The sequence below is a fragment of the Anopheles maculipalpis genome, chromosome X (assembly GCF_943734695.1).
Source record: "Anopheles maculipalpis chromosome X, idAnoMacuDA_375_x, whole genome shotgun sequence".
Classification (NCBI taxonomy): Eukaryota; Metazoa; Arthropoda; class Insecta; order Diptera; family Culicidae; genus Anopheles; species Anopheles maculipalpis.
In genome coordinates this window covers 16,755,923-16,828,011 of record NC_064870.1, presented here as the reverse complement: position 1 = coordinate 16,828,011, position 72,089 = coordinate 16,755,923, and the positions used below count along the sequence as shown (strand labels likewise).

Sequence of the window (72,089 nt, the reverse complement as noted above, 5' to 3'; positions counted from 1 at the left end):
GCGTGGAAGTTGTGTTCGTGGAAATATCGGAAATAGTACGAGCAAAAGGGTGAGATTTAGGCACTAGGATCGGCAATCTTGCGCTGTCAGCCATTTCTGCATTCCCCAATCGTCCCTGCACGTGTATGAGATTATCTCTGACGATCGGGTTAAGGTGTTAAAGAGGCCCCTTAGGGGTAACGTGTCCGGATTCGTGCATTTCTCGTACCTCGTTGGGGAAGGCCGTAGCTAGCATCACACCTAGTAATAACTGGAGTCCGACTTCCAGTTCGTCCAACAGTAGAGGCCCAGTATTTTTTTCCTCGGCGGAGGAAGTTGCACGAAGCTTCGCAGAATTGGCTCTAAAGTTGTGGACAGCTCTACCCAGCCATGCAAAGTGCCGTCTCGTCTTGGTGAAGGAATTGTGGTACTTATACTGCGCCACCAAGTCGTCACATTCGGGTCCCACAACGGCCGTCATCACTTGAGGTGGGGCGATTTCCTCTAGCGTAGCAACGTCACCATCGTTGGGCAGCGGGAATGCATCTGTAATAATAAAATCCGGACCGTTCAACCAGAATTTCATATTTTCACTTCTCACCAATTTGCTAGCAGGAAGTCCTCTAGAAACGATGTCTGCTGGGTTGAGTTTTGTTGGCACATAATGCCAATCACACAAATTGGTCGAAGCTTGTATCTTAGCCACGCGGTTTCTCACGAAGACGTCCCATTTCGCGTTATCGGAACGTATCCAAGTTAATGCGACCTGCGAGTCAGTCCACCATTTAGTGTGCTGGATACGGGGGCCAAACACATCCTTTATTCTCACGTAGAGTTCTGCTAACAACAGGGCTGCTTGGAGTTCCAGTCGAGGCAAAGTCAGCTCCTTTAACGGTGCCACTCTTGATTTTGAACAGACAAGTCGTGATTGCTTGTCGCCATTGCCATCCAGATATCGCACGTATATTGCGCACCCATACGCTTTTATTGAGGCATCGGAGAATCCATAGATGGTACAATTTTCAGCTTTACTTGGCAGCGCCATTCTTGGGATGTGAAGCTGACGTAGGACTGGCAACTGTGCAGTAAACTCGTTCCATTTGTTAACCACACGATGCGGTACAGTTTCGTCCCATGCAAGATTATTGCGCCACAAGTCTTGCATGAGGATCTTTGCAGAGACGATCACGGGCTGAAGGATACCAACTGGATCGTAGAGCTTGGCAATTTTTGCCACCAAGCATCGTTTGGTCAAGGAACTCACAGGCAAGTGAAAATCATTGTCGATGATCAACTGGAACGTATCCTCCGTAGGGTTCCAGGCTAGACCAAGCATCTTGATGGCCTGCATATCCCCGATTTGCACAGTAGTGTCAAGGTGTTCCTCTGGTACATCGTGTATCACAGCAGGAACGTTGGAAGCCCATTTCCGCAGGGGCATTCCCCTATGCATGAGCGCTCGTTCAACACCAGTTCTAAGCACACGTAGTTCATCCGATGTCGCAGCACCCAAGGAAAGGTTATCCACGTAGAACGATCGCAGAATGGCGTCAGCGAATTCCGGGTTAGAAAACCGTATTTCTTCGCCGACCTCGAACACATCCCTGCAGGCAAGATATGATGAGGAGGCCTCTCCGTACGTAACGGTACGCAGCCGATACATTTTAGCGGAATGGCTCGCATCCTCGCGCCACAATATGCACTGCATCCAGGTGTCCGACTCAGCCACCCAGACTTGGCGGTACATTTTTGCAATGTCTGCGGTTACCACCACTGTTTCCGTTCTAAAGTACAGCCATATATGAAGGAGATCCGGTTGGATCACTGGTCCAATAGCTTGGATATCGTTAAGCGAAATCCCGCTGGTAGACTCCGCGCTCGCGTCAAACACAACACGTAGCTTTGTGGTGGTTGAATCCGGTTTAATCACGCAGGAATGTGGTATCACGTAGCGAACCATGTGTAATTTTTCGGCCGGTACTGGAGCCATGTGTCCTAGATCAAGATACTCGCGCATGAACTTGCGGTATTCCACGTAGGTGTCTTCATGCCGGGACAATTTCCGCTCAAGAGATAATAAACGTCGCTGCGCTTGCTCGATGGAGTCTCCGAGCTGGTTAAGCTCCCCCCGTAGCGGAATCCGGACGATGTATCGACCATCATCGGCGATCCGCGTGTGCGTCTTAAAGTGCTCCTCGAGCTCACGGTCTAAAAGGCCCTTTTGGTTCGTAACATCAGGTGGTAGTTCCTCCACCTTCCAAAAGCGTTCTAGGCTTGACTTCAGGTCATCGATGAACGTAGCATTATGGCAACTCTGCTTATGGAAGCTAGCCGAAGCAGCATCACGTAGAAGTCCGCCAACAGTCCATCCGAATTTGGAGTCTTGTAGTGTGAGCCCATTGGGTAAGCGGTGAAGCCCTACACCAACCGAGTCAAAGCAGATCCCAGCGCCTAATATTGCATCAATTGGCCCTGGATGGTTGAAGTTTTCGTCAGCTAGTACCATTCCAACGGGAAGGTTTAAGTCATCCTTCTTGATTGCGCGAGTGGGTTGCGCACTCAGTTCGGGTATCACGTAGAAATTGGTGCTAAAACGGTAGGATCCATTAATTGACATGACCTTAGCTCGTATTTGGTTCGATACAGGGAGGTTACCACTTATCCCAATTAACGTCAATCGCCCAGGTAGCAAAGGCAATTTTAAACGCTTTGCTGCAACTGTAGTAATGGCTTGGATTTGGCAACCAGAGTCGAGTAGGCACCTCATCCGTTGCCATTTCCCCGTGTTATCTTCTATGAACACTACGACGGTTGCTAACAGTACATAGTTTCCAAACCCTGGAACGTCTCGGGGTGTTGCACTGTTAGCAGGAGGATAAACGGACCCGCACGGAGAGGGTACAGGTATGGAACGCCGAGCAGCGCGTGGCGGCGATACGGGCCGGACACGTGGATCGATCATTACTGGAAGCACTACACGAGCACTAAGCGATGGCGGCACGGAGCAGGAACGACGCACGGAGCGGGAACGCAGGACACCACGCGGCGGCGATACGGGCCGAACACGTGGATCGGCCATTGCTGGAAGCACTACGCGAGCACTAAGCGATGGCGACACGGAGCAGGAACGAAGCACGGAGCAGGAACGAAGCACGGAACGGTGTTTGATGGCACGGTGGTGAGGCAGTCACTTAATGTAAACGTCGTCCGCAGCGTGCAACAACGTATGATGCTTTTTGCTACACACTTGACACCGTTTTTCGCTTGGGCACTTTGACGCTGGATGCTGACTCGATAGGCAATTCACACACTTGCGTTGATCCATCACGAAGTTGACCCTTTGACATGCCGATCGCACCCGTAGCTCCGGACAGAGTGTACCTACATGACCCGTCTTGTCGCAAGCGTAACACCGACGCGTGCCTGTGCCTGTCGTTTGCTGTTGCCGGTTGGGTGGCGTTAATCGGCCGAGATGAAGCGATTGCGTCCTGCTTGGCGAGAACGGGTTGAACCGTGGCGGATAGCGCCGTCCGCGCTGGTCTTGCAGGTGCGCTGTTAGTGTGGGCACGCACCACTTCCTTCTTTTTCGGCTCGTAGTAGAGTTGGTTGGAAAGCCTATCCAACTCCCCCCGTAGCTCCTTCCACGTGGGGATGCTCTGAGCGTCCAGTCGCCGAGTGATGCGTTCGGTAGTTCCCTCATCCAGCTTGCCCAGCACGATCGACACAAGGAGCCAAACCTCGACTGCCGTGGCTCTCTGGTCCGTCGTGCCCGCAATTTGTTTTGCCGATGCGATCGACGTCTCGACCACGTCGATGATGCGCATCAGGCCGTTCGCTGATGCCGTGGCCATCTTTGGAATGTCGAGCAGTTGTCGAAAGTGCCCGAGGAACGTTCCTCGAGCTTCCGCCAAGCCTGCGGAAACGGCATTCCTGCGTTCTCAAACGCCTCGCAACTGTTTCTTGCAATATCGCACCGCTCGAAACACTTTAGAAGGAAGGCGTATTTATCGGCATCCTCGGTTAGACCAGCGATACATTTTTCGAAGCGCCCCGCGAACGCCGGCCACTCCGATGGCGAGCCGTTAAACCTCGACAGCTCGATCCGAGGAAGATGGTCGGGTCTCGTTGCCGCTGTTGCGAGCATCACGTCGAGGGGAGGGACTGTCGAACCCTCGCTTGGTCGCAGCTTCACCAACGCACCTTCGCCTTCGCAGTCATTAGTAGTTCAGTAATGAGTGGCTGCAAAATGACGGACTTCATAGTGTCAACAGCTGTGGTAAGGGCGGCTTGGAAGCCTACTTTCAATCCCGTTTCCTTGATTGTTTTACTTCGCGGGTTCACAACTACGTCAGTGCAGGCAGGGCAACTCCAGTGTAGATCAGGTCGCTGATTAACGCCGAGCAGAAATACTTCAGGAACATTTGTGCAACCAAAGTGAAAAATGTCCTCACAGTAATTGCAACTGATACACAAAGCGTCAACGTTGATGAGTGTGTTGCAGGACGAGCAGTTGGTTGCCATTGCAAAGAAGTAGATGAAAACACCCGAGGCGTGCAACGATTAAAACGTAGTTTTCACAGGAATTCCGATCTATGAGCACAACACTCAGCTGTTCAGTGAAATAACGATAGATACAGACTTTGAAGCTCAAAAATTGATAGGATAATTGATGATTTCGTAACACAATAGACCGATTTAATAGGAGCGAGTAAGACTAACATGTTTGTGCATCCTCTTTTGACAGATTATTGCAGCCAGCGTGTCGATGTGTACGTGAGAGCGGTTCGGTAGGATCAGGCAACGTGCAATCGCCAGGGGCAATGAACGGTAGCTCCTGGCAGCAAACGGGACGATTGGTCACACGGTCCTCGAGGCAAGCGATCGCATTAGTTCACGCAATATAAGTTTTAGTATCTGTTACACCATAAATTTTAGCGTGTGTTTTATTTATACGTGTTGTGAACGTCCTATCATATCACAAAACTAAGCTTACACAGATACACTAAATATGATATCCTAATGTTACGTGTAAAGTAGTATAATTACTTCTAACACTAATACTAGCATACGTATTATAACGTTACACTAGTCCTACCGGTACGTACATATATTCTAGCATGTTAGAAAAAAGTAACAATATAAAATTGCCATATATTTAATAAAATATGTTTTTTGAAACGCGTGCGGTTCTCGCTTAACGCAGCCGTAATGGTACAGTGTTTGTTTATATGCGCTAAGTTAGGATCAATATGTTACAGGTGCTTTATATAAAAACTTTTACAGGAAAATAAAGATAAAGCGATGTATTTATCCATACATTTGTACTTAGAGACTAGACCTCTGAGGTCATGCCGGCCATCGAAATGGCTTACTTGACTGCCGACACCTCGTATAGTTGGTTAGTCAGACCTCACTACAGGGGGACGGTCCGGATGGGATTTGAACCCCGATCCTGCCGTTTGGAGACTGGCGCCGCTGTCGCCTATACCACCGGGCCGCACGCACACGCAAACACAACCCAAATCTAACGAGCTAAAAATAGCATTACCTAATGTCGCCGTTCTCTCTAGCTGTCTCGCTCTAAAGGGCTGGAGTCCTTCATACTTCTCTTTCGGTTTCACAAAACCACAAATAACATTCGCACTAGTATAGCCTTGGGTTACAGACTAGGGTACTCATTGATAGCCTCTCGTCCTCCTCTGTATCACAGGGAGATGCTGTGCTGGTTCGAATCCAGATTCGTCCTCCTCCTTGTTATCGGTCCTGCGCTGCTGCGCCTTAGGCGCGCGCGCGTTCCGATGTTATATCAACTGCCGCCAACCCATTAATAATGTATCAGGTCCACCGTAGGATTTCAAGTTCCTTAATAATCAATTCCTATTGTCCTCCTTCCCTCTTACCTTCAACATACAATATACATTTGCTTTTCATTTTTGGTATCTCTAACCCCAGGGGTGTCATCCAGTACATTCTCTACAACGGAAAAGACAGACGGCGATCCATAATACTTACGCGTGCTAGGTTGGCCGTTCCCCCTTAGTGAGGACTGACTATTCAATTACGTGGGATCAGTAAATTTTAGTAAGCCACATAAGATGGCCGACGTAAACTTAGAGGTCGTTCAGCCAAGAAGCACAAGATACCAAGTTTGAACGGTATTGAAAGATCGAAATGTTTTTTTCCTGTGCATTTGGTAATTCGCCAACCGAACATATAGTGAAATTGTGTTTGAGCATACAATCGCATTTGGATCCAAAGGGGTCTCACAGTGATTTAGATTATTATAGCAAGATGGAAACATAAAAAAAAAGTTCATGCTAGTTACATTAGCTACTTCTGCATAGTCAACATGATGTTGTATTTTTCGAAAGAAACAATAATAATTGCTTATTGTCCGTAATCCATAGAAAAATCTAAGTACGTGACGTAAGTGGCAAAATTACATAAACTCGGGTTCGTTAATCCTCTTCTGTCCTGGTTCAGATCCTACCTAAGTGATCGTTCCTGTTCTGTCGAGCTTAGAGCTACGACTTCAACGTCTTTCCCTTCTCTTTCCGGTGTGCCCCAAAGTAGTGTCTTAAGTTCTTTACTATTTATCCTTTTTGTCAACGATATTTCTGTTCCACGCTACCGGGGGATTGTTTTCTCATGTACGCGGACGATATTAAGCTGTTCCTTCCCATTTCTTCCTCCTCTGTTTTTTTGCTCCTCCAACATCATCTTGACAACCTATTTAATTGGTGTTCAGTCAATCGTATTTCGTTATCCCTACCGAAATGTAATGCTATTTCTTTCTCCCGGTTTAATCGTCCTATTTGTTTCACTTATACATTTAATCATGTCCCTCTCACGAAGGTATCATCTATCAAAGACTTAGGAGTGTGGCTCGACGAAAGGCTTTGCTTTGCTTTGCATCATGACAAAGTAATAAGCTAGGCCTATGGTTTTCTATGTTTCCTCCGCCGCATTGGCTCCTAGTGTTTCTTCTATTTTGTCCATATTAAGTTTAACGCCTTTATTTGTGACCGTGTTGCTCAAACATTGTACTCCTTTTCTGAAAAAGTGGCATTTATCGATTTGTATTTTTAATCTTGCGTCTTTTAATTTCTGTAAGATGGTTCGAATATATTTTACGTGTTCTTGAAAAGAGCTCGAAAATATGATGATATCATCCATATAGACGAGACAACACGACCCTATGTGATAAAGTGACATATGTATTCATACATTTGTACTTAGAGACCTCACAAAGCAGCGGATGAATTCTGTTCATTTCGTTGTACAGACATTAATTATACTTTTTATCTGATCCAAAAAATGTGGTTGCTATAAAATAAAACCTTGAATATAAATGTCAAATTTTACTTTCCTAATAATGTCTTCATAAAAAGTTTTTAAAAAAAGCACCTATGAAATTTGAACACTATCTTGATGCATTAAACAAACACTGTACCACTACGGCTATCGTAGCGAGAAACGCACGTGATCCAAGAATCCTATTTTATAAAATTTATGGCAATTTTATATTGTTATTTCTTTCTAGTATACTTCACTTGCACTATTTGGCTCTTTCTAACATGCTAGAATGTATGTATAACAGGTTGGCTGATAAGTCCCCGGTCTAACAAAGAAAAACACATTTTTTTGTCAAAAGTCGTTTTTATTATTCAACATATTTCCCTTCAAGAGCGATACAACGATTATAACGACCTTCCAATTTTTTGATACCATTTTGGTAGTACTCCTTCGGTTTTGCCTCAAAATAAGCCTCAGTTTCGGCGACCACCTTTTCATTGCAGCCAATTTTTTTCCTTGCGAGCATCCTTTTGAGGTCTGAGAACAAGAAAAAGTCGCTGGGAGCCAGATCTGGAGAATACGGTGGGAGGGGAAGCAATTCGAAGCCCAATTCATGAATTTTTGCTATCGTTCTCAATGACTTGTGGCACGGTGCGTTGTCTTGGTGGAACAACACGTTTTTCTTCTTCGTCCTTTTTTCGTTCGTCAAGCAACCAAAAGTTGCTTGACAAAAGACGCTCTGTCTCACAAACTAATTGACATACAGACGTCAAATTTTGACACGAATCATTTGAAGGTTGGTGCTATATAAAAATAATATGCATTTAATACTAGCGGCGCCATCTATGTGTCAGACCAGGGACTTATCAGCCAACCTTTTATATATGTACGGCTTAACAAACCCAGTTCTAGCGATGGATAAAGACGATCACTGTAACCAAAATATTTGTAAATCCGCCAATCGGAGGTACGTTGTTTATTTACATTTGGCTGCTGTTATTGCGTTATGTTCCTGTTATTTACTTTTTCACAATCCTATTAACAAAGTTGCCTTTATAACAGACGTTCGTCGGGGCGGTTCAGTGGACTAGGCGACATCGGCGCCGGTCTGCATAAGGCAGGATCGAAGTTCAAATTCCATTTGGACTCGTCCCTCCGTAGGTGAGGATTGACTAAACTCGCTACGTGGTGTTGTGCAATAAGTCAATAATAAAAATGTGAAAACACTTAAGCGTATTTGTTCAATACAAATACACGTCGATTGTAATAGTAGGCTAGGCCGGGACACGGGGAGGGTTTCCACATCTTTTTTTTGTTGCTAAACCCGGTTTTGTTAAACCACACAAACAAGTTATGACAACGAGATATTTTATTAGAGTTTTACATTTTAGATCTTACACTACTACTTATAACTAAGTGTTGTGACCAGACCTGTCGATCTATTTGATTATTGTTTATTATTAATTAATTCGTCCACCGAGAACGGTTTAACGAGGCAAACACGCTTGCAATGGCTGACACGCTTTAGAAGGATTTACAATAAACGCAGAGAACTTTCAAATTGGGACATAGACATCGTAAAATCAAACTGACACGAGCATTGATTGAAACGCCTAGTCATGGCCTTAAGCGGGGCGTTAGTACCGTATACTGTGTTAGCGCGAGCTTCGTGCAACATTTGTCGGTGTCTTGATACCGGTCGCGGGATAGCAAAAGAAATCCTACTTACTTGTGACGGATCATCAATGGTTTCTAGTAGTAGTCCTGCTATAAAGATAACCTGAGCTCTGTTGCGCCTGACTTCTAACGTTTCTAGGCCCAGAAGAAGACAACGTTGATTGTAGGGTGGTAGTAAGGATCCGTCTGCCCAACCTAGCTTTCTTATGGTGCATCGTGTGAACCTTTTCTGTATTGCCTCAACTCGTCTTATAGATATAACTGTATAAGGACAAGTCACAATAGAACAGTATTCTAACATTGGGCGAACCAACGAACAATACAGAGATTTTAGACGTTATGGGTCATTAAAGTCCCTGGTCGATTTAAACAGTATACCTAGTGTTCTATTTGCGCGGTTAATAACGTTGTCATAGTGATGTTTAAAAGTCAACTTATCGTCAATCAAGGGCCACGCATTAGGTCACGCATTTCTTTGGTTCTCGCTATCTTGACGCTATTTATCTGATATTCGTACCTAACAGGTGAGCGCGTCCGAGTGAAAGACACCACAAAGCACTTTTCCGTACAAACCGTCAATGAGTTCTGGTCGCACCACAGGTTAAAAACAGTAACAGCATGTTGTAGTCTCTCACAGTCGTCAGTAGTTTTTACAGGCATAAACAATTTCACGTCGTCGGCGTATAGAAGGTAGGAATCATCAGGTAATACAGAACACAGATCATTGACAAACAGGAAAAATAGAAGCGGTCCCAGATTGCTTCCTTGTGGAACCCCTGAGGTGCTGGTGAAAGGACGAGAGGTTTGTTGGCCAAATTGACCGCGATATGTGCGGTTGAGGAGGTATGAGCTCAGCCATGCTGTGATTTTGATGGAGAAGCCTAACAAATGGAGCTTACGGAGTAGTATTTCATGGGATATACTATCGAAAGCTGCCCTTAGGTCAGTGTAGATACAGTCCATCTGTATGCCCTGGTCCATACAGTTCGCACACTCGGATACAAATCGCACCAAATTTGTCGAGGTGGAACGCTCGGGCATAAAGCCGTGTTGTTCCTTCACAATGTAGCAGGCTGAAGCATGCAGGATCGATTCGCGAACCATTATCTCCAAAACTTTCATGCATGCGCACATGGATGTGATACCCCTGTAACTGGTAGCGAGATGCTTGTCCCCTTTCTTATACAGCGGTACCATCCACGATGTTTTCCATATCGCAGGAACAATCTCATTTTCAATAGACAGTTTAAATATTTGTAGGAGTATTGGACAAAGAGCATCTGCACAAGATTTCAGGACTACTGCAGGAATACCATCTGGTCCTTGTTTGTTAGAGGTTTTTAGTTTCGCCAATGCTGTTTTAACTGTATTTTCATTGAAATCGATGTCCTGTAAGTCGATACAATCTTGAGGGACGTTGCTGATGGCATGATTGACAAAATTCAGAAAATCTTTTTGCAAATGTTTCGCAAATATCAACATCGCTAGTAGCAATGATTCCTTTGTATTGCAGTGATGGGGTCCATGAGCTGTTATTGTGTTTAGCTTTCATGAAAGACCAGAAACTAGCTGGACTCGTTCGAAGGCTACGCTGAACACGAGATATTTATAGGTGATACAGATGCCTATTATATGCCCTGTAAGTTCGAAGAGCAAGACGAGCTGCTTGTCGGTTTGATAGGGTTGGGTTACGATGTTGCCGTTTCTGAGTCCGTTTACGATCACTTTTGAGTCGTTTTAGAGTACGGTTAGACCAAGGAGGGTTGCGCGGGGGCCTGGAACGGGGCACGTTATCATTTATAATGCGCGTAAGCGTTGCATTAAATATGTTCACGATTTCATCAATTGTTAAAGCAAAGTTGTATAGGAAGTCCCAGTTCGCATTGTATATAGCATCAGTTATGTTGTCAAAATTAGCCTGTATGAAATTCAATCTGCTGAATGTGTGTGCTTGAGCGTTGGATTTCAAGGGCTGTGAGGATAGGAAATGCAACACTAACGGTGGATGGTTTGAGTCAGCATCAAGTAAAAACTCTTCAGGCATAGCGTCGTTTACAGTTGTTGAGTTGGCCGCGTTTTGATTAACAAGCACTAGGTCCAGAATACGTCCCCGTGTATTGGTTATTGTATTCAATTGCAGCAGAAGATACAGATTAACTAAGCCACAAATGATTTGTGTGCATGTGTGTCGTTCGGGTGGAAATCAGACCATGTGATGTGTGGCTGGTTAAAATCACCGAGTAAAATCATTTTGTCATCCGGTCTCATAAGGTCAGCAATACTGTCGATCGATGATGATAAACGCGATAACGTATTTAAATCTGCAGTTTTATCCGGTGGCAGGTAAACATTGCCAAGATACAGAAATCCTTGGTTTAGAGAAATTTTCACCCATACACACTCTATCGAGTCCGCTTGAGCGTAATAGAGACGGGACGTAAGCCTGTTCGATACAGCAGTGAGAACACCACCGCCGCGAGAGCGAGCGCTGTTTGCTGTGTTGCGATCTGTGCGATAAACAGAGTAATTGTTATCGAAGAATAAGCCAGATGGTGTAGAAATGTCCAACCAAGTTTCCGTTAAGGTGATGATATCATAATCGTGCAGGGATACAGCGAGTAAAAATTCATGCATCTTCGTGTTAAGTCCACGTGCGTTTTGGTAATAGAACATGATAGACTGCGAATCGCAACGGTCGTTGTTTTGTGCTCGTCCTAACGTTGTATGATCAGCAACAAGTGGCATTTGTGTTATTTTCGAGACACTAACTTTATTTACGAAAAAAGTGGTGCTAGTGTGAGTTGATTTGTCTCGGACAGTGCGTCGGGCTTACTCTGTGCGTTAGCGCTGGAAGCTGGCGTGCGAATGGTGCTCGGTGTGTGTAGTCATGGGAATGTTTTCTAGTCCGGACAAGTGTATCCCTATGCGTTTAATGATGATGTTTTGTGTTTGGCAATGACTAGTTTTTACAGTTGTTTGTTGTGATATCGGTGGCCGGATATATTGACGATCACAACAAAACGTAAACTACATACAATAAAACACTTATTTTATTCTATAACGTAAAAAATGTGCAGTGCCACCACACCACCCGAGTGCGCGCTTCGCTGGCTGATCTTCGACTCTCCTTCACGCATCCCGATCCCTTATCGAGATACTCATATCCCAGGACACTCGTGCCCATCAATCCGCGAGAGGCTTCTCACGGAGAGAGCGCGTGAGTGTCCGGTTACGTACGCACCCAACATCTCCCCTCTTTTAAAAGCGTCTGTACAGGTCGAACCTACTGGGCGGTCTTCTATGCCTAGAAGAGCGACGTGGTTCTCGGCTTGGAGGTCGTACTGGAATTGGGACATTCGTTGGATGCAGTGGTGCCGCGTTTGAGGCCGTACGCGGATCAATGGCTGCTGTTGACGTTTGTTGGTGTGGAGCAGTCAATACGCCTGTGTATGAAGGTGTCTCATGCCGTAGCGGTGCTGATGATGATTCGGCTGCTGATGTTTTCGGTTGCGAAGAAAGGTGGCAAGAGTCTAAAAGAATATCAAGCGGTAAACTGACGGACTCTGGTGATTCACATTGATGATGATGATGATGACGTTCACGGCGCTCGCGCAGCTGGTTCACGTGACTTCTTATGGTCTTTCTATCGACTGTTCTGACGGTGTACATTACATTTCCAATGCGGTTAACAATGGTCCCAGCAAGCCAAGTCCAACCGTTGCGAGAGTAATACTTAGCGTATACCAGGTCGGACGGGCGAAATTCCCTGCGTTTCGCGGCTACTGGACTGTCTGATAAATTTCCGGCGAGTGGTGGACGTAACAGATCTAAGGTTGTACGCATTGGCCTGCCTAACATTATCTCCGCTGGTGATTTCTGCCCTTCCAACACGGAGCTTGGAGTACTTCGGTAGGCCAGTAGAAATGCGTCCAGCGCTTCTTGCATCGTTTTTTCATCTGTTGATATTTTCTTAACAGTTCGCTTGAAAGTATCAACGAACCTTTCAGCCTGACCGTTAGATTGCGGATGATACGGTGCTGTCGTTATGTGGTCGATGCCGTTCTGGAAGCAAAAAGACTTAAAATCTTCGCTCTTAAACTGCGTACCGTTATCAGATACTAAAGTGGTTGGAACACCGAAGCGGGCGAATATTCCGCGTAAAATGCCTATGGTTGCTGCAGACGTAGTGCTGTTCGTTCGGAATACCTCAGGCCACTTCGAGAATGAATCGACTACGATGAGGTAGAAATCTCCGTCTAGCGGACCGGCATAGTCCACATGAATGCGCTGCCATGGACCTGCAGCTTTTGGCCAAGGTACGGGACTTGAGTGAGGGGGTGATCTTGCAACTGTTTGGCACGCATGACATGTGTTGACCCATTCCGTGATGTCAGCGTCCAAATTTGGCCAATAAAGGTAACTTCTGGCCAATGCTTTCATCCGTTGTATGCCAGGATGACCGTGGTGTATTTGTTGTAGACATTGATGTTGCAGAACTTGAGGAATCACTACCCTCTCCCCGAACAAAATACAACCATCGACGGTTGATAAGGCATCCTTTCGGGCGAAGAAACGAGACAGTTCCCCGGTGTAGGTCGCATTACTGGGCCATCCTTTTCGTATGTAACGCACGAGCTTTTGCAGTAAGGGGTCTTTCTGTGTTTCTCTGATGAGGTCTGCAAAATGAAGTGGAGTGTTATGAAGCGCATTTACCACCATTGCTTTGATGTCTGTTTCTATGCATGCGATCACGGTGTCTTCTTCAGGCTTGGCTTGAGTGTTGATTAGGCGTGAAAGCAAATCAGCGTTTCCGAAATCGTCGGTGCGTACATACTCTATGCTGAAATCATAAGCTAGAAGAGTGAGTGCGAAACGCTGTAAACGGTTTGCAGTGACGGTCGGGATACCCTTCTTCGAGCCAAAAATGTAAAGAAGAGGTCGATGGTCCGTTTGAAGAATGAAACGCCTTCCGAAAATCATCTTGTGGATCTTTTTAACTGCAAAGATGATGGCCAAGCCTTCGCGATCGATTTGACTGTAATGACGTTCTGCTTCAGTGAGGGCGCGGGAAGCATGTTGAATTACGCGCATTGCACCTCCAGGATAAACGTGGCTAATCGTAGCGCCGAGACCGATTGATGAAGCGTCTGCAGAAACGATTATTTTCTGCCGTGGATCATAATGAGTTAAAAGTAAGTCGGACGATAGGAGGGACTTGAACGTTGCGAACGATTGTTTGCATTCTGGCGTCCAGCAGAATGAATTATTCTGCTTAAGCAAATTGTCCAAAGGATATCGCAGCTTCCTCATATTCGGGATGAACTTCCCGTAATAGTTGATTACTCTAAGAAATGATCTCACTCCGGATATATCCTTTGGTTCAGGGAGCATCTTGATCAGCTCGATCTTAGACGGATCTGGTCGTAACCCGTGGCTATCGATCACGTGTCCAAGGTACGTGATTTGCTGCTGTTTAAACGCACATTTATCGGCTCGTATCGTAAATCCGTATTCTTGAAGCCTTTGTAATACTTTTGCCAAATTTGTGTCATGCTGGTGTTCGCTACTTCCTCCTACGATGATATCATCAAGATATCCTGATACCCCGCTAAGCCCTGTGAGCATTGTATCCATAAGTTGCTGGAAGGCAGCAGGAGCAACTTTAATGCCGGGTGGTAGGCGGTTGTAATGGTACAACCCTCTATGCGTATTTATGGTTAGTAGCGGTCTGTATTTTGGCTCTATTTCGACTTGGAGAAAAGCGTCCGTTAAGTCGATTTTGCTGAATACGGTGCAGTTGGACAACCTTGAGAAAATGTCCTCTGGGAGTGGTAACGGGTAATCGTGTGGTCTCAGTGCTTCGTTCAAACCAGTGGAGTAATCGCCACATAGCCGAATTTTCCCGTTTGCCTTCCTTACCACTACTATTGGTGCTGCCCATTCGGAAAACTTTACAGGTGTTATTATCCCCAGTTTTTCTAGCCTATCAAGCTCTTGATTTACAGGTTCCTGCATGGCGTATGCGACGGGTCTTTTAGGGCGAAAGACTGGACGGCAGTCGTCTTTTAGCGTCAATGTGACCCCGGCCTTTTTACAAAGGCCTATTCCTTCAAAAACAGCTGGGAATCGTTCTTGCCATTGCTTCGGCGTGGTAGATGTACATGTAACGTGGCAGCAGAAACTGTCCATCGGAACCGACCCAAGAGCAAACGCATCGATAATATCCGCTCCTAAGAGCAACAAATGTGCTTTCGAGACGCGTATCACGGCTTCCTTGGTCTGTCCATTTACCCCGACAGTGCAGAGAAACTCTCCTTCCAATAATAGGTTAGCACCTGAGGCAGTTCTTGCTATGACGGATGGCGCTGCTAACTGAGGACTGCCTATGAGCTTCCATGTTGTATGGTCTATCACAGTAATGTCGTAAGCTGTGTCCAACTGCATACGAACTGGAGTACCATTCATCCTTAGTGACACATATCTGCGCCGTTGCTGTACATTCTGGACGTTCACAGTCACCATCCTTAAATGTGTTCCGCGCTGCTTCCAGTGACGTTTGCCGGGTTTACGGGATCTTATGTTGTTGCAATGGCCTTCTTTGTGGCATGTTCGGGAACAAGTTGTGCATCGGTGTTGTTTATACGGGCAATCGCGGCTCCAATGCAGCCCTCCGCATAACCAACACGGGTTGTTAGGACCTTCGCGCTTAGGCTGGAATCGACGTGGTCTACGATGCACCCTAGCGTTGACTGTTAGCACACACTCTGGTACCGGTGCCTCGATCATTGCGCTATCCTTCTTCAGGTTGATTAACCGATGACACTCTGAAGACAGCTGTTGCAAGGTCGCGCAAGCCTTGTCCTCGATGCGGGCTAGTAGCCTCGTCCTGATGTCCGCGTCGATCTCGCCCTTCAAACCGCACACATACAACAAGCACTTGAACTCTTCCTCGTTCAACTTGCTCAGCTCGAACTCGACACACGCCTTGTTGATTCGACACGCATAACTGAGGTGATGTTCCGTCCGTTTTTTTATAATCTGCAAGCATTTGAACCGCTTGCTTAGCAGCGATTCCTGGGTGTCGAACAGGCATGTCAGCTTTTCCACTGTCTGATCGAGTGAAAAGTCCGGCGGGCGACTCGGCATGATGAAGCTCAAGTAGCGATCGTGCTCGGATGGTCCCAGTTTTCGAAGCAACAATCGTACTTTGGCCGCGTCGTCGATCCTTGCAGCGTCCTTCTGGAACAGGTCGAGATAGCGTGAGAACCAGTTTTTGAACGTTAATCCTGTCTCCTTGTTGTATTGAAACTCTGAAATGTGGTGAGATAGAGTATCAATAATTTGTTCTGGTTGCAAGGTGGTGGGTGGGGCGCATTGGTTTTGCATGCGCGCGTGTAAAAACTCGTTGAGCAGTTGCTGCTGTTGCGCCATTTGCTGTTGAAGCAAATTCATCATTTGCAGCATCGTTGCACTATCCGCGCTGCTAATGATGGCTGGTGACGCGTTGAGTAGCGATGGCGTCGACGTTGTCTGCGATGGCGGCTGGATGTGCTTCGGTGGTATTAGCGACGCTCCTAATCTCGATGCACGAGATTTTGCATAGGCACGCCTGGAACGTTGGCACGATTTTGAGACAATCGGCGCGGGTCGACGTCCGCGAAGAGATCCACATGATTTGCGTCGCTTTGCTCCATCCTACGACGCTTACGAGACGGTGGACTAATGTTTGTTACACTTGCACTTGCACACGTTAAAACTGAACAACACGTTAAACTTGAATGACACGTTAAAACTTAACAAACATGTTAAAATAAAATTGTCCTCGTCGCCACTTTTACAGTTTGTTGTGATATCGGTGGCCGGATATATTGACGATCACAACACAACGTGAACTACATACAATAAAACACTTATTTTATTCTATAACGTAAAAAATGTGCAGTGCCACCACACCACCCGAGTGCGCGCTTCGCTGGCTGATCTTCGACTCTCCTTCACGCATCCCGATACCTTATCGAGATACTCATATCCCAGGACACTCGTGCCCATCAATCCGCGAGAGGCTTCTCACGGAGAGAGCGCGTGAGTGTCCGGTTACGTACGCACCCAACACTAGTGATGATGCCTTCGAATTAGTGTTAGTGCCGATGACAGATGGACGAATGGGTGATGTTGAATTGGCGTTGATGACAACGCTTGCGTAATCAGAAGCTTCACGATTCGTAGTCCCAGATTCATCATCCTGAAATCTGCGTCTCTTGGGTGCTTGGACATTTTCTTGGCAGGGGGAAGATGGATCGGTTCTTTTCGATGCAGAAAATCCAGAACGTAGTTCAGTAATGAGTGGCTGCAAAATGACGGACTTCATAGTGTCAACAGCTGTGGTAAGGGCGGCTTGGAAGCCTACTTGCAATCCCGTTTCCTTGATTGTTTTACTTTGCGGGTTCACAATTACGTCAGTGCAGGCAGGGCAACTCCAGTGTAGATCAGGTCGCTGATTAACGCCGAGCAGAAATACTTCAGGAACATTTGTGCAACCAAAGTGAAAAATGTCCTCACAGTAATTGCAACTGATACACAAAGCGTCAACGTTGATGAGTGTGTTGCAGGACGAGCAGTTGGTTGCCATTGCAAAGAAGTAGATGAAAACACCCGAGGCGTGCAACGATTAAAACGTAGTTTTCACAGGAATTCCGATCTATGAGCACAACACTCAGCTGTTCAGTGAAATAACGATAGATACAGACTTTGAAGCTCAAAAATTGATAGGATAATTGATGATTTCGTAACACAATAGACCGATTTAATAGGAGCGAGTAAGACTAACATGTTTGTGCATCCTCTTTTGACAGATTATTGCAGCCAGCGTGTCGATGTGTACGTGAGAGCGGTTCGGTAGGATCAGGCAACGTGCAATCGTCAGGGGCAATGAACGGTAGCTCCTGGCAGCAAACGGGACGATTGGTCACACGGTCCTCGAGGCAAGCGATCGCATTAGTTCACGCAATATAAGTTTTAGTATCTGTTACACCATAAATTTTAGCGTGTGTTTTATTTATACGTGTTGTGAACGTCCTATCATATCACAAAACTAAGCTTACACAGATACACTAAATATGATATCCTAATGTTACGTGTAAAGTAGTATAATTACTTCTAACACTAATACTAGCATACGTATTATAACGTTACACTAGTCCTACCGGTACGTACATATATTCTAGCATGTTAGAAAAAAGTAACAATATAAAATTGCCATAAATTTTATAAAATATGTTTTTTGGAACACGTGCGTTTCTCGCTGTAATGCAGCTGTAACATTTGTATCCTATCTTAGCGCAACTAAACAAACACTGTACCATTACGGCTGCTTTAAGCGAGAACTTTACGCGTTACAAAAATCATATTTTATTAAATAGATGGCAATTTTATATTGTTATTTTTTTCTAACATGCTAGAATATATGTACGTTACTGTCAGGAGCTAACAGACTGCGGTTGAGTACAGACGTACCACCTGATCGCTCTGCAGCTTCCACACTAATACAAATCGTCACGTCATCGTCACGATCGTATCGACACGAGGTCGAATCCATCGGAAAACAGCTTCGCTTTGCTTAGTGACAATGACGTAGAAATAGCAACCAACAAGACAAAAAAGGCAATACCTCTACACCAAGCGTGGCAAACAGTGTCTCCGGCAAAATACCGCCCATAGTGGTGAAAAGATCTTCGGTGGCTTTCGTCCGTAAAGTCGTAATAGCAGCAGGAGTGGTGCACTACAGCACCAAGCCGACATACTACGGCACCACGGTACAAATCACAAATACCAACGATTTCCGCAAAGTGGTAAGCCACTTCAAAAACATCAATATTTCCTTCCACATACCAACTTGAGGAAGATAAGACCACTAACATTGTACTACACGGGCTGCATGATCTTCCAGTCGAAGAGGTACAAACTCTACTGCAAGCAGAAAACCTAGTGCCTAAAAGTGTAAAGAAGCTTGCACTAAGTCAGAAGCGTTATGACGAACACGCAGTCTACCTACTCCACTTTAGTGTGGGTAGTATCTCAATGCCGCTGCTACTATCACACTATCACAGCTATCGACCAATGCATTGTAAAGTGGAGTTACTACTTAAAAAAATCTGGCCCAATGCAGTGCAAACGATGCCAAATCTACGGTCACGGTTCTATGAACTGTAATCGTGTTACGAAATGTAACACGATGTATATTGATATATTGTGACGTCACGCCGGTATGCCATGGCGCGCGTGACGTCACGGGTGCACATGCACAGCGGTTCATTTCGTCTTGTACTTCAGACAAGCGATTCATTTCGGCTGGTTTTGAGTGAACCAGCGGTTCATGTAGTCTTGTTCTCGAGTAAACGGATTTGTACCAACAATACCAGAGCAAGACGAGAACAAGCCGAGAGGATTTCATATATTTTCTCTCTCGGAATGTTTGGAATTGCTCATTGGGCTTTTTCCCGATCATCCACTTTTCCATTATTATTTTCTCCCTTCTACCTTTTTTGTCGTTTATTTCTAGAGGCTGTACACACGGTAGATCTGATTATACTAATACTATACACATGGGTGGTAGTCGGTAGTTGATAATATCGGAACGCGCGCGCGCCTAGGCGCAGCAGCACAGGACCGATAAAAAAGGAGGAAGAGTATGCTGAATTCGAACCAGCATCTCCCAGAGATACAGAGGAGGACGAGAGGCTATCAATGAGTACCCTAGTCTGTATCCCAAGGCTATACTATTATGAATGTCATTTGTGGTTTTGTGAAACCGATTGAGAAGTATGAAGGACTCCAGCCCTTTAGAGCGAGACAGCTAGAGAGAACGGCGAAATTAGGTGATGCTATTTTTAGCTCGTTAGATTTGGGTTGTGTGTGCGTATGCGTACGTATGGGGGCTGCCGGTCGTATAGTCTCAGAGGTCTAGTCTCTAAGTCCACATGTATTGATAAATTCATCGCTTTATCTTTATTTTCCTGTAAAAGTTTTTATATAGAGCATATATTTTATTAAATATATGGCAATTTTATATTGTTACTTTTTTCTAGGACTAGGACTATTGTAACGTTATAATACGTATGCTAGTATTATTGTTAGAAGTAACTATACTACTTTACTCGTAAGACTAGGATATCATATTTAGTGTATCTGTGTAAGCTTAGTTATAAGTAGTAGTGTAAGATCTAAAACGTAAAACTCTAATAAAATATCGCAGCCGATTGTTCCACCTTGAAGCGACATCTCTCGTTGTCATAACTTGTATGTGTGGTTTAATAAAACCGAGTTTAGCAACAAAAAAAGATGTGGAAACCCTCCCCGTGTCCCGGCTTAGCCTAACTATGTACAATCGACGTGTATTTGTATTGAACAAATACGCTTAAGTGTTTTCACATTTTTTTTACTGACTTATTGCACAACACCACGTAGCGAGTTTAGTCAATCCTCACCTACGGGGGGACGACGAGTCCAAATTGGAATTTGACCTTCGATCCTGCCTAATGCAGACCGGCGCCGATGTCGCTTAGTCCACTGAACCGCCCCGACGAACGTCTGTTATAAAGGCAACTTTGTTAATAGGATTGTGAAAAAGTAAATAACAGGAACATAACGCAATAACAACAGCCAAATGTAAATAAACAACGTACCTCCGATTGGCGGATTTACAAATATTTTGGTTACAGTGATCGTCTTTATCCATCGCTAGATCTGGGTTTGTTAAGCCGTACATATATAAAAGGTTGGCTGATAAGTCCCTGGTCTGACACATAGATGGCGCCGCTAGTATTAAATGCACATTATTTTTATATAGCACCAACCTTCAAATGATTCGTGTCCAAATTTGACATCTGTATGTCAATTAGTTTGTGAGACAGAGCGTCGTTTGTCAAGCAACTTTTGGTTGCTTGACGAACGAAAAAAGAACGAAGAAGAAAAACGTGTTGTTCCACCAAGACAACGCACCGTGCCACAAGTCATTGAGAACGATGGCAAAAATTCATGAATTGGGCTTCGAATTGCTTCCCCTCCCACCGTATTCTCCAGATCTGGCCCCCAGCGACTTTTTCTTGTTCTCAGACCTCAAAAGGATGCTCGCAAGGAAAAAATTTGGCTGCAATGAAAAGGTGGTCGCCGAAACTGAGGCTTATTTTGAGGCAAAACCGAAGGAGTACTACCAAAATGGTATCAAAAAATTGGAAGGTCGTTATAATCGTTGTATCGCTCTTGAAGGGAAATATGTTGAATAATAAAAACGACTTTTGACAAAAAAATGTGTTTTTCTTTGTTAGACCGGGGACTTATCAGCCAACCTGTTATACATACATTCTAGCATGTTAGAAAGAGCCAAATAGTGCAAGTGAAGTATACTAGAAAGAAATAACAATATAAAATTGCCATAAATTTTATAAAATAGGTTTCTTGGATCACGTGCGTTTCTCGCTACGATAGCCGTAGTGGTACAGTGTTTGTATAATGCATCAAGATAGTGTTTAAATCTCATAGGTGCTTTTTATAAAAACTTTTTATGAAGACATTATTAGGAAAGTAAAATTTGACATTTATATTCAAGGTTTTATTTTATAGCAACCACATTTTTTGGATCAGATAAAAAGTATAATTAATGTCTGTACAACGAAATGAACAGAATTCATCCGCTGCTTAGTGAGGTCTCTAAGTACAAATGTATGAATACATATATCATCATCATATTTTCGAGCTCTTTTCAAGAACACGTAAAATATATTCGAACCATCTTACAGAAATTAAAAGACGCAAGATTGAAAATACAAATCGATAAATGCCACTTTTTCAGAAAAGGACGACAATGTTTGAGCAACACGGTCACAAATAAAGGCGTTAAACTTAATATGGACAAAATAGAAGGAACACTAGGAGCCAATGCGGCGGAGGAAACATAGAAAACCATAGGCCTAGCTTATTACTTTGTCATGATGCAAAGCAAAGCAAAGCCTTTCGTCGAGCCACTCTCCTAAGTCTTTGATAGATGATACCTTCGTGAGAGGGACATGATTAAATGTATAAGTGAAACAAATAGGACGATTAAACCGGGAGAAAGAAATAGCATTACATTTCGGTAGGGATAACGAAATACGATTGACTGAACACCAATTAAATAGGTTGTCAAGATGATGTTGGAGGAGCAAAAAAACAGAGGAGGAAGAAATGGGAAGGAACAGCTTGAGATCGTCCGCGTACATGAGAAAACAATCCGCAGGTAGCGTGGAACAGATATATCGTTGACAAAAAGGATAAATAGTAAAGAACTTAAGACACTACTTTGGGGCACACCGGAAAGACAAGGGAAAGGCGTTGAAGTCGTAGCTCTAAGCTCGACAGAACAGGAACGATCACTTAGGTAGGATCTGAACCAGGACAGAAGAGGATTAACGAACCCGAGTTTATGTAATTTTGCCACTTACGTCACGTACTTAGATTTTTCTATCGATTACGGTCAATAAGCAATTATTATTGTTTCTTTCGAAAAATACAACATCATGTTGACTATGCAGAAGTAGCTAATGTAACTAGCATGAACTTTTTTTTTATGTTTCCATCTTGCTATAATAATCTAAATCACTGTGAGACCCCTTTGGATCCAAATGCGATTGTATGCTCAAACACAATTTCACTTTATGTTCGGTTGGCCAATTACCAAATGCACAGGAAAAAAACATTTCGATTTTTTATACCGTTCAAACTTGGTATCTTGTGCTTCTTGGCTGAACGACCTCTAAGTTTACGTCGGCCATCTTATGTGGCTTACTAAAATTTACTGATCCCACGTAATTGAATAGTCAGTCCTCACTAAGGGGGAACGGCCAACCTAGCACGCGTAAGTATTATGGATCGCCGTCTGTCTTTTCCGTTGTAGAGAATGTAGTGGATGACACCCTTGGGGTTAGAGATACCAAAAATGAAAAGCAAATGTATATTGTATGTTGTCTAGATTTTTTTTGTGAATTTCTCCTTTTCCTGTGGCGAAACATCTCAGGATCCTTGTGTGGATCAAGATTTCTGTTTTACTATTCTGCGGATTACCGTACACACAATTGTGTAACGAAAAAATCAAATGCCATTTATCGACTGAAAAATACAAACAAAATGTAAAAATTATTACGCACCTGGTTTGTTGTGTTACACCTACCGACTAGGGTACACTCTTGAAAAGCCCGCTCCATCCACACTCCGACATTTTTTTCTGCCTTCTATTGGAACGATTATGGAAGAATTTACACCAACACCAGGGAGGGGAAGGGAAGAGGGAAGGAGGACAATAGGAATTGATTAGTAAGGAACTTGAAATCCTACGGCGGACCTGATACATTTATTGATGGGTTGGCGGCAGTTGATAATAACATCGGAACGTGCGCGCGCCTAAGGCGCAGCTGCGCAGGACCGACAACAAGGAGGAGGACGAATCTGGATTCGAACCAGCATAGCATCTCCCTGTGATACAGAGGAGGACGAGAGGCTATCAATGAGTACCCTAGTCTGTAACCCAAGGCTATACTAGTGCGAATGTTATTTGTGGTTTTGTGAAACCGAAAGAGAAGTATGAAGGACTCCAGCCCTTTAGAGCGAGACAGCTAGAGAGAACGGCGACATTAGGTAATGCTATTTTTAGCTCGTTAGATTTTGGTTGTGTATGCGTATGCGTGCGTAAGTGTGAGATGCTATTTTTAGCTCCTTAGATTTGGGTTGTATGTGCGTGTGCGTGCGGCCCGGTGGTATAGGCGACAGCGGCGCCAGTCTCCAAACGGCAGGACCGGGGTTCAAATCCCATCCGGACCGTCCCCCTGTAGTGAGGACTGACTAACCAACTACGTGGTATCGGTAGTCTAGTAAGCCATTTCGATGGCCGGCATGACCTTACAGGTCGGTAAGCCAAGAAGAAGAAGAATGTTTCACTAAGTTTAAGTACGACGGTCGATAGGTATGATTATTATTCTAAATTAAACTTGCATTTCACACTCATTTCTCATTTCGATTTTTCTCATTCATTGAATATTTGCTCTCCTTATCTACCTGCAATCTGTTCATTTATCTTTCTTTATAATCTTTATATAATTTCATATATTAGATGCGAATGAACGATGTTAGCGAATTTAATTTTACCTCACGTATTTCGTTTTTTCTTCTGTTATATCATTTTGTGCGATTTTATCTCAGTGTTTTATTTCTCTAGATTTATATCACAATTTCTTTTACGAATTTCTAGATTTTTGTTGCTTTTTTATCTTACCATCTTTCTTTTAACCGGTCGAATGTAATGTTGTCCTTAGTCCCAAATCTATTATTTTCATTTTGGCCGGTCAAAACGGCGATAGGTCGTAATGCTATGATCTTGTTTTTGATCTTGTTACTCAAACTACTTGTTATGATTTTGTTACTCTTTAATTTGCCCTTTAAACTCCCCTTAATAGCTAAAGCGGTGTCATCAGCGAAGAGACATATCTGACTTGTAGCGGGAATCACTGGTAGATCGGATGTATCCAAGCTGTATAGCAAGGGACCCAATATAATGAACTCTGGTATCTCAGCCGGAATATTTTCGATGCTTGATTTGTTTTTCCCATAATGACCTAGTACATCCACAACGCAACAGCTTGAAGATAAAGCCATCATGCCATACAATGGAAGAATTCTAGTAGTTGATAGCTGGTAAAGTGGCCATGCCTAAAACCAAATTGCTGAGGTAGGATATTGAGTTCAACTTCTCTTAGTCTTATGTTTATGACTCAACAGCTCAAACTTGAACAGCTTTCCTAGAGCCGAAGGAAGGGGCCCAAGGCAACCAAGGCTATGGGGCTTGAGAACTGAAATGAAAGGTTATCAGTTTTTTTTTCTAAACCAGTTAACAGTATATTACCTGAATTGGCAACAAGTGAGGCATTGGTCTGAGCTTGTTTTTCGGGATCTCCTGAACATTCCACATCGTATTGATATTTTTGCCAAGAGTTGCCATTTTCGAGCCAAAACTATTGTCGCGTATACCATCGACTCGGGCTGACCCTTGCCAGTACAGCTGCACGATGTTTCTTGTACATCTGTCCAGTACGTTGATATTGTCGTCTTAGTTGGTTGCGTAGCTTGATTACTATCCCAGTTCTCCTACGCCTCTGAAACAAGAGCTTTACAAAATCTCGACAATCCTACATATCTGCATTTGAGCAAGCTTCCCGTATGTGTGAAAAGCCAACCTAGGAACCTTACAATTGTCCAGCGAATTAGATCAACCAGGCTCGGTGATTATATCATATCATGAGAATGGCACCGAAATGTAATGGAGTAGCATTATTCCCAATATGAAAAGCAGTGGTGGTGTTAGCCATAAACATGTGTCGGGGATTTTTGCAGCAGACCAGGTAAGCAGCAATCGATTTAGTGGACTTTTCAAGATGAATGTAAACCACTATAAAAAAAACACAAATTTAAAAATAAAATTTTGAATTAATGATAAACGCAACATTATACATCTGCTGCAATGAACGTTTGAGTAGCAAACCAGTCCTGGAGGTGAGCAGACGTTTTTTCTCTCCCGTGCCATAAACAAGGAATACAATCTATTTGAAAACGAGACAAAATCTATCCCCTCTCCCCATGATGGGAAAGAGAAGGATGACAAGGGCGCAACACAGAAAACAGCTTTGCATTGCTAAGTGATATCGGTGATAACGAGCCTGCGCCAAAGCAAAAGCTCATACAGTCAAGCCAAAAGGACACACGCACATGTAAAATACCGCCGATAACGGTAAAATGCTAATCGGTGACACTGATACACAAAATCTTCATCGCTACAGGTATAGTGAGATATAACACTAAGGCAACGTATCACGGTACGGTAGTGCAATTAGACAAAAAAGTCTGAAAAATGACTTTAAAAAGTAGTGAAAGTGTTCAAGGATAAAAATGTGTATCAACTAGAAGAGGAAAAGCCGACAAAAGTAGTGCTACACGGACTTGTCGGTCTTCCCATCAGTCATGTGACAGAATTGCTAAAAGATGAAAATATTATACCATTGCAAGTGAACAAAATGTCGATCAAACAAAAAAAGTACGACGAGCAAGTGGTCTACCTGTTGCATTTTCCAAAAGGCAGCGTTAACATGGAGTTGTTACGCACAATGCGCTATATAAACCACTGCAATGTAATGTGGAACTATTTTTCAACAAAACCTGGCCCAATGCAATGCTAAAGGTGCCAATTATTTGGTCACGGGGCGGCCAATTGCAACCGTGTAAAAAGGTGTAAGCTGTGTGCTGGAGAACACGAGTCATCGACTTGCCCGCTAACTGCTGGGCCATCATCATCAGGGACAGACGTGTCCCTGAACACAAGCTAAAATGCACAAATTGCGAAGGCAACCACACAGCTGGATTTATTGGATGCCCAAAGAGACCAATACGTGTAGATAAACCAAACACTTACAAACGCAAGTATACAAATTTCGAGATGAAGCCAGATGACTTACCACATCTACAAAAGTCAACACCACTACCTGTTTGGAGACAATACCAGCCGTCCGACAGACCTACCAACCACTGTAATGATACAGGGTTTTTCGATCAAAACGAAATAATACCGATAATAGGTGAAGTGATGAGCAAATTGCAAAACTGCAATTCTAAGCAAGAAAAACTTATGACCATTTTTGAGGTCATAACTAAATACTGCATGCCATCAAAACGAATGCATCATTTTTGAAAATTGCAAACTGGAATGCAAACAGTATTCTAAAGAAAAAATTAGACGTATTGAACTTCTTGCAAAAATACAATATAGACATAATTTTAGTAACCGAAACATACTTAAAACCGGACATGAAATTTAATATCCTAAACTTTTGTATTTATAGGTTGGATAGAACAGAGGGTCAAAAGGGCGGAGTAGCAATAAAAATAAAGAATAACATTAAACATAGTACTATGAAATCACTAAATTTAAAAGTAATAGAAGCGATTGGAATTGCCTTAGAGACTACTTTAGGTAATATACCATTAATCTCGGTCTATCACCCAGGGTCGAACAAAAACAGGAAAGCCTTTGCAAATGATTTAAACACACACAGCACTAAACAAACCAAGCCTATAACAACCAACAAACTTCACTTCGATTACAACGAAGCCAACTGGTCAATCTTTGCCAATAGTATCAACATCAGCATAGATTTAACTAAAATCAACCAAGGAACTGTGAAAAGTACTCAACAAATTGACAATATGGTAACTCAATTCACAACAATTGTGACACAAGCCCATGAGCTGGCGGTGCCGAAACTAAGTCCAGGGTTGTACAATATAATATTGCCGCATGAAATAAAAATTATAATCCGACAACGGAATACAGCTCGTCGTAAAAGGCAAAGACACAGACGATGATTTGATCTGAAAAATAAATACACCCTACTATGCAATTCAGTAAAGCAAAAACTGGAAGACCATCGTTATAGTATGTGGTCAAAAGTGTTTCAATCAACAAAGAGAAAACAAACAGAAATAAAATCTGGAAATTTGTAAAGGTGATCAAACACAAAAAAAATCATTCCTCCCCTTAAACAAAACAATAAAACATTAATAACTTCTGAAGAAAAGGCCAAGGCAATCAAAGAACAGTTCGAGTCGGCCTACTTTACAACTTATAACTCTATTAGCAGCGATAGAGCGTAAAGTTGAACAAAAAAGTTAGACAATTTAATGCCACAATTAGATCTACTTCTCTTGACCCCGCGCTGCTTTGCAAAACAAAAGAAATTAAAGAAATACTCAAAAAGCTTAAAAACAAGAAATCATCAGGATTAGACAATATTAACAACCAAACCCTTAAAAGACTTCCAGCCAAGGCTTTAATACTTATGAACCACATTTTCAACTGTTGTCTCCCCGATCAATGGAAGCGAGCTAAGATAATTGCAATATCAAAACCAGGTAAAAGCAATAGTTTAGCTACAAGCTACAGACCAATAAGTCTTCTAAGTAGCATTGGAAAAATATTTGAAAAAATGATCGAAAAGAGGCTTCGAATGCATGTTAACAGCAATAATATAATCCCAAATTCCCAATCTGGTTTTCAGCCGTCCTTATCGACCACTTATCAATTGCAAGGGCTTTCAGAACAAGTGAAAAATAATAGAGATTTAAAAAAGTCTACGGGAATGCTCCTTCTCGATACGGAAAAAGCATTTGACACAATTTGGCATCAGGGTTTGTTGTATAAACTAATCTTATTTTTTTATTTTTTTATTCATAAAGGCTTACAATAACTTAAAAATAAAATACTCCTTTCATCTTTGCTGGGAGACATTTCCTTCTCCGAGCCGTGAAAGGGCACCATATCCCGGGTGTGCTCGGTTGTTCCGTTGCGTATATTCCGTCATCCAAATTCAAAGTCGTGTTCATAGCATGGGTCTTATCATGTGAGGGCACCTTATTCCGGGATGTGTGTGGGCGTTTCCATGCTCGTAGTCCTGATGGGAACTAATCTTATTAAAGTTTCCTAAATCATTGATAAAAATAATACAATCGTTTCTTAAAAACAGACACAATAATGTACAAATAGCTAAAGCTATATCGGAACCTTTTGTACCCGTTTCTGGAGTACCGTAAGGGAGCGTAATATCTCCACTCCTTTTCAATATTTATGTATCAGATATTCCTAAAATGAAAAATTGCAGCTAATATCTATATGCGGACGATTTTGTTCTAACGTCATCATCTAAAACTCCAAAAATTGTTTTAAGATCGTTAGGCAACGCTTTAATCAAATATTCTATTTTTTGCCGAAACTGGAAATACAATACAAGCATGCGAAAACTTCCACAAGCAGGACTAAAATTTAATAATACAACCGTTCCATGGAAAAATCATGTCAAATATCTAGGAATGATACTAGAAAAGCGTTTAACATTTAAAGAACACATACAACAAACAATAATTAAAACTGAAAAACTGCTGAAAATGTTAAACACATTCTTGCATAGAAAATCCAAACTTAATGAAAAAAACAAGCTTATTGCATACTATAGTTTCTTTCGTCCGTTATTAACCTATGCCTTCCCAATTTGGCAATATTGTGCAATCGTTCATAAACAGATGCAAGAGACTGCAAGTCATGCAGAACAAAATCCTGAATATAATTATAAATGTGCCCCTATGGTACAGTACAGAATTGCTACACCAAAGGAACAAAACACAACTTATAACGGATTACATAGATAAGTTATGCACAAATCACTCAAGCAAGTGCCTTAGCAGTACAAACCCGATATTACAACAACTTGTTACATGAAATCAAACTACTACACAATAACTGTAATTACTATAAATCTAATAACATAGATATAAATTAGTTTGTACACGTGTAGGTTTAATTTAGTTTAAGGTTGTCATACAAAGCTTAACAGTGGGTTTTTATGTAAATTTTCCCACATACTGCAGAAAAACGGTCTTAAACTAAACATCAACAATGTTATCAAAAACCGTAAAACATCAATGAGGAGAGTCTAAACGGACGGACCCATTAAAAATACAATTATAACGCCCTATGCGCTAATCATGTAATAGTCCAATAAACTTCTAAATATCGAAAAAATAGAAGCAATGAACGTTTTATATGACAATGTTAATTATTTCTGATATGCTTCAACTAAAATAAAAATCCTTAAAAAGTTTAAACTTTTACACGTTTCATTCATGGTTTCAGCACATGCACCAAAAAAATGCTGTGTGCGGTTCTCCCACGCGAGAAGGCGGGTAACGTTTACAAATCTGTGTAAAATAAATAAGAAATCAAAGTTTAGTAGTGGACAAAAATAGGACAAAAATATTTGGGCACGAGTAAAAAGTTCTCGTAAACAATACCCTGTACATAGTTTAGAATATTACAGCTTACGTTGTGAATTATAGATGAGCGAGTTTCCATTGGCATAATTAATTTATTTTCGTTTTCCTATTTATTTTTTTATCATCTTCCTAACTAAAATTGCAGGAATTATGTTTCGTTTTTCATGTTGCTTATTGTTGAGTAGGGTGGGCAGCCTGATTTGCTTAGTATTGACTATGACAGCACTGTACAAAAGTCCTGTTTTGCATGCACATCTCCTCTGCCCGCATGCCGAATTCTAATAATCCCTAATGCGACGTATTGCTAACTGCATGTGTTTCTTGTGTTTGAGGTTATAGTATAATCGTATAGCTTGGTCATTCGGTCAAGGGTTTGAATGATCGTTGTACCGCGAACTGCAGTATAGGTAGCAACACTTTGCTCTTCTGAAAATCCTTCATACATTCATTTACCAAGAGCATTTGCGATCCGTACAGCCGTTGCCGTCAAATGTTTGTTCTATGTCAGGAGTTTTTATCTAGAAGGCATACGTTTTTGACAGCATTCATCAGTTTTTGAGCGTACGGCATCAATTTATTGACGTCTTGGACCGAACTGTTGCGACGATCGAACCTTTTACTTGCTGCACCGCATTTCCGATGCCCGGTACAGCGATATTGACCTTGTTGCGGTTGGTCAACAGCTTTCGAGCACATTCCTCCGAGATGAAATTCGACATGGACCCCGAATCGTGTAAGGCCCTTGCCTCGAGTGCATTACCGTAATCATCGTGAATTACGATTTGGGCTGTCTCCAAAACACCTTATCGTCGCCCAAATGTGCTGTCATGGTAACCGCTGTAGCTGGAGTGTGATGCAGAAGTGTATGATGATGCTGACCACACGTTCGACACGAGTACTCAGACTTGCATGCTCTGATCTGATGAGTGTCACTCAAACAGTTCCAACACAAGTGATTCGCTGTGACGACATCTCGTCGCTGCTGGACATCCTTCGCGATGAAAACCGGACAGTTGCGTAGAAAATGTTCGTCGGTGCAAGCTAATGGACACTTTGGCTGTCGAGAATGAGGAGGCTTGATGACATGAGCCGTGTGTGATGTTGCTGCATTTGCGATGAATCTCCTTTGCACTGACTGACGATGAATGCCGGCCACCTTTCGTCCACTATCACCTTGCTCACACGCAAAATCGTTCGTCGATTTCAGGATCTGGATCCGATCCTGCACAATGGCGTTTACATCACTGTATTTTTCCTTAGTGACATGCACGGAATGCTTTTCCCGTCATCAATGTTTCACGATCCAGCTTCATCAACAGCATGTTCGATAGTGACGTGTCCCACGCTTCAACCGGTTCATTCAGCTTCACTAACCTGCTGACAAAACGAGTGAATTCGTCCACTAAGTGCTTGTCGACGCACACCGATTGTACTCCCGGAAGATAGTGCAATTTCCGATAAAGTTGACGGATCAACATTAGAAGTGCCGCTCACGTAACTGAATAGTTATCCAATGTTAAAGGGGTGTGCTCGAATGGTAGAGCGGCGTCACCCTTCAACGATGAAAGCAGGTATTTTAATTTGGCGATGGAGGGTAATTCTGCAGACGCGTCGATCATGACTACGAAGCGATCTCTGAAGGAAAGCCATTTTGTATGGTCTCCATCAAACGTTGGCAGCTCGATCTTTGGTAGGCGTAGGTTCGGTGCGTTTGGTCGACCAAAAGCCAGCGTAGAGGAAGCCAACCCCGTTGTGTCGTTCAGCGTACCTTCATCCTTAAGCTGGTTCTCTCGCAGGAATGATTCCAGCTTCCGGCAACGATCCTCGATCTCACTCCTCTCCGTTAGGTACGTTTCGAAGCTTGCGTCGGTTTCATCCAACTGTTCGAGTTTTTCGATTGTGTTGAAGAACCCTGCCTTGTGCCTTTCCAAATCTTCCAAAACTTCCGGAATCTGCATTGCACAATCGGGCACAAATTCAATTTGAAACCGTTCCAGCGTCTTGAGTCCTTCCACTGCTACTCTCTTCTTGATTTGCAATGCCTTGATTTTCTTGTCCATTGTAAATTACACCTTGTAATTTCACACGAAATAAACGATCGAACGAACGCGATGCCGCGAAATTTGAAGGATGACGCGTAACAGGTCGTTGCACTTGAAAACGCGGGGCGAACTAGCGATGGCGCGAAGCGTCACGTAAAAACTGTACTTATCCGAAAGATCCGAAATTCACCCTTGATAGCAGGATGATGAAGAGCTTACACTTCCTTTTTCCACGATCCGGTTCGAAGGACCAAAAATGTGAGAAATATTCTCGAAAATCACTGGTAAAATTATCGCGGTAAAATTTGTTGTAAGATGAAACCCGTGCAGTCTTGGTGTCGTTCCGTTTGTAACTGTTTATTCATCTGTCCTAGTTCATTTTACATAAATAGTTCATCCGAAATTCATCCTTATTTTCCTAGGTGTCAATTCGTGTAACGTCAAGTAGTGTGTGTTTACATTATTTGTGTGTGTTCTTTCGTTATAGTTCGAAATTTTAAGTTCATGGAATATGTGTAATTAAAAACTAACAGTAATTCTCACAATAAGATATACATCATAACCATATTTGTTTTATTATTAACAAACCCAACTATGTAGAACGGGCTACTAATGTGTTGTATCATTTTCTTCTTTCACCGTCCACAGAACTATCGGACAGATCAGCATGGGTTCAGGTGGGTTACCATGAAGCGTTCGAACCCTTTATGCATTTAGTGGACAATGTGGAGCGAATTCACGTCAACAAAGTTAGTCCGAAAAAAATTATCGAACGCATCTATCAACCAGTAGTCATAGGGGGTATGCAGGATAATTGGAAAGCTGGTCATAAGTGGACACTAGAGCGTCTCGCGAAGAAGTACCGCAACCAAAAGTTTAAAGGTGGGGAAGACAACGATGGGTACAATGTTAAGATGAAGATGAAGTATTACGTGGAATACATGCGTAGCACTACGGACGACAGCCCACTCTATATATTCGACAGCAGTTTTGGCGAGGTAAGTTGGAATAGGTAGATAAGTCTTAGTCCTAACCACGATAAAAGAGTTTTTTTTGCCAAATTCAATTTGTTTACTCAACAATTGCCTTTGAGAGCTTACTTGTAGCGATCCACTACCTTTTCGTAGTCCGTTTTTAAATACAGTTTGCCATTAGCCTCAAAATAGGACTCTGTTTCAGCGATTACTTCATCGTTGAATCTCAATTTATTTCCAGCCAGCATGCTTTTATGATCTATTTAGTTATTTTTTCCATGTTGTTTCATCCATATTCACATATCGACACAAAAATAGACTTTTTTGTAGTTTGAAAGCTCAAAAACGTTGTTGTTACTGATCGATTGTGAGCTTACACAGCGTTCATTTTACGCGTATTCAATCATAAAATACTTCGCGAATCATAAAATACTCAAGTTCGTTCGATAACGAAAGAGCTTCGTATATTTCCATTAAAATTGTTTTACGGTTATCCAAAACACCTGGTTTTACTTTTTATAATTTTTTGCAAAAAAAAAAAACACTTTCGGGCGACCACTGCGATAAACGGGCAACCACTGCGGGTTTGGCGCTACGGCTACTTTTAAACTCACAGAACTAATACTTAATGTTTGTGGGTGATTGTGCTGACTCCGGGTAAAACTGATCAAAGCATTGTTTTGTTTTGAACATTTGCCCATCAAAAATCACTTATGGAAAAGCCCATCAAATGCTTTTTATCCATTTTTTACACTATATCAGCAGTGGCTCCATTATTTTCGTTCATGTATCGAGGCTTTCGCTACATTCGCCTCACTACTGCATACAAGAAGTGGTTTCTACTAATACAAATTTAACGCGAATGTGCCTTATCTATTATTTGAAGCTATTGTGATTATGGCTAGTAAAAAGTTTAAAATATTGCTTAAATTTTTCTGTATAAATGACTGATCCGTAAAAATCGAAATGGTGGAAATCGTAAGTGGTCTAGTTGGCAAGTGGCTCGGTGGCTCGTGTATCCATGGCAATCGGTGAGGATGTGGCGGACGGTGATGTCAACATTACAGAAGCTGCAGAGTGGAGGACTAGATTTTTCTAGGAGGTAGGAGTGTGTAAGGCGGGTATGACCTATACGAAGGCGGGAAAGGGCTCGTTGGATGTGGCTGAATTCGGTATCTTCCCATGAAGCGGTGTTGTGCTTGATGGGACGGAGTTTGTGGCTTAGGTCTAGGTTGTGCCATGTGATGTTCCAGTGTTGGGAGATAAGGGTGTTGGTGAGGTGGATGGTATCTCGACGTGTAAGGGTGTTGTGTGGTTCATCAGGGCGGAGTCGACCATTGTTGGCAAGTTGATCGGCTTTTTCGTTAACGGGAATTACCGTGAAAATTTTCGAGGATATGGAGGTATGGAGTCCAGGAATTAAATATCCGTGTATTTGGGGGTTCCGTGGTCCAGGGCGGTCAGTAAAGATGACATTCGGTCAATTAATTTTTTTTGTGCCGCAATCTATACATCGTGACTACAATTTATCTATCCACCCGTTAAAAGGATTGTATTAAATAGATATTCATACCGTACTTCGTCTGTTGTAGTACCATCGTCGCAGCAAGTTACTAGAGGACTACGACGTACCACTCCACTTCCGTGACGATCTGTTTCAACATGCGGGAGAAGTACGGCGACCACCGTACCGATGGTTCGTGATGGGACCAGCCCGATCCGGTACCGGTATACATATCGATCCGCTTGGCACGAGTGCCTGGAATGCGCTGGTGCACGGTCATTAGCGCTGGTGTCTCTTTCCAACCCACACGCCTAAGGAGCTGCTCAAGGTAACCGGTTCGATCGGGGGAAAACAGCGAGATGAGGCAATCACCTGGTTTAGCTTGATCTACCCACGCACGAAACAACCGGACTGGCCCAACGACTGTAAGCCGGTTCGTATGCACCGTCCCCGTTTTCTTCTATGGTATCCTTTTTTATGCTTACGTCCGTTATCCCCTCGTATCCTCCTTTTGCAGCTTGAAATTTTACAAAAACCAGGCGAAACGGTGTTTGTACCAGGCGGCTGGTGGCACGTAGTACTTAATCTGGACGATACCGTTGCCGTTACGCAAAACTTCTGCAGCCGTACCAACTTCCCGGTGGTATGGCACAAAACAGTTCGTGGCCGGCCGAAGCTGTCGATCAAGTGGTTGAAGATGTTACAGGTGGTTGAGCCGAACCTAGCTAAGATCGCGTCCGAAACTGATATCGGACAGAGTACGGGAGTTGGGTCGGACAGCTCGAGCAACTCTAGCTCATCGTCTTCCAGCTCGAGCAACTATGACGACAGCGACTGTGAATCGAATACCGACAGTGGCCAGGAGTCACTTTCGGCACACAAATCAAAAAAGCATAAAAAAACGAACAATGGCGGCGATAATAATAGTGTCGCCGATAGTTCGATTAACGATTTTCCACTTTTAGCTCACGTTTCGCGATCGGTTTGTTCGGGCGAATCAGTGGTTTACTATACTTATCATTATACCTTTAAACTTTTTTTCATTTGCAAAGCGCCATCTTTCTCACAGACAATCGGTCACCAAGCTCCAGCAACTAGCAGAAGGCAATGTTAGTTCGTGTTAGCAATGTACAGGCAACTCCCGCCGGCGAACAGCCTGCGGTTGTGGGTTGCAAGACCTATCGATACGTTTTGCCAGTTTGCGGTATCTTTATTTATATGCCTCAGAGCAAGAAGTGAAGGAATTGGTTGGTAGAACATTCTAGAATAACTAATTCAATTATAGACTTAAACGCAATACAATGCGCACGAGCAAGCAAATGGCAAATGGATGTGATGTAACCGAACATGTATTGCGCACGCTTTGTTGCAGTGCGATCGAAGCAGAAAAAGAGGCTCGCAAGAACAAAATCATGTGTTCCAGCGTAGAATATGAAATATTCAGAAATTGTACAGAAAGAAGGCTGCTAGGAAACGGATAAACAGACAGACAAGAGCTGCAGCAAGCAATTCAATTCCAATCAAACATCATTATTGACTGACGAAAATGTGTGACAGATATTTAAATGTAAAAACTCTCACACAAAACATACACGTACATACGTGCACGATAAATTGCATGTAATCAACGGTATTGTGCCTTTTTATAACGAATGGGTATCCACCAACACTAAACCAAGCAAGACAGCAAACAAAAACAAATTTAAACTTAAAACAACAAAACGGAACAAACAAGCAAAGAAAAACAAACATTCTGTTTGAAATGTCTTGTAAGATTAAGTATCTAATATAAACAAACCCGTGCGGATGAGCCTAAGTCCAGCCGAGATCAAGCGCAGCATCGTAGAATCCACCATAAAACAGCAAACAAACATACATTAACATGCAGGAAAAATAGGAAGGGATTAGATTTCAAAAAATTAATTCTCATTTTAGAAACGTTTAACCTTCAACCACAAATTTTGAACCTTAGAGAGGAATTTTTGTCAAGAAGGCATGCATTGTTGACAACGCGTATCAACTTTTGTCCGTGTGGCATCACAGACTATTATTATCCCCGCCATTGTTCGTTTTTTAAGCTTTTTTGATTTGTGCGCCGAAAGTGACTCCTGGCCACTGTCGGTATTCGATTCACAGTCGCTGTCGTCATAGTTGCTCGAGCTGGAAGACGATGAGCTAGAGTTGCTCGAGCTGTCCGACGCAACTCCCGTACTCTGTCCGATATCAGTTTCGGACGCGATCTTAGCTAGGTTCGGCTCAACCACCTGTAACATCTTCAACCACTTGATCGACAGCTTCGGCCGGCCACGAACTGTTTTGTGCCATACCACCGGGAAGTTGGTACGGCTGCAGAAGTTTTGCGTAACGGCAACGGTATCGTCCAGATTAAGTACTACGTGCCACCAGCCGCCTGGTACAAACACCGTTTCGCCTGGTTTTTGTAAAATTTCAAGCTGCAAAAGGAGGATACGAGGGGATAACGGACGTAAGCATAAAAAAGGATACCATAGAAGAAAACGGGGACGGTGCATACGAACCGGCTTACAGTCGTTGGGCCAGTCCGGTTGTTTCGTGCGTGGGTAGATCAAGCTAAACCAGGTGATTGCCTCATCTCGCTGTTTTCCCCCGATCGAACCGGTTACCTTGAGCAGCTCCTTAGGCGTGTGGGTTGGAAAGAGACACCAGCGCTAATGACCGTGCACCAGCGCATTCCAGGCACTCGTGCCAAGCGGATCGATATGTATACCGGTACCGGATCGGGCTGGTCCCATCACGAACCATCGGTACGGTGGTCGCCGTACTTCTCCCGCATGTTGAAACAGATCGTCACGGAAGTGGAGTGGTACGTCGTAGTCCTCTAGTAACTTGCTGCGACGATGGTGCTACAACAGACGAAGTACTGTATGAATATCTATTTAATACAATCCTTTTAACGGGTGGATAGATAAGTTGTAGTCCCGATGTATAGATTGCGGCACAAAAAAAATTAATTGACCGAATGTCATCTTTACTGACCGCCCTGGAGCACGGAACCCCCAAATACAGGGATATTTAATTCCTGGACTCCATACCGGCATCCTCGCAAATCTTCACGATAATTCACGTTAACGAAAAAGCCGATCAACTTGCCAACAATGGTCAACTCTGCCCTGATGAACCACACAACACCCTTACACGTCGAGATACCATCCACCTCACCAACACCCTTATCTCCCAACACTGGAACACCACATGGCACAACCTAGACCTAAGCCACAAACTCCGTCCCATCAAGCACAACACCGCTTCATGGGAAGACACCGAATCCAGCCACATCCAACGAGCCCTTTCCCGCCTTCGTATAGGTCATACCCGCCTTACACACTCCTACCTCCTAGAAAAATCTAGTCCTCCACTCTGCAGCTTCTGTAATGTTGACATCACCGTCCGCCACATCCTCACCGATTGCCATGGATACACGAGCCACCGAGCCACTTGCCAACTAGACCACTTACGATTTCCACCATTTCGATTTTTACGGATCAGTCATTTATACAGAAAAATTTAAGCAATATTTTAAACTTTTTACTAGCCATAATCACAATAGCTTCAAATAATAGATAAGGCACATTCGCGTTAAATTTGTATTAGTAGAAACCACTTCTTGTATGCAGTAGTGAGGCGAATGTAGCGAAAGCCTCGATACATGAACGAAAATAATGGAGCCACTGCTGATATAGTGTAAAAAATGGATAAAAAGCATTTGATGGGCTTTTCCATAAGTGATTTTTGATGGGCAAATGTTCAAAACAAAACAATGCTTTGATCAGTTTTACCCGGAGTCAGCACAATCACCCACAAACATTAAGTATTAGTTCTGTGAGTTTAAAAGTAGCCGTAGCGCCAAACCCGCAGTGGTTGCCCGTTTATCGCAGTGGTCGCCCGAAAGTGTTTTTTTTTTTTGCAAAAAATTATAAAAAGTAAAACCAGGTGTTTTGGATAACCGTAAAACAATTTCAATGGAAATATACGAAGCTCTTTCGTTATCGAACGAACTTGAGTATTTAATGATTCGCGAAGTATTTTATGATTGAATACGCGTAAAATGAACGCTGTGTGAGCTCACAATCGATCAGTAACAACAACGTTTTTCAGCTTTCAAACTACAAAAAAGTCTATTTTTGTGTCGATATGTGAATATGGATGAAACAACATGGAAAAAATTACTAAATAGATCATAAAAGCATGCTGGCTGGAAATAAATTGAGATTCAACGATGAAGTAATCGCTGAAACAGAGTCCTATTTTGAGGCTAATGGCAAACTGTATTTAAAAACGGACTACGAAAAGGTAGTGGATCGCTACAAGTAAGCTCTCAAAGGCAATTGTTGAGTAAACAAATTGAATTTGGCAAAAAAAACTCTTTTATCGTGGTTAGGACTAAGACTTATCTACCTATTCCAACTTACCTCGCCAAAACTGCTGTCGAATATATAGAGTGGGCTGTCGTCCGTAGTGCTACGCATGTATTCCACGTAATACTTCATCTTCATCTTAACATTGTACCCATCGTTGTCTTCCCCACCTTTAAACTTTTGGTTGCGGTACTTCTTCGCGAGACGCTCTAGTGTCCACTTATGACCAGCTTTCCAATTATCCTGCATACCCCCTATGACTACTGGTTGATAGATGCGTTCGATAATTTTTTTCGGACTAACTTTGTTGACGTGAATTCGCTCCACATTGTCCACTAAATGCATAAAGGGTTCGAACGCTTCATGGTAACCCAGCTGAACCCATGCTGATCTGTCCGATAGTTCTGTGGACGTTGAAAGAAGAAAATGATACAACACATTAGTAGCTCGTTCTACATAGTTGGGTTTGCTAATACTAAAACAAATATGGTTATGATGTATATCTTATTGTGAGAATTACTGCTAGTTTTTAATTACACATATTCCATGAACTTAAAATTTCGAACTATAACGAAAGAACACACACAAATAATGTAAACACACACTACTTGACGTTACACGAATTGACACCTAGGAAAATAAGGATGAATTTCGGATGAACTATTTATGTAAAATGAACTAGGACAGATTAATAAACAGTTACAAACGGAACGACACCAAGAATGCACGGGTTTCATCTTACAACAAATTTTACCGCGATAATTTTACCAGTGATTTTCGAGAATATTTCTCACATTTTTGGTCCTTCGAACCGGATCGTGGAAAAAGGAAGTGTAAGCTCTTCATCATCCTGCTATCAAGGGTGAATTTCGGATCTTTCGGATAAGTACAGTTTTTACGTGACGCTTCGCGCCATCGCTAGTTCGCCCCGCGTTCAAGTGCAACGACCTGTTACGCGTCATCCTTCAAATTTCGCGCCATCGCGTTCGTTCGATCGTTTATTTCGTGTGAAATTACAAGGTGTAATTTACAATGGACAAGAAAATCAAGGCATTGCAAGATTCTTCTACTCTCAAGAAGAGAGTAGCAGTGGAAGGGCTCAAGACGCTGGAACGGTTTCAAATTGAATTTGTGCCGGATTGTGCAATGCAGATTCCGGAAGTTTTGGAAGATTTGGAAAAGCACAACGCAGGGTTCTTCAACACAATCGAAAAACTCGAACAGTTGGATGAAACCGACGCAAGCTTCGAAACGTACCTAACTGAGAGGAGTGAGATCGAGGATCGTTTCCGGAAGCTGGAATCATTCCTGCGAGAGAACCAGCTTAAGGATGAAGGTACGCTGAACGACACAACGGAGTTGGCTTCCTCTACGCTGGCTTTTGGTCGACCAAACGCACCGAACTTACGCCTACCAAAGATCGAGCTGCCAACGTTTGATGGAGACCATACAAAATGGCTTTCCTTCAGAGATCGCTTCGTAGTCATGATCGACGCGTCTGCAGAATTACCCTCCATCGCCAAATTAAAATACCTGTTTTCATCGTTGAAGGGTGACGCCGCTCTACCATTCGAGCACACCCCTTTAACATCCGATAACTGTACCGGGCATCGGAAATGCGGTGCAGCAAGTAAAAGGTTCGATCGTCGCAACAGTTCGGTCGCAACCCTTTGCTACGGATATGGCATTCTTGGTGTTGGACAAGCCGTCAGCCAACATCCCTATTTCACCGACGGACATCTCATCATGGAAAATGCCGAATGTGGCATTAGCTGATAGCACCTTCTACATCCCTGGGCAAATCGATATCGTCATAGGAGGCGATTCTTACTGGGAGCTTCACACTGGTCACAAACGCTCTCTCGGCGTGGGAAGACCGTGGCTGGTGGAAACTCATTTCGGTTGGGTTGTTACCGGAAACATTCACCATTCATCACCTGGTCCGCGAAATCTCGCAACAAACGACATTCCATTGGAAGATACCATGCAGCGGTTCTGGCAGAATGAAACCATAGTCGATGATCCTGTGCTATCGGTTGAAGAGGATGCTTGCGAAAGACACTACGTGTCAGAAACCGTTCGCAATACATCGGGAAGGTATGTCGTTCGTTTACCGTTTAATTCCAATCCAAATTTCGTTTTAGGGTATTTCAAAGATACGGCAGATCGTCGACATCGTTGTATGGAACCTCGTCTGTCTGCGAACCCTAAAATGAAAGAAGAGTACGTTAAGTTCATGGAAGAGTACGAGTGTTTGGGTCACATGAAGAGGTTAACCGGTCCGGTGGACGATTCTGGTCAACACTACTACCTTCCCCATCATGCAGTCGTGAAGGAAACGAGCACGACAACCAAGGTCTAAATCGTATTCGATGCATCGTGCAAATCTTCTTCCGGTTATTCGCTAAACGACAAGCTGCTAGTTGGGCCTCCGATCCAAGACAATCTGTTCACCATCATAGTGTGCTTCCGATCACATGCAATCGCACTTTCTGCAGATGTGGAGAAAATGTACCTCCAAATTCTCCACGTCTACAGCGACGGAAGTACCTGCGCATTCGATACCGAGCAACCCCTATAGATCCAATTCAGACCTTCCAGTTGCTAACAGTAACCTACGGCACCGCATCTGCACCTTTATGGCAACTCGAAACTTGAAACAAATAGCTCACGATCACAAAGCACAATACCCTCAAGCAGTGAGCCCAGTACTGCATGACATCTACGTGAATGTTAACGTTAACGGGAACAAAAGACATCATGGATGCAGTTGAAATCCGGACACAGATTTCAGAGATGCTCAAATCAGGTGGTTTTTCGTTAAAAAAGTGGACATCAAATGTACCGGAAGCACTGAAGGACATCCCATCAGAAGATTTGACAATTCTTCCCACGCACGAATGGCAAGATCCCCAATTCTTATCTACCCTGGGGCTCGTGTGGGAACCAGCAACTGATATGCTTCGTTTTCGAATTGGGCTACCAACTGCTACGACGGTGAAGACGAAGCGGCTAACTCTATCATACATTGCCAAGATCTTCGATCCACTTGGTTTGCTTAGTCCAACCATCATCATTGCTAAGCTTTTCATGCAACAGTTGTGGTCGTTGAAGGCAAACGGGAAATCGTGGGATTGGAATAGTGAGCTACCATCACATCTCAAACGGGAATGGACGGCGTTCTATTCCAAGCTTCACTCACTTCGTGAACTAAGCATCCCGCGATACACTTCGCTACGAGGAGCAACAAGCGTGCAGCTACATATTTTCGCGGATGCTTCACAGGTTGCATATGATGCTTGTTGCTACACGAGAGCAGAACGGCAGAATGAAACATCGGTACAACTCGTGGCAGCAAAATCGAAGGTTGTTTCGCTGGCTAACACAAACTCAATCGCCAGATTAGAGATTTGTGCGGCAAGATTGGCAGTAAGCTTTCGCTTGGACAGGCTCAATGACCGTTCTACACTGGCTCAACTCTTCACCACGACGTTGGAAGCCTTTTGTGGCAAACAGGGTGGCTCAGATTCAAGAGGAGACAAGAATCAAGGTCTGGAAAAATGTGCCCGGCGTAGACAACCCAGCAGACGATGTGTCACGAGGTCTACTTCCAGACAAATTGCTGGCTTGTCATCGGTGGTGGCATGGGCCACATTGGTTAAGTATTATGGTAGAAGATTGGCCTGAGACTGAACCTGCAAGAGAAGAGATCGTAACATCAGAAGAGCGAATTGTTCCACCACGAGTTGTTGCTGTGTCAACGATAAACAATGACAGCAGCGCGTTATTCACACGATTCTCTACTTACAACCGTCTCAGGCGAACTATTGCGTATTGCTTGCAATTCATCAAGTGTCTAAGGGCAAGCAAAACAGGACACACACCATCGACCAAGTCCCAAACCACGGTTCCAGAACTAATCACGTTAGTTCCACTATTGGCAAAGAGTGAGTTGCTTGAAGCTGAACGTCGGATGTGTCATCTAGCCCAGCAGGAATCATTTTCGGATGAGCTGCGCGAGATTGGTAGAGACGTATCGCGCAACTCGAAGCTAAAGTGGCTATCACCATTCATCGATTCGTCGGGTATCCTGCGTGTTGGTGGCCGACAATCCGTCGCTGACCTTCCTACTTCAAGGGTTTCACCAACAAGGCCTTTTGCTGTGATTGGCGTCGATTATTGTGGTCCGGTGTTCCTGAAATCAACGGTGCGCAACAGAAGTCCAACGAAAGCGTACGTTGCAATCTTTGTGTGTTTTGCAACAGAGTCACACACAGACAGCTACAGGCCCGCGCAAAACGTTTCACGACCCATCCGGTACCGCTAGAAATACGACAACTGGTTATCATAAGGGAAGATAACATAGCACCAACCTTATGGCCAGACGGAAGGATAACCGGTTTACATACCGGTAAGGATGGAGTATTTCGAGTGGTAACGCTACGCACGGTGTCAGGGAAGCAAATTTTACGCGCAGCAAATCGTTTGGCAATCCTACCAAATCTTTGAACAAAAATTCAGATCAGGAGGTTGATAGTAGCACTGAGCAGCTTACAGCAGCAAAACCATTCAACATTGTTTACACTTAGTTGTCAGTGCAAAACACAACATACACACACATACACACATAACACTCATGCGGAACGTTAGGAGATAAGTTGCATGAAATAGCGAGAGGAGATTGCACGAAACTCAGAAATTGCATGAAATTTAAAGAAGTTCCTTCTTTGGTGGCCGGGAATGTGAGAATTACTGCTAGTTTTTAATAACACACAATTCCATGAATTTAAAGTTTCGAACTATAACGAAAGAACACACACACAAATAATGTAAACACACACTACTTGACGTTACACGAATTGACAACTAGGAAAATAAGGATGAATTTCGGATGAACTATTTATGTAAAATGAACTAGGACAGATGAATAAACAGTTACAAACGGAACGACACCAAGACTGCACGGGTTTCATCTTACAACAAATTTTAACGCGATAATTTCACCAATGATTTTCGACAATATTTCTCACACCATCCTTTTGAGTTATGTTTCCATGTGACTGGTAAACTTTTTATGTCAATATTTTTGAAAGCTCGTGGCTTCTGTGCTCGGTACACAACTGTCTGCACAACTGAATCTTTTGCTGCCTTATACCCTGGCATAGAATCCATTTCCTTTGTAACATAGCTGCGAGATGGCATTTTTTCCAAAACAAAGCTCTTTCATCAACATTAAAAATTTGTTGGGGAAGGTAATTTTGTTCTTGAATTGATTTTGAGAAACTCGAAACGAATATCAAAGCAGCATTTTCATCAGAACTTGCGGTTTCTCTGTGGATTTGCAAAACCATCCAACACTAGCTTTGAATGATGACTCCGCATGTTCCGCAACGTCAGTTTGTAGGTCTTGGTATAACGATATTGCTTTATCTTGGATAATTCTATAGCGTAAGGGTATTCTTTTTGATGTCATATCTTCTATCCATACCAGCAGCAATTTCTCCGTTTTCAGCATCGTTTCGTCTCGATTCTCCGTGTACACTAATTCAATTGTGGTGCAAATGCTGGTGCAAATACGTACCTTTACCAGAATGTAAAGGCCGGCCAGGCCGTATTGCTTAGGGTGGAGAACTTAATTTGGCATAATAAACCCAACATGCTGTCAAACTTGAAAATCCGCATATCTCCGAATCCGCGTAACTCGAGTACCGAGTATTTCGGATATTGACTATAGCCGGCCCCATTTTTCATTGTACCTTGTATATTTAAGCATTGTGAAAGGAAGCGTTCGGTAAATGTAGCTGCGTTTTCGGGGCAAATAAACGCGATCATCCCGTGGTGCGTCGTTTGTGATATCGCGCGCGCGCTGCGCTTCCTTTCTTTTCCGTTTTTGTTCGTACACCACCACCGACCGGGCAGCCATTGGTGAAACGGTATACTGTAGCTTTTTTTTTGTTGGTGTTGCTGTTAATGTCCGTGATTTGCAAATGAAAATGTTTCCCGTGCCGTCATTGCACGCATGATGGCGAGCAGCGGACACGGCGGAAGCACCGATAGCAGTAACAACGATCGTAAGCGAGAGAGTGTGTTGCCGCAAGCGATCGATATCAAGAAACGCCGAATGACGACAGTATCTTCGATTCCACCACCGGTGGAAGAGGTCCTACGCGACCAGAGACCTCATCTGGCGACCATACCCGACGTACAGCAGGTGCAGCAGAATGGTGCACATGGGCTGAATCCACGGTCGATGGCAAACGCGCGTCGCCTGGGTGAAATTACCGACATGTCACGGGTAAACCACGTTTACGGTTCGTACCATGCACCCCCGCCGTTTGGATCCATTCAGCGCACATTCGCAGCAGTCAGTCCCAACAGTGTCGCCGATACGTATACCAGTAGCAGATTCAGGGGGCCAGAAACACGACCGCTGGCACGAGGCAGTGGCCGGTGTCCGCCGGATTTAATCTCGAACAGGTTCGTCCCGTCGCGAACATCGTCTTTTGGTCAACGAGGTGTTGCTAGTATTTACTCGAAGCCAGTATACACTGCCAACGGTAGCCAGTCGTCGGGAGGCAATGAGGTGAGTTCCGGTTATGTTTCGCTGCTGTCCCACGACTTTAAAAATCTGCTGCGCTCAAAGAACAGCACCACCCCGACGTCCGGGTCCGATTCCACAGCTGCCCTCGACCGAAAGTTGAATGCACAACGTGTAGCCGTAAAGAAGTATGAATCGCTGATGCTAAAGTTTTTCCCCATCATGAACGAACCGCCCAAACGGAGCGCTTACGATCGATACACGAGGAAGACGATTAATGGAGATATTTCACGACCGACGGTGCAAGAACAGTCCTCAATAGAAACGCTCGATCTAACCGACGATGACGCTAGCGACGACGATTGTGTGGAGGTGGAAGTGTCACAAACCAAAAATGGACGTTTATTTACGCCGCTCGATTCGATGCTTCCACTGGCGCGGGACAATGCGAACGACACAAAGCAATCGAAACCGAGTGCACCGGAACCGGTTAACACGGCCAAGGAGCGGATCGAAACGAAACAAGTCTGCTGGGACGATATTATCCAGGACGTAGAGCAGCGTTACCCAACCATGTTCAGCCAGCGCAAATCCCTGATCGAGCAGGAAAAGAATCGTCTCGAAAGTCTGCGCCAAACCACAAACGTGCAGGAAAATGAGGCCCGCAACAAAATGCTCGACTATGTGTGCTCCTTCTACAAGCTCGATGAGCTGAACGAACCGGACTTGAAAGAATCAACGCCCGAGCCGGAAGATGTATCGCTGCCGGAGCTAACCAAGGAACAACTCAATTTGATGCATCAGAAGTTGCGCACCGGAAACCAGGTGGTTATCGAGAAGTTTAAACTCCAGATTACCGGCAACGATCTCGTGACGCTGCAGGATTTCAACTGGATGAATGATGCGGTCATCAACTTCTACTTGGAGCTGCTTCGGGATCGTAGCGAGCAAAAGCACGGCCAGGGCCTGCCGAAGGTTTACACGATGAATACGTTCTTTCTCCCGCAGCTGCTGAAAATCGGTTACGCCGGTGTACGGCGCTGGACACGCAAGGTAGACCTGCTGGCAAATGATATAATTGTGGTTCCGGTACACGTCGGTGGCATTCATTGGTGTATGTCGACGATCGATCTGCGGCGGAAAACGATACACTATTACGACTCGATGGGTGCGCCCAACAATGCCGTACTGAACGCGCTGGAAGACTATTTGTGTCAGGAATCACTGGACAAGCGCAAAACGCCATTCGACAAGAGTGGCCTAACCAAGCAGAACATACGCGACTGTCCGCGCCAGAAGAATGGGAGCGATTGTGGTGTGTTCAGCTGTATGTTTGCAGAATACCTAACACGCGACCACCCGATCACGTTCGATCAGTCCAATATGAAGTACTTCCGGAGGAAGATGACGGTGGAAATAATGTCGGGGAAGTTGCTGACGTAATTGATTCCGTCCTAATCATTGCTACTTACCACCGATACTCGTCGTTAATATTCGTTGCTACCGAGCACCAATCCGGTAGGTCGGGTGTCGTCAAAAGATGCAGCTGCTTGGCGATTGGGTGATTGCTCCAACCGTCCGTTGCCCAGTAAAATACGGTATGCATGGCTTGGAGCAGCAATGTACCGGATCCGGAACAGAACCCGTTCCAGATCGATTCCGCGTACGAACTCCGCCTTGCGAACTCGTCCGACTGCACCCACGCCATTAAGCAAATGAAGATAACGTGCAGGAACGGCATTGCGGAATGGATCAGCAGCTTCACGCTGGTCGCTTTCAGATGGCACGAAATCGGTTTCAGCCGCCAGGTAGTGTGTGCACAGCTGATTTACGGTCAACCCGACCGATTTCATTTCCGATGTTGGGAAAATCGTGAAAAAGAACACCATCGTTAATATGATGCAGTACACGATGTGTGGTACCATCGTGTGTGGGTGTTGTGGAAAAAGCGATTAAATAAAAAAAAAGGATGCGAACGAAAGGATTTCTGCGACACAGCAACAACAACAAAAAAGACCGTTTTTGGAAGAAAAACAAAACACTTTGTTGGAAGGTGTTGTGGTATTCCACTATTTATTACGCAATTCGGAAGAATACAGCGTGACACCTTCTTGGCGGAATTTTTACACTGGCGGATTTTTATTACAGTTGGCCAGAGTTTCCCCTTATCTAGTTCAAATTTATCTGTGCCATCCTAGATTCTATTCCGCTATTTATACTAAAAACTATCAATCTAATCCTAGCTTAAATTATTTACTTCCTATGTATCCGAAATTCTTTCTTACGCCTCATTTCCTATAATTGCTATGCTATTCTTATCTTTAAGTAGTATTTATCCTATTCTAACCTATACTAACAATCTTCTACTAATCACAATCTTACTATTTTGCTATAATTTGTGAAATTGTATAAGACTATCACAACACGTATAAATAAAACACACGCTGCTAAACTTATGGTGTAACAAATACTTAAACTTATATTGCGTGAACCAACGCGACCGCTTGCCTCGAGGACCGTGTAACCAATGATCCCGTTTGCCGTCAGGAGCTACCGTTCATTGCCCCGCAGATCGCGATCGCACGTTGCCCGATCCTACCGAACCGCTCTCACGTACACATCGACACGCTGGCAGGACTGTCAGCGGTGAGTGACTGCAATAATGAAATATATCACACTGTCAGGATACAACACTATGTCTATTGCTATAATACATCTATAAATGGTGTTGCTTATGTGCAGGCGCCACACCTCCACCTTTTTAAAAAATGAAAATCGTATGACATAGATTTTTATCGTTTGACTAGCATGTTTTAATGTACAGTATTTTCCTTCTTGCTGTATTTGTTAATGATAGTACAATTTGAGGTTCGTAGTTTGGATTCTATATATGGACCTAAATATAAAGGATCTAGTTTTCTTCTATTTTCGTTCCTTAGATACACTTCAACTCCTGGTTTAATTATAAGCGGTTTGAAGCCGCCTGTCTCTTCTCTTTTTGTTCAATTAATTATTTTCGCGCTATTTCGTTTGATTTTTGTAGTTTGTACTTTAATTCATTGTAAAAAAGTTCATAATTGTATACCGGTTCTATTTTGCGTGTTTTAATATCCTGTGGAAGATTTGCTTTTCTTCCAAACAATAACTCAAATGGCATGTAGCCAGTGTCTGTATGTGGTGTAGTATTATATGTAAATTCATAAAATTTTACCCAGTCATCCCAATCATCTCCATGCTCGTTGGTAAATGACCTTAAGTATTCGTTTAGGGTTCTGTCATTCCGTTCTAAAGCGCCTATGGTTTGTGGGTGGTAAGCGGTCGCAAATGTTTGTTTAACTTTTAGTTACTCTGCCACTTGGTTTAACACCTCGTTGTTATATTCTAGTCCTTGATCCGATCGTATTTCTGCAAATCTCCCATATGTTAATATGAATTTCAATACAAGAGCCTTCGCTATTGTGTTGTTAGCATTGTATGGTAACAGCGTACCTGTTATTTTTGGGTGTTTTTGGTAGAGGGCCTACAGTGTCTATTGCGATGCTTTCGAATGGTCTTACTTGCGTCGTAGTTTTCACAGACTCTTCTTTTGTGTGCCTTGTTGCCTTATTTGTTTTGCATGTTTCACAATTTTTCACGAATTTTTTAATTTCCTCCTTCATGTTTTTCCACTTGTACTTATCTCTTATTTTTAAGTAAAGGCGATACGGACCAACATGGCCTCCCGAAGGTGTGATGATTGTTCAGTATTTCGTCTATGTCGTCTCTTCGCGTAATCCACTTGGGTGGTGTGAACGCAATAATCTCGCGACCGGAAATGACTCTGTTTGCGATTTCCTTTATGGTTTGAGGCCAGTATTGAGTAAAGATTTTATCTTCCATAGAGATAGCTAATTTGTCTCTGTTATGTTTTTTCGCGAAGGCACATAATCTAAGAAGAGCAGATTCGAATACCTGACTTCCATTCTGTTATTTGTTGATTATTGCGTTATATTATCTGTCAAGGCTGATTATTGCGCTTTCTAGTTCCTTGTTATAGTTATTGTTGAAAAGTGGCATTTTAATTGAGTCTTTATATACTTTCGTTGATATTTTTAATAACTTATTGACTTCTGTAGGACTCTCGGTGTTCCAAAATGACGGTGTGGTTATGTTCGGCCACAGTTACGCGGAAATCTTGTATAAATTTATAATATAAACTTTATTCCAATGAAGTAGAAGATAACGGAAGAAATGAAAAAACAAATAACAAGAAAAAAATCAAAATTTGATCCGCTGATCGCACTAGATAAAGTGTTTTTGAGAAAAAGCCCCTTTTCTAGCTCGCGGAGGGTATATACATATATACATAATTCGCTCCAACTGTTTTCGCCTTTACAAGGGTCCTGAACGTCTCAACAATCCCCGACCCGTAACACAGTCTGGCCTAGGAATGGCGTTACTCTCTATCGAGTTCAAGGACCGCGATTTTACCCGTCGCTCTTCGATACCGACCGTTGTTGGTACGCGCCCAAGCTTGGTGTACTCTTCCATCCTTCGCGACTATAGTTTCTTCTACAATGCCACGGACCCAATTCTTGCGGTTGTCACCGTCCACGATGTAGACCAAGTCTCCAGCTTCCAGAGGCTTCGTTTCACCATACCATTTGGTTCTTGGATTGAGGTTCGGCACGTACTCTTTGATCCATCTGTTCCAGAGTTCGTTAGACAGCTGTTGGGTTCGCTTGTATTCGTCCTTCAGAGCCCCCTTATTATCGGTCGTTGGCATATCGCGCGCATCACTGGGTGAATATCCCCTGAGAAAAAGATTTGGTGTTAGCGTTACCTCTTCTCCCTCTCCTTGAATAATCGTCGTAAGGGGCCGTGAGTTGATCATGTCTTCCGCCTCTACGATCACTATTTCTAGGATTTCATCATTCAGTCGCCGACCGTCGTCTAAAACGGTCATCGTCATCTGTCTTTACAGATCGCACCAGACGATCCCACACGCCGCCCATGTGAGGGGCCACCGATATGTTGAATGTCCATCTCGTTTTTGCATTGGTGAATTGATCGGCTCAATGAAGTTCAATCTCTGTTATCGTGTTGGTTATCTCCTTGCTAGTACTTTGAAAATTCGTCCCGTTGTCCGAAAAGAATTACTTGGGCCAGCCACGTCGACCGATGAATCGTCGAATTGCCATCAAACACGCTTGGGTTGGCAACGCATGCGACACTTCTAGATGTACGGCTCGAATTACCATACATGTAAAAAGCACGATCCATCTCTTCTTGTGCTGACGTCTGATCGTCACATCAAAGGGTCCCAAAAGATGCACTCCGGTAAAACTGAACGGTCTTACGTTCGGTGTTAGGTGCTGAACCGGCATAGGTGCCATTCTCGAAAACTCGTGATGGCTACGCTTTACTTTTTACTATACACTTGAAGAAGACACCTTTCGAACCAAAGCGTCTACGTGAGGTATATAGTAGGACTGTCGCAGTTCGTTCTTTACAGCTTGACGATACCCGTGTCCGCACTTTTCGTGATAACTCCGTACTATCAGCACGGTGATAGGATGGTTGCTCGGCAGGATTATCGGGAAACGAAGATCAAAGGGAAGGTGTTCTGCTTGTGCTGTTCTTCCCTCCATTCTCAAGATACCGTGTTGGTCCATCATGGTGGATAGTTTGTATAACGTCCTCGACTTTTCCAACGCAATCCAGTTGTGCGTTGTATACTTTTGGTTCCTTTCCAGAACACGGTATTCATCCAAGAAACCCTCAACCTGAGCGTGTCGGATCAACATCCTCTCTGCCTTTTCATATTCCTCTTGTTTGAGTGGACTTTTCACACTGGAATGATGGTCCTCGTACCCAATTGCTACCCACCGTCATATCCGGGTCGTTTCCCCATTTGGTTAGTATGTCCGCTACATTCATCTTCGTCGGAATCCACCGCCAATCACAAACATTCGTCATGCTGAGAATAGCGCCTATGCGGAACCCGACGAACAGTTTATGTCGTCGCTGGTCTGAGCGTATCCACGATAGGACAACTTTTGCATCTGTCCAGTAGACTTCTTTGATGAATTTTAGAGTGTGATTCTCCTTTACAGCCCGTGCAAGTCGATCTCCCAATACAGCTGCCAGTAGCTCCAAACGGGGGATCGACATCTGTTTTATTGGGGTAACTCCGTGGGCGAGCGCGTTATAAGTAACACTGGGTGATGTCTGGCGGATAGTCTGAGGACATTAAATCTAAGTTCTCCTAATAAATAGGGATCGTCGATAGTTCCTAAAAGAAGTTCTGCTATGAAAGTGGCTTGATGCAAATACCGTCGATGTTCCAGAGACTCGAGGCCTAACAGTTGACAACGCTCAGTGTATGATGGGAGGGAGGAACTATCAGCCCATCCTAACTTACGGATCGCGAAACGTGAACTTTCTTTGGACAGCCTCAAATCCGTTTATCCATTCGTTAGTGTATGGACAGCACACAGGTGAACAGTATTCCAGGAGCGATCTAACCAGCGAGCAAGACAGAGCTTTTAAACAGTCACGAGTCAGTTTGAATATTAATCCTAGAGTTCTATTGGCGCGGTTGATAACGTTGTCGTAATGAGGTCCAAGGGACAATTTTTGGTCAAGTAAAACACCTAGGTCGCGCATTTGTGCAGTTCTTGTAACGCATACGCCATTTACATAATAATCATAATTAACTATTGATTTCGCACGCGTAAATGAGAAAACGAAACACTTTTCGGTACATAGAGACAAACAGTTGAGGACGCACCAGTTGTTGAACACCGAAAGAGCTTGCTGTAGATTAGCACAATCTTTGGTCGATTTTACGGGCATAAACAGTTTGACATCGTCAGCGTATAGCAAATAGCAGTTGTCAGGTAGAAGAGAGTATGCTCTCTTCTACCTGTCAACTGCTATTTGCTATACGTTTATGTATAAAATAAACAGCAATGGTCCCAGATTGCTGTCCTAAGGAACTCCTGAGGTGTTTATGAAAGGGTGTGAGAGGTGTGATTCCGAAATTTCACACGATACGTTTGGTTACGAAGGTAGGAGTTCAGCCAAGCTAGGATTGATTCAGAGAGGCCCAGCCTTTGGAGTTTATTCATTAGTATATCGTGCGATATGCTATCGAAGGTGACTCTAAGATCGGCGTATATGCAATCAACTTGAAAACCCTGGTCCATGCGGTTCACACACTCAGTGACAAATCGTACTAAATTTGTAGAGGTGGAACGTTTAGGCATGAAACCGTGCTGTAGCCTATTGACGCTTTAAGGATACATTCATTGACGATTATTTCCATTACTTTGACACTCGCGCACATTGATGTGATGCCTCTGTAGCTGGTAGCAAGCTGCCTATCGCCCTTTTTATACAGAGGAATCATCCATGACGTCTTCCAAATGGCCGGGATCTCACCTTTGTCCATCGATAAATTGAATATCCTGGCGAGAAGGGGACATCTAAACACCCTACAGGATCAAATAGACACAATCGAGGAAGCTATGTTAACAGCGAAACAAGGTATACCCAGTAGTAAAATACTTTCTATGGAAGATCTAAGTAGCATAGATACATTTCTAGCCCAGACATAGTACAATTCGAAGATTGTACTGTACTTATTAACGGAGAACTCTTTTCGAACACAGAAGTAACCATAAATCCTACATCGCATAGACCTACCATCGGCTTGTCCATCAGAGAATCATTTGTTAGAGACATACCAACTATAGAATACGTCAGCAATCTTACCTTGACCCATCGAGAAGCTTTAGAAAACATTAAGCTGGAAACCCATTCGTTCCAATGGAAACTCAACTTGTTCGGATCAACAAGTGGGATAACGCTTGTTATTATGTCGGGAATAGCAACGTTTTTCTGTATTTTCATAAATCGTCAACCAGGCGTGAAAGTCGAAATCCCATCAGCGCCTCTAGCGACGAACAACTTCCCGCCACCGTCATCAGTACTCCCGCTACATTCCAAACCATCCAGAAGACTTTGAGGACAAAGTAATCAAGAGGCGAGGAGTTAGAACGTAACCCAGCCACGCGCAGACATGCCAGCAAAGCCAGAAAATGACACCGGCCACGCGCAGACACGCCACCGCGGGAACTGCATCGCCCACCTGACGATGCAGCAACTTGACAAAGGCGCACGTGGAACTACAGCGTGACCAACAGGCCCACCAGAAACTATAAGTAGGAACAGATTAGGGCAGTTAGTTACACCAGTTACGAGTCAGAGCAGTTACTATTAAGCTAAGAATTAAGCGTTAGATTTAATGATAAATAAAAAAAAAACTTTGTTTTAGCCATTCGGCTAGATCAATGATTTTACTGGTGTTCGCCATGGTTTATGATGGTCCTTGTTTGATCATAATCGAAAGCCGGCCTCTGTACGCAATTCTTCGTCCACGGGAAGAAAGACAATTTTCTTTTCCGGTTTGATGTGTTCTCCAACGCAAGAACACTTTATGCAACCATGCTTTCCGTTGAAATATGATTTTTACAGTTTGTTGTGATATCGGTGGCCGGATATATTGACGATCACAACACAACGTAAACTACATACAATAAAACACTTATTTTATTCTATAACGTAAAAAATGTGCAGTGCCACCACACCACCCGAGTGCGCGCTTCGCTGGCTGATCTTCGACTCCCTCTCACGCATCCCGATCCCTTATCGAGATACTCATATCCCAGGACACTCGTGCCCATCAATCCGCGAGAGGCTTCTCACGGAGAGAGCGCGTGAGTGTCCGGTTACGTACGCACCCAACATCTCCCCTCTTTTAAAAGCGTCTGTACAGGTCGAACCTACTGGGCGGTCTTCTATGCCTAGAAGAGCGACGTGGTTCTCGGCTTGGAGGTCGTACTGGAATTGGGAAATTCGTTGGATGCAGTGGTGCCGCGTTTGAGGCCGTACGCGGATCAATGGCTGCTGTTGACGTTTGTTGGTGTGGGGCAGTCAATACGCCTGTGTATGAAGGTGTCTCATGCCGTAGCGGTGCTGATGATGATTCGGCTGCTGATGTTTTCGGTTGCGAAGAAAGGTGGCAAGAGTCTAAAAGAATATCAAGCGGTAAACTGACGGACTCTGGTGATTCACATTGATGATGATGATGATGACGTTCACGGCGCTCGCGCAGCTGGTTCACGTGACTTCTTATGGTCTTTCTATCGACTGTTCTGACGGTGTACATTACATTTCCAATGCGGTTAACAATGGTCCCAGCAAGCCAAGTCCAACCGTTGCGAGAGTAATACTTAGCGTATACCAGGTCGGACGGGCGAAATTCCCTGCGTTTCGCGGCTACTGGATTGTCTGATAAATTTCCGGCGAGTGGTGGACGTAACAGATCTAAGGTTGTACGCATTGGCCTGCCTAACATTATCTCCGCTGGTGATTTCTGTCCTTCCAACACGGAGCTTGGAGTACTTCGGTAGGCCAGTAGAAATGCGTCCAGCGCTTCTTGCATCGTTTTTCCATCTGTTGATATTTTCTTAACAGTTCGCTTGAAAGTATCAACGAACCTTTCAGCCTGACCGTTAGATTGCGGATGATACGGTGCTGTCGTTATGTGCTTGATGCCGTTCTGGAAGCAAAAAGACTTAAAATCTTCGCTCGTAAACTGCGTACCGTTATCAGATACTAAAGTGGTTGGAACACCGAAGCGGGCGAATATTCCGCGTAAAATGCCTATGGTTGCTGCAGACGTAGTGCTGTTCGTTCGGAATACCACAGGCCACTTCGAGAATGAATCGACTACGATGAGGTAGAAATCTCCGTCTAGCGGACCGGCATAGTCCACATGAATGCGCTGCCATGGACCTGCAGCTTTTGGCCAAGTTACGGGACTTGAGTGAGGGGGTGATCTTGCAACTGTTTGGCACGCATGACATGTGTTGACCCATTCCGTGATGTCAGCGCCCAAGTTTGGCCAATAAAGGTAACTTCTGGCCAATGCTTTCATCCGTTGTATGCCAGGATGACCGTGGTGTATTTGTTGTAGACATTGATGTTGCAGAACTTGAGGAATCACTACCCTCTCCCCGAACAAAATACTACCATCGACGGTTGATAAGGCATCCTTTCGGGCGAAGAAACGAGACAGTTCCCCGGTGTAGGTCGCATTACTGGGCCATCCTTTTCGTATGTAACGCACGAGCTTTTGCAGTAAGGGGTCTTTCTGTGTTTCTCTGATGAGGTCTGCAAAATGAAGTGGAGTGTTATGAAGCGCATTTACCACCATTGCTTTGATGTCTGTTTCTATGCATGCGATCACGGTGTCTTCTTCAGGCTTGGCTTGAGTGTTGATTAGGCGCGAAAGCAAATCAGCGTTTCCGAAATCGTCGGTGCGTACATACTCTATGCTGAAATCATAAGCTAGAAGAGTGAGTGCGAAACGCTGTAAACGGTTTGCAGTGACGGTCGGGATACCCTTCTTCGAGCCAAAAATGTGAAGAAGAGGTCGATGGTCCGTTTGAAGAATGAAACGCCTTCCGAAAATCATCTTGTGGATCTTTTTAACTGCAAAGATGATGGCCAAGCCCTCGCGATCGATTTGACTGTAATGACGTTCTGCTTCAGTGAGGGCGCGGGAAGCATGTTGAATTACGCGCATTGCACCTCCAGGATAAACGTGGCTAATCGTAGCGCCGAGACCGATTGATGAAGCGTCTGCAGAAACGATTATTTTCTGCCGTGGATCATAATGAGTTAAAAGTAAGTCGGACGATAGGAGGGACTTGAACGTTGCGAACGATTGTTTGCATTCTGGCGTCCAGCAGAATGAATTATTCTGCTTAAGCAAATTGTCCAAAGGATATCGCAGCTTCCTCATATTCGGGATGAACTTCCCGTAATAGTTGATTACTCCAAGAAATGATCTCACTCCGGATATATCCTTTGGTTCAGCGAGCATCTTGATCAGCTCGATCTTAGACGGATCTGGTCGTAACCCGTGGCTATCGATCACGTGTCCAAGGTACGTGATTTGCTGCTGTTTAAACGCACATTTATCGGCTCGTATCGTAAATCCGTATTCTTGAAGCCTTTGTAATACTTTTGCCAAATTTGTGTCATGCTGGTGTTCGCTACTTCCTCCTACGATGATATCATCAAGATATCCTGATACCCCGCTAAGCCCTGTGAGCATTGTATCCATAAGTTGCTGGAAGGCAGCAGGAGCAACTTTAATGCCGGGTGGTAGGCGGTTGTAATGGTACAACCCTCTATGCGTATTTCTGGTTAGTAGCGGTCTGTATTTTGGCTCTATTTCGACTTGGAGAAAAGCGTCCGTTAAGTCGATTTTGCTGAATACGGTGCAGTTGGACAACCTTGAGAAAATGTCCTCTGGGAGTGGTAACGGGTAATCGTGTGGTCTCAGTGCTTCGTTCAAACCAGTGGAGTAATCGCCACATAGCCGAATTTTCCCGTTTGCCTTCCTTACCACTACTATTGGTGCTGCCCATTCGGAAAACTTTACAGGTGTTATTATCCCCAGTTTTTCTAGCCTATCAAGCTCTTGATTTACAGGTTCCTGCATGGCGTATGCGACGGGTCTTTTAGGGCGAAAGACTGGACGGCAGTCGTCTTTTAGCGTCAATGTGACCCCGGCCTTTTTACAAAGGCCTATTCCTTCAAAAACAGCTGGGAATCGTTCTTGCCATTGCTTCGGCGTGGTAGATGTACATGTAACGTGGCAGCAGAAACTGTCCATCGGAACCGACCCAAGAGCAAACGCATCGATAATATCCGCTCCTAAGAGCAACAAATGTGCTTTCGAGACGCGTATCACGGCTTCCTTGGTCTGTCCATTTACCCCGACAGTGCAGAGAAACTCTCCTTCCAATAATAGGTTAGCACCTGAGGCAGTTCTTGCTATGACGGATGGCGCTGCTAACTGAGGACTGCCTATGAGCTTCCATGTTGTATGGTCTATCACAGTAATGTCGTAAGCTGTGTCCAACTGCATACGAACTGGAGTACCATTCATCCTTAGTGACACATATCTGCGCCGTTGCTGTACATTCTGGACGTTCACAGTCACCATCCTTAAATGTGTTCCGCGCTGCTTCCAGTGACGTTTGCCGGGTTTACGGGATCTTATGTTGTTGCAATGGCCTTCTTTGTGGCATGTTCGGGAACAAGTTGTGCATCGGTGTTGTTTATACGGGCAATCGCGGCTCCAATGCAGCCCTCCGCATAACCAACACGGGTTGTTAGGACCTTCGCGCTTAGGCTGGAATCGACGTGGTCTACGATGCACCCTAGCGTTGACTGTTAGCACACGCTCTGGTACCGGTGCCTCGATGATTGCGCTATCCTTCTTCAGGTTTATTAACCGATGACACTCTGAAGACAGCTATTGCAAGGTCGCGCAAGCCTTGTCCTCGATGCGGGCTAGTAGCCTCGTCCTGATGTCCGCGTCGATCTCGTCCTTCAAACCGCACACATACAACAAGCACTTGAACTCTTCCTCGTTCAACTTGCTCAGCTCGAACTCGACACACGCCTTGTTGATTCGACACGCATAACTGAGGTGATCTTCCGTCCGTTTTTTTATAATCTGCAAGCATTTGAACCGCTTGCTTAACAGCGATTCCTGGGTGTCAAACAGGCATGTTAGCTTTTCCACTGTCTGATCGAGAGAAAAGTCCGGCGGGCGATTCGGCATGATGAAGCTCAAGTAGCGATCGTGCTCGGATGGTCCCAGTTTTCGAAGCAACAATCGTACTTTGGCCGCGTCGTCGATCCTTGCAGCGTCCTTCTGGAACAGGTCGAGATAGCGTGAGAACCAGTTTTTGAACGTTAATCCTGTCTCCTTGTTGTATTGAAACTCTGAAATGTGGTGAGATAGAGTATCAATAATTTGTTCTGGTTGCAAGGTGGTGGGTGGGGCGCATTGGTTTTGCATGCGCGCGTGTAAAAACTCGTTGAGCAGTTGCTGCTGTTGCGCCATTTGCTGTTGAAACAAATTCATCATTTGCAGCATCGTTGCACTATCCGCGCTGCTAATGATGGCTGGTGACGCGTTGAGTAGCGATGGCGTCGACGATGTCTGCGATGGCGGCTGGATGTGCGTCGGTGGTATTAGCGACGCTCCTTCTCGATGCACGAGATTTTGCATAGGCACGCCTGGAACGTTGGCACGATTTTGAGACAATCGGCGTGGGTCGACGTCCGCGAAGAGATCCACATGATTTGCGTCGCTTTGCTCCATCCTACGACGCTTACGAGACGGTGGACTAATGTTTGTTACACTTGCACTTGCACACGTTAAAACTGAACAACACGTTAAACTTGAATGACACGTTAAAACTTAACAAACATGTTAAAATAAAATTGTCCTCGTCGCCACTTTTACAGTTTGTTGTGATATCGGTGGCCGGATATATTGACGATCACAACACAACGTGAACTACATACAATAAAACACTTATTTTATTCTATAACGTAAAAAATGTGCAGTGCCACCACACCACCCGAGTGCGCGCTTCGCTGGCTGATCTTCGACTCTCCTTCACGCATCCCGATCCCTTATCGAGATACTCATATCCCAGGACACTCGTGCCCATCAATCCGCGAGAGGCTTCTCACGGAGAGAGCGCGTGAGTGTCCGGTTATGTACGCACCCAACACTAGTGATGATGCCTTCGAATTAGTGTTAGTGCCGATGACAGATGGACGAATGGATGATGTTGAATTGGCGTTGATGACAACGCTTGCGTAATCAGAAGCTTCACGATTCGTAGTCCCAGATTCATCATCCTGAAATCTGCGTCTCTTGGGTGCTTGGACATTTTCTTGGCAGGGGGAAGATGGATCGGTATTTTTCGATGCAGCAAATCCAGAACGTAGTTCAGTAATGAGTGGCTGCAAAATGACGGACTTCATAGTGTCAACAGCTGTGGTAAGGGCGGCTTGGAAGCCTACTTGCAATCCCGTTTCCTTGATTGTTTTACTTCGCGGGTTCACAACTACGTCAGTGCAGGCAGGGCAACTCCAGTGTAGATCAGGTCGCTGATTAACGCCGAGCAGAAATACTTCAGGAACATTTGTGCAACCAAAGTGAAAAATGTCCTCACAGTAATTGCAACTGATACACAAAGCGTCAACGTTGATGAGTGTGTTGCAGGACGAGCAGTTGGTTGCCATTGCAAAGAAGTAGATGAAAACACCCGAGGCGTGCAACGATTAAAACGTAGTTTTCACAGGAATTCCGATCTATGAGCACAACACTCAGCTGTTCAGTGAAATAACGATGGATACAGACTTTGAAGCTCAAAAATTGATAGGATAATTGATGATTTCGTAACACAATAGACCGATTTAATAGGAGCGAGTAAGACTAACATGTTTGTGCATCCTCTTTTGACAGATTATTGCAGCCAGCGTGTCGATGTGTACGTGAGAGCGGTTCGGTAGGATCAGGCAACGTGCAATCGCCAGGGGCAATGAACGGTAGCTCCTGGCAGCAAACGGGACGATTGGTCACACGGTCCTCGAGGCAAGCGATTGCATTAGTTCACGCAATATAAATTTTAGTATCTGTTACACCATAAATTTTAGCGTGTGTTTTATTTAAACGTGTTGTGAACGTCCTATCATATCACAAAACTAAGCTTACACAGATACACTAAATATGATATCCTAATGTTACGTGTAAAGTAGTATAATTACTTCTAACACTAATACTAGCATACGTATTATAACGTTACACTAGTCCTACCGGTACGTACATATATTCTAGCATGTTAGAAAAAAGTAACAATATAAAATTGCCATAAATTTTATAAAATATGTTTTTTGGAACACGTGCGTTTCTCGCTGTAATGCATCTGTAACATTTGTATCCTATCTTAGCGCAACTAAACAAACACTGTACCATTACGGCTGCTTTAAGCGAGAACTTTACGCGTTGCAAAAATCATATTTTATTAAATAGATCGCAATTTTATATTGTTATTTTTTTCTAACATGCTAGAATATATGTACGTTACTGTCAGTAGCTAACAGACTCCGGTTGAGTACAGACGTACCACCTGATCGCTCTGCAGCTTCCACACTAATACAAATCGTCACGTCATAGTCACGATCGTATCGACACGAGGTCGAATCCATCGGAAAACAGCTTCGCTTTGCTTAGTGACAATGACGTAGAAATAGCAACCAACAAGACAAAAAAAGGAAATACCTCTACACCAAGCGTGGCAAACAGTGTCTCCGGCAAAATACCGCCCATAGTGGTGAAAAGATCTTCGGTGGCTTTCGTCCATAAAGTCGTAATAGCAGCAGGAGTGGTGCACTACAGCACCAAGCCGACATACTACGGCACCACGGTACAAATCACAAATACCAACGATTTCCGCAAAGTGGTAAGCCACTTCAAAAACATCAATATTTCCTTCCACATACCAACTTGAGGAAGATAAGACCACTAACATTGTACTACACGGGCTGCATGATCTTCCAGTCGAAGAGGTACAAACTCTACTGCAAGCAGAAAACCTAGTGCCTAAAAGTGTAAAGAAGCTTGCACTAAGTCAGAAGCGTTATGACGAACACGCAGTCTACCTACTCCACTTTAGTGTGGGTAGTATCTCAATGCCGCTGCTACTATCACACTATCACAGCTATCGACCAATCCATTGTAAAGTGGAGTTACTACTCAAAAAAATCTGGCCCAATGCAGTGCAAACGATGCCAAATCTACGGTCACGGTTCTATGAACTGTAATCGTGTTACGAAATGTAACACGATGTATATTGATATATTGTGACGTCACGCCGGTATGCCATGGCGCGCGTGACGTCACGGGTGCACATGCACAGCGGTTCATTTCGTCTTGTACTTCAGTCTAGCGGTTTATTTCGTCTTGTACTTCAGACAAGCGATTCATTTCGGCTGGTTTTGAGTGAACCAGCGGTTCATGTAGTGTTGTTCTCGAGTAAACGGATTTGTACCAACAATACCAGAGCAAGACGAGAACAAGCCGAGAGGATTTCATGTATTTTCTCTATCGGAATGTTTGGAATTGCTCATTGGGCTTTTTCCCGCTCGTCCACTTTTCCATTATTATTTTCTGCCTTCTACCTTTTTTGTCGTTTATTTCTAGAGGCTGTACATACGGTAGATCTGATTATACTAATACTATACACATGGGTGGTAGTCGGTAGTTGATAATATCGGAACGTGCGCGCGCCTAGGCGCAGCAGCACAGGCCCAAAAAAAAGGAGGAAGAGTATGCTGAATTCGAACCAGCATCTCCCAGAGATACAGAGGAGGACGAGAGGCTATCAATGAGTACCCTAGTCTGTATCCCAAGGCTATACTATTATGAATGTCATTTGTGGTTTTGTGAAACCGATTGAGAAGTATGAAGGACTCCAGCCCTTTAGAGCGAGACAGCTAGAGAGAACGGCGAAATTAGGTGATGCTATTTTTAGCTCGTTAGATTTGGGTTGTGTGTGCGTATGCGTACGTATGGGGGCTGCCGGTCGTATAGTCTCAGAGGTCTAGTCTCTAAGTCCACATGTATGGATAAATTCATCGCTTTATCTTTATTTTCCTGTAAAAGTTTTTATATAGAGCATATATTTTATTAAATATATGGCAATTTTATATTGTTACTTTTTTCTAGGACTAGGACTATTGTAACGTTATAATACGTATGCTAGTATTATTGTTAGAAGTAACTATACTACTTTACTCGTAAGACTAGGATATCATATTTAGTGTATCTGTGTAAGCTTAGTTATAAGTAGTAGTGTAAGATCTAAAACGTAAAACTCTAATAAAATATCGCAGCCGATTGTTCCACCTTGAAGCGACATCTCTCGTTGTCATAACTTGTATGTGTGGTTTAACAAAACCGAGTTTAGCAACAAAAAAAGATGTGGAAACCCTCCCCGTGTCCCGGCTTAGCTCGATCCTGCCTTATGCAGACCGGCGCCGATGTCGCCTAGTCCACTGAACCGCCCCGACAAACGTCGGTTATAAAGGCAACTTTCTAAATAGGATTGTAAAACAGTAAATAACAGGAACATAACGCAATAACAGCAGCCAAATGTAAATAAACAACGTACCTCCGATTGGCGGATTTACAAATATTTTGGTTACAGTGATCGTCTTTATCCATCGCTAGAACTGGGTTTGTTAATCCGTACATATATAAAAGGTTGGCTGATAAGTCCCTGGTCTGACACATAGATGGCGCCGCTAGTATTAAATGCATATTATTTTTATATAGCACCAACCTTCAAATGATTCGTGTCCAAATTGGACGTCTGTATGTCAATTAGTTTGTGAGACAGAGCGTCTTTTGTCAAGCAACTTTTGGTTGCTTAACGAACGAAAAAAGAACGAAGAAGAAAAACGTGTTGTTCCACCAAGCCAACGCACCGTGCCACAAGTCATTGAGAACGATGGCAAAAATTCATGAATTGGGCTTCGAATTGCTTCCTCACCCACCGTATTCTCCAGATCTGGCCCCCAGCGACTTTTTCTTGTTCTCAAACCTCAAAAGGATGCTCGCAAGGAAAAAATTTGGCTGCAATGAAAAGGTGGTCGCCGAAACTGAGGCCTATTTTGAGGCAAAACCGAAGGAGTACTACCAAAATGGTATCAAAAAATTGGAAGGTCGTTATAATCGTTGTATCGCTCTTGAAGGGAACTATGTTGAATAATAAAAACGAATTTAGACAATAAAATGTGTTTTTCTTTGTTAGACCGGGGACTTATCAGCCAACCTGTTATACATACATTCTAGCATGTTAGAAAGAGCCAAATAGTGCAAGTGAAGTATACTAGAAAGAAATAACAATATAAAATTGCCATAAATTTTATAAAATAGGTTTCTTGGATCACGTGCGTTTCTCGCTACGATAGCCGTAGTGGTACAGTGTTTGTTTAATGCATCAAGATAGTGTTCAAATCTCATAGGTGCTTTTTATAAAAACTTTTTATGAAGACATTAAAGGAAAGTAAAATTTGACATTTATATTCAAGGTTTTATTTTATAGCTACCACATTTTTTGGATCAGATAAAAAGTATAATTAATGTCTGTACAACGAAATGAACAGAATTCATCCGCTGCTTAGTGAGGTCTCTAAGTACAAATGTATGAATACATATATCACTTTATCACATAGGGTCGTGTTGTCTCGTCTATATGGATGATATCATCATATTTTCGAGCTCTTTTCAAGAACACGTAAAATATATTCGAGCCATCTTACAGAAATTAAAAGACGCAAGATTAAAAATACAAATCGATAAATGCCACTTTTTCAGAAAAGGACGACAATGTTTGAGCAACACGGTCACAAATAAAGGCGTTAAACTTAATATGGACAAAATAGAAGAAACACTAGGAGCCAATGCGGCGGAGGAAACCTAGAAGACCATAGGCCTTGCTTATTACTTTGTCATGATGCAAAGCAAAGCAAAGCCTTTCGTCGAGCCACACTCCTAAGTCTTTGATAGATGATACCTTCGTGAGAGGGACATGATTAAATGTATAAGTGAAACAAATAGGACGATTAGACCGGGAGAAAGAAATAGCATTACATTTGGGTAGGGATAACGAAATACGATTGACTGAACACCAATTAAATAGGTTGTCAAGATGATGTTGGAGGAGCAAAAAAACAGAGGAGGAAGAAATGGGAAGGAACAGCTTGAGATCGTCCGCGTACATGAGAAAACAATCCGCAGGTAGCGTGGAACAGATATATCGTTGACGAAAAGGATAAATAGTAAAGAACTTAAGACACTACTTTGGGGCACAAGAAACTACTTTGGGGCGCTTTCCGGAAAGACAAGGGAAAGGCGTTGAAGTCGTAGCTCTAAGCTCGACAGAACAGGAACGATCACTTAGGTAGGACCTGAACCAGGACAGAAGAGGATTAACGAACCCGAGTTTATGTAATTTTGCCACTTACGTCACGTACTTAGATTTTTCTATCGATTACGGACAATAAGCAATTATTATTGTTTCTTTCGAAAAATACAACATCATGTTGACTATGCAGAAGTAGCTAATGTAACTAGCATGAACTTGTTTTTGATGTTTCCATCTTGCTATAATAATCTAAATCACTGTGAGACCCCTTTGGATCCAAATGCGATTGTATGCTCAAACACAATTTCACTATATGTTCGGTTGGCGAATTACCAAATGCACAGGAAAAAAACATTTCGATCTTTCAATACCGTTCAAACTTGGTATCTTGTGCTTCTTGGCTGAACGACCTCTAAGTTTACGTCGGCCATCTTATGTGGCTTACTAAAATTTACTGATCCCACGTAATTGAATAGTCAGTCCTCACTAAGGGGGAACGGCCAACCTAGCACGCGTAAGTATTATGGATCGCCGTCTGTCTTTTCCGTTGTAGAGAATGTAGTGGATGACACCCCTGGGGTTAGAGATACCAAAAATGAAAAGCAAATGTATATTGTATGTTGTCTAGATTTTTTTTGTGAATTTCTCCTTTTCCTGTGGCGAAACATCTCAGGATCCTTGTGTGGATCAAGATTTCTGTTTTACTATTCTGCGGATTACCGTACACACAATTGTGTAACTAAAAAATCAAATGCCATTTATCGACTGAAAAATACAAACAAAATGTAAAAATTATTACGCGCCTGGTTTGTTGTGTTACACCTACCGACTAGGGTACACTCTTGAAAAGCCCGCTCCATCCACACTCCGACATTTTTTCTGCCTTCTATTGGAACGATTATGGAAGAATTTACACCAACACCAGGGAGGGGAAGGGAAGAGGGAAGGAGGACAATAGGAATTGATTATTAAGGAACTTGAAATCCTACGGTGGACCTGATACATTATTAATGGGTTGGCGGCAGTTGATATAACATCGGAACGCGCGCGCGCCAAGGGCGCAGCACCGACAACAAGGAGGAGGACGAATCTGGATTCGAACCAGCATAACATCTCCCTGTGATACAGAGGAGGACGAGAGGCTATCAATGAGTACCCTAGTCTGTAACCCAAGGCTATACTAGTGCGAATGTTATTTGTGGTTTTGTGAAACCGAAAGAGAAGTATGAAGGACTCCAGCCCTTTAGAGCGAGACAGCTAGAGAGAACGGCGACATTAGGTGATGCTATTTTTAGCTCGTTAGATTTGGGTTGTGTTTGCGTGTGCGTGCGGCCCGGTGGTATAGGCGACAGCGGCGCCAGTCTCCAAACGGCAGGACCGGGGTTCAAATCCCATCCGGACCGTCCCCCTGTAGTGAGGTCTGACTAACCAACTATAAGTGGTGTCGGCAGTCAAGTAAGCCATTTCGATGGCCGGCATGACCTCAGAGGTCTAGTCTCTAAGTACAAATGTATGGATAAATACATCGCTTTATCTTTATTTTCCTGTAAAAGTTTTTATATAAAACACCTGTAACATATTGATCCTAACTTAGCGCATTTAAACAAACACTGTACCATTACGGCTGCGTTAAGCGAGAACCGCACGCGTTTCAAAAAAACATATTTTATTAAATATATGCCAATTTTATATTGTAATTTTTTCTAACATGCTAGAATATATGTACGTACCGGTAGGACTAGTATAACGTTATAATACGTATGCTAGTATTAGTGTTAGAAGTAATTATACTACTTTACACGTAACATTAGGATATCATATTTAGTGTATCTGTGTAAGCTTAGTTTTGTGATATGATAGGACGTTCACAACACGTATGAATAAAACACACGCTAAAACTTATGGTGTAACAGATACTAAAACTTATATTGCGTGAACTAACGCGATCGCTTGCCTCGAGGACCGTGTGACCAATCGTCCCGTTTGCTGCCAGGAGCTACCGTTCATTGCCCCTGGCGATTGCACGTTGCCTGATCCTACCGAACCGCTCTCACGTACACATCGACACGCTGGCTGCAATAATCTGTCAAAAGAGGATGCACAAACATGTTAGTCTTACTCGCTCCTATTAAATCGGTCTATTGTGTTACGAAATCATCAATTATCCTCTCAATTTTGGAGCTTCAAAGTCTGTATCTATCGTTATTTCACTGAACAGCTGAGTGTTGTGCTCATAGATCGGAATTCCTGTGAAAACTACGTTTTAATCGTTGCACGCCTCGGGTGTTTTCATCTACTTCTTTACAATGGCAACCAACTGCTCGTCCTGCAACACACTCATCAACGTTGACGCTTTGTGTATCAGTTGCAATTACTGTGAGGACATTTTTCACTTTGGTTGCACAAATGTTCCTGAAGTATTTCTGCTCGGCGTTAATCAGCGACCTGATCTACACTGGAGTTGCCCTGCCTGCACTGACGTAGTTGTGAACCCGCGAAGTAAAACAATCAAGGAAACGGGATTGCAAGTAGGCTTCCAAGCCGCCCTTACCACAGCTGTTGACACTATGAAGTCCGTCATTTCAGGATTCGCAGATTTCAGGATGATGAATCTGGGACTACGAATCGTGAAGCTTCTAATTACGCAAGCGTTGTCATCAACGCCAATTCAACATCACCCATTCGTCCATCTGTCATCGGCACTAACACTAATTCGAAGGCATCATCACTAGTCATTGCCAAACACAAAACATCATCATTAAACGCATATGGATACACTTGTCCGGACTAGAAAACATTCCCACGACTACACACACCGAGCACCATTCGCACGCCAGCATCCAGCGCTAACGCACAGAGTAAGCCCGACGCACTGTCCGAGACAAATCAACCCACACTAGACCACTTTTTTCGTAAATAAAGTTAGTGTCTCGAAAATAACACAAATGCCACTTGTTGCTGATCATACAACGTTAGGACGAGCACAAAACAACGACCGTTGCGATTCGCAGTCTATCATGTTCTATTACCAAAACGCACGTGGACTTAACACGAAGATTTAGAATTTTTACTCGCTGTATCCCTGCACGATTATGATATCATCACCTTAACGGAAACTTGGTTGGACACTTCTACACCATCTGGCTTATTCTTCGATAACAATTACTCTGTTTATCGCACAGATCGCAACACAGCAAACAGCGTTCGCTCTCGCGGCGGTGGTGTTCTCACTGCTGTATCGAACAGGCTTACGTCCCGTCTCTATTACGCTCAAGCGGACTCGATAGAGTGTGTATGGGTGAAAATTTCTCTAAACCAAGGATTTCTGTATCTTGGCAATGCTTACCTGCCACCGGATAAAACTGCAGATTTAAATACGTTATCGCGTTTATCATCATCGATCGACAGTATTGCTGACCTTATGAGACCGGATGACAAAATGATTTTTCTCGGTGATTTTCAGCGGTCCGGTGACCGGTGACATGGTCTGATTTCCACCCAAACGACACACATGCACACAAATCATTTGTGGCTTAGTTAATCTGTATCTTCTGCTGCAATTGAATACAATAACCAATACACGGGGACGTATTCTGGACCTAGTGCTTGTTAATCAAAACGCGGCCAACTCAACAACTGTAAACGACGCTATGCCTGAAGAGTTTTTACTTGATGCTGACTCAAACCATCCACCGTTAGTGTTGCATTTCCTATCCTCACAGCCCTTGAAATCCAACGCTCAAGCACACACATTCAGCAGATTGAATTTCATACAGGCTAATTTTGACAACATAACTGATGCTATATACAATGCGAACTGGGACTTCCTATACAACTTTGCTTTAACAATTGATGAAATCGTGAACATATTTAATGCAACGCTTACGCGAATTATAAATGATAACGTGTCCCGTTCCAGGCCCCCGCGCAACCCTCCTTGGTCTAACCGTACTCTAAAACGACTCAAAAGTGATCGTAAACGGACTCAGAAACGGCAACATCGTAACCCTAGCTTATCAAACTGACAAGCAGCTCATCTTGCTCTTCGAACTTACAGGGCATATAATAGGCATCTGTATCACCTATACATATCTCGTGTTCAGCGTGGCCTTCGAACGAGAAAGCCATTGAAAATGAGATTGTTCCTGCGATATGGAAAACATCGTGGATGGTACCGCTGTATAAGAAAGGGGACATCTCGCATCTCGCTACCAGTTACAGGGGTATCACATCCATGTGGGCATGCATGGAAGTTTTGGATATAATGGTTCGCGAATTGATCCTGCATGCTTCAGCCTGCTCCATTGCGAAGGAACAACACGGCTTTATGCCCAAGCGTTCCACCTCGACAAATTTGGTGCGATTTGTATCCGAGTGTGCGAACTGCATGGACCAGAGCATACAGATGGACTGTATCTACACTGACTTAAGGGCAGCTTTCGATAGTATATCCCATGAAATACTACTCCGTAAGCTCCAGTTGTAAGGCTACTCCATCAAAATCACAGCATGGCTGAGCTCATACCTCCTCAACCGCACATATCGCGTTCAATTTGGCCAACAAACCTCTCGTCCTTTCACCAGCACCTCAGGGGTTCCACAAGGAAGCAATCTGGGACCGCTTCTATTTTTCCTGTTTGTCAATGATCTGTGTTCTGTGTTACCTGATGATTCCTACCTTCTATACGCCGACGACGTGTAATGCCTGTGTTTATGCCTGTAAAAACTACTGACGACTGTGAGAGTCTACAACATGCTGTTACTGTTTTTAACCTGTGGTGCGTCCAGAACTCATTGACGGTTTGTACGGAAAAGTGCTTTGTGGTGTCTTTCACTCGGACGCGCTCACCTGTTAGGTACGAATATCAGATAAATAGCGTCAAGATAGCGAGAACCAAAGAAAGGCGTGACCTAATGCGTGGCCCTTCATTGACGATAAGTTGACTTTTAAACATCACTATGACAACGTTATAAACCGCGCAAATAGAACACTAGGTATACTGTTTAAATCGACCAGGGACTTTAATGACCCATAACGTCTAAAATCTCTGTATTGTTCGTTGGTTCGCCCAATGTTAGAATACTGTTCTATTGTGACTTGTCCTTATACAGTTATATCTATAAGACGAGTTGAGGCAATACAGAAAAGGTTCACACGATACACCATAAGAAAGCTAGGTTGGGCAGACGGATCCTTACTACCACCCTACAATCATCGTTGTCTTCTTCTGGGCCTAGAAACGTTAGAAGTCAGGCGCAACAGAGCTCAGGTTATCTTTATAGCAGGACTACTACTAGAAACCATTGATGATCCGTCACAAGTAAGTAGGATTTCTTTTGCTGTCCCGCGACCGGTATCAAGACACCGACAAATGTTGCACGAAGCTCGCGCTAACACAGTATACGGTACTAACGCCCCGCTTAAGGCCATGACTAGGCGTTTCAATCAATGCTCGTGTCAGTTTGATTTTACGATGTCTATGTCCCAATTTAAAAGTTCTCTGCGTTTATTGTAAATCCTTGTAAAGCGTGTCAGCCATTGCAAGCGTGTTTGCCTCGTTAAACCGTTCTCGGTGGACGAATTAATCAATAATAAACAATAATCAAATAGATCGGCAGGTCAGGTCACAACACTTAGTTATAAGTAGTAGTGTAAGATCTAAAATGTAAAACTCTAATAAAATATCGCAGCCGATTGTTCCACCTTGAAGCGACATCTCTCGTTGTCATAACTTGTACGTGTGGTTTAACAAAACCGAGTTTAGCAACAAAAAAAGGTGTGGAAACCCTCCCCATGTCCAGGCTTAGCCTAACTATGTACAATCGACGTGTATTTGTATTGAACAAACACACTTAAGTGTTTTCACATTTTTTTACTGACTTATTGCACAACACCACGTAGCGAGTTTAGTCAATCCTCACACCTACGGGGGGACGAGTCCAAATTGGAATTTGAACTTCGATCCTGCCTTATGCAGACCGGCGCCGATATCGCTTAGTCCACTGAACCGCCCCGACGAACGTTGGTTATGAAGGCAACTTTGTTAATAGGATTGTGAAAAAGTAAATAACAGGAACATAACGCAATAACAACAGCCAAATGTAAATAAACAACGTACCTCCGATTGGCGGATTTACAAATATTTTGGTTACAGTGATCGTCTTTATCCATCGCTAGAACTGGGTTTGTTAATCCGTACATATATAAAAGGTTGGCTGATAAGTTCCTGGTCTGACACATAGATGGCGCCGCTAGTATTAAATGCATATTATTTTTATATAGCACCAACCTTCAAATGATTCGTGTCCAAATTGGACGTCTGTATGTCAATTAGTTTGTGAGACAGAGCGTCTTTTGTCAAGCAACTTTTGGTTGCTTAACGAACGAAAAAAGAACGAAGAAGAAAAACGTGTTGTTCCACCAAGCCAACGCACCGTGCCACAAGTCATTGAGAACGATGGCAAAAATTCATGAATTGGGCTTCGAATTGCTTCCTCACCCACCGTATTCTCCAGATCTGGCCCCCAGCGACTTTTTCTTGTTCTCAAACCTCAAAAGGATGCTCGCAAGGAAAAAATTTGGCTGCAATGAAAAGGTGGTCGCCGAAACTGAGGCCTATTTTGAGGCAAAACCGAAGGAGTACTACCAAAATGGTATCAAAAAATTGGAAGGTCGTTATAATCGTTGTATCGCTCTTGAAGGGAACTATGTTGAATAATAAAAACGAATTTAGACAAAAAAAGGTGTTTTTCTTTGTTAGACCGGGGACTTATCAGCCAACCTGTTATACATACATTCTAGCATGTTAGAAAGAGCCAAATAGTGCAAGTGAAGTATACTAGAAAGAAATAACAATATAAAATTGCCATAAATTTTATAAAATAGGTTTCTTGGATCACGTGCGTTTCTCGCTACGATAGCCGTAGTGGTACAGTGTTTGTTTAATGCATCAAGATAGTGTTTAAATCTCATAGGTGCTTTTTATAAAAACTTTTTATGAAGACATTATTAGGAAAGTAAAATTTGACATTTATATTCAAGGTTTTATTTTATAGCAACCACATTTTTTGGATCAGATAAAAAGTATAATTAATGTCTGTACAACGAAATGAACAGAATTCATCCGCTGCTTAGTGAGGTCTCTAAGTACAAATGTATGAATACATATATCACTTTATCACATAGGGTCGTGTTGTCTCGTCTATATGGATGATATCATCATATTTTCGAGCTCTTTTCAAGAACACGTAAAATATATTCGAACCATCTTACAGAAATTAAAAGACGCAAGATTAAAAATACAAATCGATAAATGCCACTTTTTCAGAAAAGGAGTACAATGTTTGAGCAACACGGTCACAAATAAAGGCGTTAAACTTAATATGGACAAAATAGAAGAAACACTTGGAGCCAATGCGGCGGAGGAAACCTAGAAGACCATAGGCCTTGCTTATTACTTTGTCATGATGCAAAGCAAAGCAAAGCCTTTCGTCGAGCCACTCTCCTAAGTCTTTGATAGATGATACCTTCGTGAGAGGGACATGATTAAATGTATAAGTGAAACAAATAGGACGATTAGACCGGGAGAAAGAAATAGCATTACATTTCGGTAGGGGTAACGAAATACGATTGACTGAACACCAATTAAATAGGTTGTCAAGATGATGTTGGAGGAGCAAAAAAACAGAGGAGGAAGAAATGGGAAGGAACAGCTTGAGATCGTCCGCGTACATGAGAAAACAATCCGCAGGTAGCGTGGAACAGATATATCGCTGACAAAAAGGATAAATAGTAAAGAACTTAAGACACTACTTTGGGGCACACCGGAAAGACAAGGGAAAGGCGTTGAAGTCGTAGCTCTAAGCTCGACAGAACAGGAACGATCACTTAGGTAGGATCTGAACCAAGACAGAAGAGGATTAACGAACC

At 43.5% G+C, this 72,089-nt stretch overlaps 3 pseudogenes; 2 read left to right on the top strand and 1 right to left on the bottom strand.

Annotated features, from left to right (window-relative positions):
• Positions 1-31,977: 31,977 nt before the first annotated feature.
• Positions 31,978-35,606, top strand: LOC126563994 (bifunctional arginine demethylase and lysyl-hydroxylase PSR-like; annotated as a pseudogene).
• Positions 35,607-36,404: 798 nt separating this feature from the next.
• On the bottom strand, positions 36,405-39,723 carry LOC126563986 (bifunctional arginine demethylase and lysyl-hydroxylase PSR-like; annotated as a pseudogene).
• Positions 39,724-44,748: 5,025 nt separating this feature from the next.
• On the top strand, positions 44,749-46,742 carry LOC126556474 (uncharacterized; annotated as a pseudogene).
• Positions 46,743-72,089: the final 25,347 nt, after the last annotated feature.